Below are 62,085 nucleotides of genomic sequence, written 5' to 3' on the forward strand. Positions count from 1 at the left end.
GGGGGGACAGAACCCTAGTGAACCCTGCTGTTCACCTCCAACAGAGGAAGTCATGCTGGCCGAGTTCCAGGCATGGGCCCTCAGATGCTAACTCGAGCAAGCTTACAAAGTCTGTCTGAGTCTACAGACCTGCTGACTGCTGACACAGATTTCTGTGAGGCTCTCCCAGCAGCCCTGAAGGCAGACAGATAGATCTGTCCCAGAGGGAGGGAGTGATAGCAGGAAGTGTGTGCGGAACAGGACCAGTGCTTGTCCCTTTCCTGGGCCTGGCGCTGGCCAGGTTTGTGCTGGTTTGATCTTTCAAGTGTATGTGTGAGGCAAACAGCACGTTTGTGCCTCCGCCACACACACTAAGTGTGTGCTTTATTGCTGAGCTATGCCCCCAGCTGTTCGTTGTTGGTTTTTTTCTTTGTTTTTTGTTTTTCTAGACAGGGTTTCTCTGTAGCTTTGGAGCCTGTCCTGGAACTGGCTTTTGTAGACCAGGCTGGTCTCGAATTCAAAGAGATCCACCTACCTCTGCCTCCCAAGTGCTGGGATTCAAGGTGTGTGCCACCACTGTCCTGCCTGTTTTGTTTTTTAAAGGTAACCATGGTTCAAAGACATAAAATGACACAGCAATAATGGTGGAGCAGGAACAGAAACTCAGCTCTTCTGCTTGTGTCTGCTCTGTGTGTGTGTGTGTGTGTGTGTGTGTGTGTGCGTAGGGGGGCACACGCACACTAGTGCATGTATGTGGAGACCTAAGGTTGATGCTGAATTTCCTCCTTGATCTCTCTCTGACTTGTACATTGAGTCAGGGTCTTTTGATGGACCCAGAGGTCACCCTTTAGGTGACCTAACTAGCTGATGCTCTCCAGGGATCCTGTCTTTACTAACCAGGCACTGGGATGGCAGCTGTTCATTTGGGGTTTGATTTTTGTTTTGTTTTGGCTTTGGTTTTTTTGAGACAGAGTCTCTCCATATAGCCCTGGCTGCCCGAAACTCACTGTGTAGACCAAGCTGACCTTGAACTCACAGAGCTCTGCCTGCCTCTGTTATCTGAATGTTGGGACCCATCAAAGGTGTGCACCTACAGGGTGCCCACCTGGCTTTTCCTTGGATTCTGGGGAATCTGAACTCTGGTCCTCAGGCTGCACGTCAAACACTGATCTGCTGAATTATATTTTGCTGAGCAACAAGTTATTTCCAGACACAGTTTCAACTGTGGATGATCGTTTAAGATGGCATTAGTTGAATGACCCACAGAAACAACTCAAAGGTCATGGTTTAGGGGACCAGGGTCTATCGTGATGGCCAAAGCACGACAGCTAAAGAGGATGGAGCCTATGGCCAAGCTTCTCAAGTGGTGGCTGAACCAGGAAGCAGGGACCATATGGTACAAGTGAGACTAGGCTTCAAAGGCCACAAGCAGCCCCCTGTCCAGATGTTTTCACACAAGTTTTCAAATCCATGTGCCTGTGGAGGACATTTTCTGTCCAATCTGGAACAGTGATGGAGTAGTTTTGGGGAGTCTGGAGTCTGGGAGCAGAAGGGCAGGCTGCTGTGGCTCAGGGTCTCCAGGAATCCCAGCACTCTGCCTGTTCTGTGGTAGCATTAGTTCCTAAAAGGCCCAACTGAGGCTGGAGACCTGCTGCCATGGTGGCTCGCAGTATGGCTGGCAAGTTGTTGCTGGCTGAGGGCAGGCACCCTCAGCTTCTCCCTCACTGGGCTGCTGGAGTGTCTGTCCACCACAACGAGGTGGCTGACTTCCCCACAGTGAGTAACCTAAGAGAAAGCAATACAATGTCTTTAGGACCTCGTCTGAGAAATCACGCCAGCGTTTCTGTGGTCAGTTTTGCCTGCAGTCGTGTGCAACAGAGGCCACAGCATAACTGTGACTTCAGGAGGCAGGGGCCATTGAAGACTTGCACGTGATAAAACATTGCCCAAGCTGCTCAGCAGAAAAGCATTCAGCAGAGAGCTAGCTTTTTCATAATGCCAGCTGGACTCTAGAGTTGAGCAACATGAAGTTCTTAGGAGAGGCTGTCTCCCATGAAATCCCCATCTCTTCCCCCCAATCTTCTTTTCTTCGTTGTGGTGCCAGGGATCAAATGAAGGACTTCCCAATGATAAGCATCCCTTGATCTACAAATCCTCAACTTCCTTGATTTTTTGTTTGTTTGTTTGTTTCTGTTTTTGCTTGGTTACTTGTTTCTTTGAGATGAGCAAAAGCAGCCCTAGTACAAACTCCTGATCTTCCTGCTTCTGCTTCTCCACTGCTGAGATTAGGGGCAGGCTCTACCACGCCCAAGTTGTAACAAAAGTTGCACTCAGTGATTTTTGTCACCAATAGGGTAACACTGGAGAGGGTTAGTGTAAACACAGATAATTGTGGTTTGTTTTAGGGAGGTGTCTTAGGATAAATTAAAAAGAATACTTTTTGAGCCAGGCAGTGGAGGCACACGCCTTTAATCCCAGCACTCGGGAGGCAGAGGCAGGCAGATCTCTGTGAGTTCGAGGTCAGCCTGGTCTACAGAGCTAGTTCCAGGACAGGCACCAAAGCTACAGAGAAACCCTGTCTCAAAAAAACCAAAAAAAAAAAAAAAAAACTTTTTGAGAAAATAGATGATTAATGTGATTTAAACGTTATAGAATACACACACACACACACACATTATATAATACACACACACATCGAAACATCACCCAGTACTACCTTAATATGTACTATTATGTCTTTATGTATCAGTTAAAATTTTTAACCGGGGCTGGGGAGATAGGTCAGTTGGCAAAGTGATGATGTTACCCAAATATGAAGATCTGAGTTTGATCCTCAGAGCTCAAATGGAAAAACTGAGTGTGATGATGGTGATCATAATCCCAGCCCTGGGAAGGTGGATGTAAGATTTGCTGGGTGTTGCTGGCCAGTCATCTACCCACTCCACCAAATTTGAGGCCTTGCCTCAAAATAACAAGGTGGATTGGCTCCTGAGAACACACACACTTGGCAATTTTAGAAAAATACTTATTTTTTATTTTATACTTCTGTCAGTGCAGTGCCTAAGGAGGCCAGAAGAGGGAGCATCAGGTGCTCCTAGAGTGACCAGGAGCACCTGACTGGGTGTTGATGACAAACTCAGATCCTGTGCCTGAGCAGTGAGTACCCTCAACCCCTAGGCTATCTCTCTAGCTCCTCCTGTTTTCTCTATGTTCTGGGCAAGTGACCTACCACAAGCCTAAGACGTCAGCCCTTTGGCCGCTGTGGCAGTTTGAATGTAATTGACACCCCCCCATAAGCTCATAGGGAGTGGTGTTATTGGAAGGTGTGGCCTTGTTGAAGGAAGTGCGTAACTGTGGGGTCCCTTTTGCTTAAGTTTCGCTCAGTGTCACAGTCCACTTCCTGTTGCCTTCTGATCAAGATGTAGCCAGCGCCGTGTCTGCCTGCACGCCGCCATGTTCCCTGCCAGGATGACAAAGGACTGAACCCCTGAAACTGTAAGCCAGCTCCCTCAATGAAATGCTTTCCTTTATAAGAGCCAGGCGGATCTCTGTGAGTTCGAGGCCAGCCTGGTCTACAAGAGCTAGTTCCAGGACAGGAACCAAAAGCTATGGAGAAACCCTGTCTCGAAAATCCAAAAAAAAGAAAAAAGAAAAAAAAGAGTTGCCATGGTCATGGCGTCTCTTCATAGTCATACAAACCCTAACTAAGGCAGGTGGGCATGGTGCTGTATACCTCTAACCCCAAAACTCGGGAGGCAGAGACAGTCAAATCTCTATGAATTCAAGGCCAGCCTGGTCTACAGAGTGAGTTCCAGGGCTACATAGAGAGACCCTGTCTCAAAAACAAGCAAGCAAACAAACAAATAGATTCCAGATCTTACTCTTTTGAAATCTATAGTGTACTACTGTCATCTATGGTCACCCTACTGTGTGTACACATTTAACCGGCTTGTGCTTCTGAAAGGTTGGAGAATAGCCAGGCCTCAGTCAGGGCCTTGACTCTGAGCCCTAACAATCCCTTTCTCACTTTTTTGAACTGTAGCTTTCCTATGAGGTCACATAGCATGTCTTCCTCTTCCTCACTATCGGAGGTCTGTTGGGGACAGCTGAGTTCACCAGTTCCCTGCAGACTCCTGTCCCCCGTGTTGTCCACTGCACACGTATGCCCTTTCCTGATCCAACCACAGTAAGTCAAGGAAAGTGGAAGAGGTCCCGTAACCTCAGGAGCCCAGTTTCCTGGCCACGAGACAGACAGTCATCATCCTTGCTCTGTCTGCTTCCTGGTGTCTCGCAGGACATTTCTAGGTCGGTATTTGTTTTTAGCTGGAGCCTGGATGTACGCTGGGCTCCTTAAGTTGCTGCAAAGCCCTTTCCCCAAGTCACGTCTCCCGTCTTCGCAAAGGGCTTGTTGACTGCAGAGCTCGCCTTTCGTGCTCACAGCGCCACCAAGCGTCAGATCTGGGAGGAGCAGTCAATTGCCTGAGTAAATGGACCCATCCCAGTGGGGCTGCTTTCTTCTCACGTGGATGCCGATGTTCCTGCTTGAACATTCCAATGCTGTCCGCCCTGACTTCTTGTGCCATGACTTTGGTGTGCCTCCTTTCCTGCTTCTGAGGGAAGGAGGTCTGTATACCGGGCTGTGTTTGTGGAGCTGAGAAACCATCTCATAAAGTCAGCCTAACGACCCTCTAGTTCATACGGGCCTGCAGCACATCCCGTGGTACAAGTCTACCTTCATCTCCACCTCAGTCTCCTGCATCAGCGCTTCCGTGCCACGTGCACTCCACAGCCCAGTCCGCACCAGCTCCAGAACCTGCGCCTCTCCAAACTCGAGGTGTCTGGACCCCTAGGTCCTTTAGCCCCCGACTGAACCAGGGTCAAGTGACTTCGAGCTAGACTCTGCTGCATTTGTCCTGAATACCTCGCTGCCAGTGGTATCAGTGGTATCAGTGGGGCAAGCAGAGCCTCCTTGCTCAAGCACTGCTCCAAAGCCCCCAAGCCTGCAGATTATGGGCTGAAAGCTTCATCTGCCTTGCGATTTCAGGGCCAAGAATCTCCCAGTCTTAATTCAAGCTGCTCTGTACTCAGACAGGTAGACTCTCCCTGTCCCCCAAACAATCCCATGCTTCCCCACCTCCACACTGTGACTGGAAACATTTTCATCAGCTACTCATCCTGAAATCCACACGCGCTTCTGTAGGTGTGGGGATGAAACCTGTCTGTCACCTCCACAGTTTCTAACAGTAAAGATGGAATGGATCTGCTTCCATACAAAACGGCTTCCAGAAAAAGGAAGGATTACTTGATCGCACTACTCTGGAGACACTCGATTTTCAATGAATATATCCTTCTAGATTATAGTTTTGTTTTGTTTTGTTTTTTCGAGACAGGGTTTCTCTGAGCTTTGGAGCCTGTCCAAGCCTGTCCTGGAACTAGCTCTTATAGACCAACCTTGAACTCACAGAGATTCACCTGCCTCTGCCTCCTGAGTGCTGGGATTAAAGGTGTGCACTACCACTACCCAGCTTAAAGTTTGTTTTTTTTTACTGTGAAAATACACATACACACACATACAAACCACATACACACACATACCACATAAAAAATGGAAAGAGGGAAGAAAAGCGTCAGTTGCTCTGGATGTCAAGGGTCATATACATCGATAATCTTTGAAAATGGAGATATTTTCTACCTCTAACCCCTGAGCTTCCAGAAGCACAAAGTCCACCCAGCCGTATGCAATGTATCTTGATCATACCCACTTCTAACCCTCACTTCACAACTCCCCAAGACGTTTACAACATATCTTTACTCTTCCCCTCCTTCCCTCCACCCCTTCTAGTGCAGCCTGTTGGAGTGCCAAGGCATCTTACTGGCTTGATCGTGTGCCACTAATCACACCTGCAGTGGATCCAAGTGTAGCCGTCTCTCACCTGGAAGACAGCAGCCGCCGGGCGGTGGTGGCGCACGCCTTTAATCCCAGCACTCGGGAGGCAGAGGCAGGTGGATCTCTGGGAGTTTGAGACCAGCCTGGTCTACAAGAGCTAGTTCCAGGACAGGCTCCAAAACCACAGAGAAACCTTGTCTCGAAAAACAAAACAAAACAAAACAAAAGACAGCAGCCCATGGAACTCATCTGGGTCCTTCAGCTCTCACGTTCTTTCTTTCCACCTCGTCTCCCGAGCCTTGGGGTGAGGAGTTGATAGAGACCCATTTAGGGCTGAGATCTCAGCCCTTTGATCAGTGTGAGTCTCGGCATTGCTGCCCACTGCAGAAAAATGGGCTCTCTGGCCAAGGGTGAGGGCTGCACTAACCTGAGGGTATAAAGGGAAGTGTTTAGTGGGCAGTTTGACAATATTCGTTCATGCTTTTGCTGCCCTCCTTGTGGTCTTGTATTTGCTTATTGATTTATGCATCCGAGTTTCTCCCTGATTGGAACTCTGAAGTCAGGGATCCTGTCTAATTGAGCTTTGGGTTCCTGTTCAAGAGAAGTTGTTCTGACAATTGCCTAAACATCAGGAAATGACAGTCTCAGCTCTACTACCACAAGGTCAAGAGGGAACATTTATAGGCAAGGACAGGGTGAACAAGCCAGTGTGCTGAACATTATTAAAGAGTCTGTAGGGCAGAGGGATTCTGTCTGAAGGCAGGCCAAAGATTTAGAAAGAATTAAGAATGGGGAACTTGATCACATGCAGAGGTGGAGGTGGATATCAAGACACAGGGACTGTTATCAAACTGGCCTGATGGATTCTCGGCCAAGACAAGGTAGGCAAAGCTGAGATGGACCAGAGCAGGAGGGCCAAGGAGCCTGGCTGAAGCTGGGTCACCACACATAGTGGCTATGCATATATGCTGACGTGAACATTATGCACGGCGCTGCAAAACACCAGCACACCCTCCTCACCATCTTCTGGGGAGCAGAGCTCAGTGTGTCCTTGATGGGCTTTGTCCATTCCAAAGGAGGTTTTCCTTACTCTCCTTGTGACCTTCCTGTCAGAGCTCTGGAGCTTGCTTATGCACACACATCTTCCCCTCCCCTGGCTTTCTCCCCTGAGACCTGGAAACTACCAAGTCCTTTATCCCTTCTCCAAGTATTTGTTGAGTCCCAGCTGTCTGCCAGATTCTGTTATGAGCGTAAATAACCTAAGAACGTGCCGGTAAACAAAGCGCAACATCCTCTTCTGCATGGGGTTGTGCAACAGGCTCTTTTTTGAGGCCAGCAAGTTTTACTCAGCTCTAAGCTCACAGGATGGGTAGAGGAAGTTAGGGAACTTTGAAAGCTGGTGGTGTGGGGTGAGCTGGGGGGGGGTACAATTCGGGCTATCACGATGATGTAAAGCGTGGGTGAGAAGGTGGCGTGAGGAGTGGAGAGGAACCCAGAAGAAGAGGAACAAAACCGAATGTAAAGACTGCAACAGCGCACCTGGAATGTTCAGGAAACATAAGCCCTGGGGACAGGCCAGACTTGCATGGGTACAGAACACGTAGAGACAGCCCCTTGATAAAGGCCTTACTGCATAAGTGAAGGACCAGCCTCTCGGAGGAATCAGAGCAGCACACGAACACATTCTCCTCTGTGATCCTGTGAATGACAGCGTTTTCGGGACAGCTCTGCTCTGAGCCAGCTGACCGGGAACCTAGGACTTCCCCAAAACTCACTGTTTTTAAAAATAGGATCCTTAAGTTTCCCCTCTTATCACCCTCACCTTCCTGTTTTCATCACCCCGTCTCCTTCTGCACCAGCCGTCACCCCACAGTCTTCCCAGGAGGCTGCCTGCAAGTCCATTAACCCTGGCCTGGGAGTTCCTCAGAGGCACCAGTACGGATGAGGCAGCAGACGCCGAGCCCAGGCAGTCAGCTAACTGCCTGTGGGGATGGGACTGGAGAAGGGCAGTGAGCTCAAGCCCTAGGAAGAAGGATTCCCAGGTCAACTGAGGGGAAGGTGGGGTTTACAGAGATAAGAAGGAAGAACCCTCTGGAAAGGAACTCTGACTCAGAGCAGAGGGGGTTCTGGCTGCTGCTCTGAGCACGTCTGGATGCCGGTGTTGCTGTGGTCATTGTGTCAGCTTGCAATTGTCTGTAATGGTGGAGAAGGCACGGAGCAGGATAAGGCCTGTGTGGGCATCACCGAGCCAGGCAGCAGAGGGTAATGAATGTGAACGCTCACCTTAACGCTTTGGCCCTTTTACGCAGCTGGGGATCCCGACCCATTGAATGGTGCGGCCCCAGTTATGGGGCCAGCCTCCCCACCTCAGTTAACCCAGTCTAGAACCCCCCTCACAGACACGCCCAGAGGTTTGTCACCTCGGTGAATCTAGGTGCTCTCAACTTGACAATCAATACTAACCACTCCCCTGTCATAATTACGGAGACGGCTCTGCTCTTTCCCACCTGCCCCTTGCACAGACAGCTCATTTCTCATATCCACCCTTCCCTCTGCAGCCACACGATCATGTGTGCGTGTTTGAATCTCAGCCTAGGAGTCTCCTTCCCTGGGAAGCCTGCAGCGAGGTTCACAGGGCACCCTGACCCAATTTCTCCAGACCTCCCACTTCTTTGTTTTGGGTTTTGTTGCCCTGAGCACTCCTGGCTCACGAGTCCACTTGCCTCCCTTGGTGGCACAGGCCAAGACAGGATGACCAGCACAGGATGACCTGCATAGCAGGTGGCTGGCAACAGATGGGTGAGGAACTTGGGAAACAGAAGCTCTGGAATTCGGGATATTCTAGTAGGCGTCCAGTGGTAGAGGGGACACTTTCCTACATGAGAAAGGACAATCACTGAGGTGACATGGGGACAGCTTTTAGATTTGAGTAGCATTTTCTAGACAGACTCTGGGAACCAAGGACGGTCTCATGCCCTCAGCTTTGGTGGGCAGGGAGGGGCCAGAGACAGGCAGGGGAGGGGGAGACTTAATCTAAGTTTGGAAATGTTGTAGGAAGCACACTTTCAAATCTGCCACCTATTAGGACTACCAGTTGGTTTACCAGTAGGTAGGGGAGGCAGGGAAAGGGAGAAATGTCTACCAGACGTGAAGGAACAGGGTCAGACACCTGACTTGGCCCAGCTAAGTCGGTCATATCACACTCTAGGTCAGGGTGGGCCAGGCTCATTCGTCCTTAGCCAGGGCTCTGGTGCACCCTCTCTGGGCATCTTACCTCTCTACAAGAGCCTCCTCTAATGTGGGTATGGGGTTGTGTGTCAACCAGCTCCCTCAACATTGTGTGTGGTTTCTGTGTGACTGGAAGTGACTCGCTCCTCCTTCCATTGTGCCAGGCGCTCTTGCCGAAGGACAGGTTTGGGTTAGGTACTGCCCGGGGCTTCTTGTAGCTCAGAGGCTAAAGTCTCCTGCTCTGGAAGCATCTTTATGAGAGTGTCCCCACAGGAGGGTCCCATCCGAGGGTGGCTGAGACAGGTGATGGAGTGGGCACCTGACCCCATGCTTTGTTTTGGGATCTGTCTGGGAACTCTAGTCCCAAGTAGCTCTTCAGTCTCATACCTGGATGGCTGTTGTGGAACACTGCACCCCAGATACATCAGGGTGGCTGCGGTCACTCACAAGAGACCCTCCATATCAGGCCTGACATCCCCTTGTAGAAGGAGACAGTGAGGAGAGTCATAAGCTCTTCACCTGAGATTCCAGCAACTCCATATGGCTCAGTGGTTAAGAACACCGGCTGCTGTTCCAGAGGGCTTGAGTTCGATTCTCAGTGCTCACAGCTCACAACTTTCTGTAACTCCAGTTTAAGTGAATTTGCAACCCTCTTCTTGCTTCCATAGTCACCAGGCTTGCCCCAGCACACAGATGTACATGCAGGCAAAATATCCATATGTGTAAAGTAAAATTAAAATGAAAAATATTTCAAAAATAATAGCTTACATTTGTTGACTATTTGCATGCAGCAAATGAATGTCTATACCCAAAACTCTCTTCATCTTTACACATCTCTACACACACAGATGAGGAACTGGGGCCAGAAGAAGCCAGAGTGGGGAGGAGGCCTATGTGGGATTCAGGCCAGCGGGAGACTCTAGCATCTAGGGACAGTCTAGAGTCTAGACTGTCTTTGTAGTCAGAGGAATCTGCATGGTGAGAAGTTGGAAAGCCTTGGCCCAGTCGCATAGTTCATTGCTGCTGAACGGGGAGAATCCAGGTGGGCAGGCCAAGCACCTTAGGGTGGCAGGGAAACGCCTGGGCTCAGACTCTCTTCCACAGCAAACGCAAACCCGTGTCAATCCCCTGTGCCACATGCCACTCTAATAACCAGACTGTATGGTATTGAAAGTGGGTGCCCTGGTGGCTCGTGCTTGGGAAGAGGCGCTCTCTGAGCAATGACTTAACCTGTCTTGGTCCACGGCTAATTAGAACTGAAGAGCCCAGATCAGCTCCTTCTGGGCTTCTGTTAATGGAGTCACATGGTGAGAAGACTTGGGGGCATCCTGTACATCTTTTTTTTTTCCTCTCTCTCAAAATTGTTTTTGGTGACGCCTGTAGTCTTAGCACTGGGAAGGTAGATAATGAGTTATAGGCCATCCCCAACTAAGCAGCAAATTCAAGCCCAGCCTGGGGGTATGGTGTGTGGTACGGTGTGTGCTCAGTCAGTGCAGGACCCTGAGTTCAATGCCAGCAAACATCACACACACGCACACACACACACCACACGCACGCACGCACACATACACACACACACATGCACGCACGCACACACATACACTTTTATATTTTTAGAGTGTAATCAACAAAGTGAATTTGCCATATAATAAATGTTGTCTTGGATGCTTGAATATTTATGCTCAACACTCCACTCAGTGATGTTATTCAAACACTCAGGATGGACCTTGTGGAGCTGGTGCCAGGCAGTGTGACTCAGAAGCCTTTCTCTCCCTTCTCAGACCTTCAGGGGCACCCCAGCCCCAGCTGACAGTTCGTCACTTTGGGGGAGACACCAAGTAGAGGATCCAGCTTGTTACTCCTGGATTCCTAACCCGTAGAAATGGTGACAGTAAATACGTGTCATTTGCAGCATTTTGTTACATAAACTTGCCAGTACGCCAGTTTTGGACATTATTCCCACAGTTGCTGGAGGACGTGGAGTTCATGGGGATCCTGAGGCAGGGATTAAGACCCCGGATGGCCAAGGGACATCCAGGAGGCTGGGGTAACTGGGATTTTGCCAGGTATTACTGCCGATACTGTACTATCATAAAGCTGTGGTGTGCACTCGCTTTGGGGGAGGACAGGCATTGGTCATATTCTAGTTTAAAGACCAGATTACAAAGGTTCAGGGAGGCGATTTGCTGAAGGTAAATCGATGGTTGAGCAAGAAAGTCAAGACTCTTGTGCATAAAGGCCAACTCTGAAGCCTTGGCTTGGAAGTGCTGTGTCCTCTAGGCAGAGAGGAGGTGTCCCATGGAACACCTTCAGGTCTAAGTGGATGTCCACACCTGGGAACCTCTCTGGGGATGGCTGTGCCCCCAGTTTCCGAGTGTCTCTGGGGGTCCCAGCTGTCTGGCATTCTCACCCCGTGAATTCCCACGATAGCTTGCTTCTGGTTAATTTAGTAACTGCCACAAGAGGGATGTCACTTGTGCGATTAGACCACAGGAGTCTGACTTCGGCCTTGCTGTCACACTGTCCCTTTTTGACAAGATAAGGTTTGAGGACCACATGGCAAGCCCAGGAGAGGCACTGGCCCCTGGCCAGCTGTAAGCTGAACCTGAACCGTCATTTTGTCCTCCTGAAAGGACCCCCTCCCCCCCCACAGCAGTGCTGGTGACTCCGGAAGCAGGTCCCACCCTAACCAAGCCTCAGAGGAGGCCCTTGTGGGAGAGGCTGAGCACAAATTTTAGACTAAGAACATTCTCTCAAATATTTGATTATAGTCATTAACAAGGACCAAATTAGGTCCAAACCCCAGTCTCAACAGGTCCCTAGAGATACCAGAAGAGTCTCAAAGCCACTTTTGCCTGGAAGACACTTGTCATCTCTAGCCAACTGGATTTTTGTTTTGAAAGCCTCACGGAGAGGGGGAGGCAGAAATAAATCTGAGCTCAAGTCAGTCAAGAAGCTGAACAGAAAATTTCCCCACACTCTGCAGGTTCCCGAAGAGTTCCACCCTCCAGTCAGGTTAAACCAGGGGTGTGCCAGTTTCCCAGGGGTTGGTGGTCCGAGGAGCCTTAAGTTTTGAACTTGATTTAAGGCAGTTCTGGAGAGGCATACGCGAACAGAATTCTCTTTGAAGGAAAGTGGTTTTCATCTTGGGTCCGAGAGAACTTCGGTAAGTAGGTTTTCAAGTCGAATGGGATTGACACAGGAATGATAACTTTGTACCCCAAAACATGAAACTGCCTCGAAGACGATGGCTTTACAGTTGTTTTGGGTGCTGAGGTGCTTACACAGGGGAGGTCCCCAAATATTTCATGAACTGCCTCCCACTCCGGGGCTCTGTTTACCGCACCAATCCAGGCATGATCCTGCTTACCAGCACCCTTAGTGCGTGGGGGGTTGGCAACCAGGGGCATTATTTTCCCGCGTGAGAAGAAGAGTGCTTTAGCCTGGGTTCTCTGCAGGGCTATGGACGTACAGTCTTCATGTGACTTTGCGGGGGGGAATCGACTCGGCCTGTGTGTTCACACCCATCCCGGGAGGGAGAACTGCACCAAGGCAGAGAGAGAAGGGAGCAGTGCTTTTCTGAATGGAGATTCGTCAATGTACTTTTGTCTGCTGCGGTTATCAGTGTTGCTATTTCAGTGAGGAACGGTGGAGCCTTTACCAGGCTCATGTCAGACGCCGGGTGGGGGAGCGAGGTGGGGGAGGGTGTCTGGGCAGTAATAGGGTAGGGACCCTCTCTGTCGTCAGAAACCATGAGCTCATGCCAAGGTTTCCGTAGGTCGCTGAGATAGGGCCCCGGCTCTCTGGAGACAGGAATGACCTCGGGAGGGCCCCTCGTCATTGAACTAAGAGGGCTCCGTGTCAGCCTGAACTTACTGGTGATAAGGGCCAGATAATGGCAGCCAAACTCCCACGGCCTCTCCAGCCCTTTTCAGGCCCGGAGGCCAGAGAGAGGGCAGGTCAGGGAGGGGCCAGGAGAGGAGGTAGTGTGGGACAGCTAGGTCTCTAAACCTCTGGCATAGCTGTTGGGAACCTGAGATTTCCAGAAACCCCAGGATCTGCGTGTGGGTCCACACCCCTACCTCAGGCCCGGACATGGGGGGAGGGGGGGTATGTAATGGTAGACAATGGCCACCAGGCGTCCTGGAGGGTCATCAGAGTGACTGCTCTATTTCCTCCATTTTACCCTATCAGTTGGCTATTTTCGTGGGTAGGGCTAGGAGTGGATGTCTGTGTCCTGGCTACTGTGAACTTGGGGGCGGGGGCTAATCTTCAGGAGAAGCCGAACTTGATCACAACCCAACCCACACAGCTCTGGGAGTTCCAGTGTCTCTGTTCTCGGACTCTGAGTCTTCGGCCTCATGTGTCACCTTATTACACCTTCCCTTCGTAACCCTCAGATCTGTGTGGACCCAGAGGGACTGAATCTCAAAGGCTCCGGCTTGTGTGTTTATCCCTTTCCTGCTCATCAAGAGGGCGGGGGTTGGATTCCAAACTGGAGACTTTCAGAAATACCTCCTGCTTGTCTGTTTGGAACAGTCGGGAGGGAACCACCATCGTGTGACAGGAGTCAGAGGTACTGTGAGAGGGTGCTTTGTCCCTGAGCCAGCCTGTTCTTAGAGAAGGGCCTCAAGGTCACACCTTGACTTGATCAACTTGAACCTTGGCACTCTAGTCCCCCATACCTCTGCTCAGCATCCCCGTCCATCGAGCCTTCTGCCTAGGGAAAGAATCAGAAGATAATCCAGATAATCATTCCAGAACGGAAAACGGAGGCTCTTATGTTCTGTGGGTTGTCTTCAATCTGCAAAACACAGCTAACTGCTAATGAAAAATAAATAATAAAAATAAATAAATAAAAAAATCCTCGCTAGTAGACACTCTAGTGCCATCTAGTGGAGTGTTCAGGTACTGCACAGATGCTTGTATCATTCCAATGCAATGTGAAAAATGTGAGCTTGTGTGGCCTTGTCTGCTATTTATAAGTGTATGTGCAGAAATAGCTCTCAACGTCACTTTAAATGATGAACACAGCCTCCAGATGGCAGGTTCATCTGTCTGGGTTGGAACAGAGGTTTTGACAAAGGTTCTGCGGTACTATAATGATTTGCTTTTTCTCTGCAGGTGTCTAAAGCCAGAGTGGCGAAATAGTAACACCTATTAAAACTTACAGGTGCTCATATTGGAACCCGGTTTTATGTGTTTGTCTTTATGTTTAAAATAGCCTGTCATGTTAGCAGTAGTAATCAGATTATATAGCATAACTCTCTTTATTATGCTATATGAGATTCTGCATCATCACATGTTACATACCTACTTCCATATAAGGGTAACCAACAGCAACAATGTAGAGGGCTGGAGAGATGACTCAGCAGTTAAAAAGTGCTTTCTGCTCTTGCAGAAGTCCTTGGTTCCGTTCCCAGACCTTACATGATAGATAGCTCCCAACTGTCTGTTAACTCTAGTTCCAGGGGATCAGACAACTTCTGACCGCTCTAGGCATCAGGTACACACGTGATACACATACATACACAGAGATGCTCACATATACACATAAAAATGAAATAAATCTAAAAACCAACACCACTCACAAAAATGTACAATGTGCTGTCTGGACTCCTGCAGCAACTGAGTTAATAGCAGACGTACTTCAAGCTTACAGGCAACGGTTGTCATTCCCAGGGCTTTCTGGAGCGGATCTGAGTAACTGAGCAGCCCTCAGACTCATGTGTGGCCTAGAGAAGAATGGTGTCCTTCAGCAGAGGTGACAATAGGAAGACATATGTGACAGATTCATTTATCTGCTGTTGCAAGCCACAGTCCTTTTCCCTGGGAAGATTTGGCAGGAACCGTCAGAACATGGACAGCATGGACTCTGGACTTCAAGGAAGAACTCACAGAAGACAGAGGAGGTTGCCGAGAGGATCACATTAGGTCAAAGTTACAGCTGCAGACATGGTGACGCACCTGGCACCTCACTCTCCCATTGTGTGGCCTCAGTTCAGAGACACCTTGCAAAGCCAGCGGCAGTGTTTGACAATTCTGGTACAGATTCAGAATATCTTAGAAAAAAAAACCATTTTTCTAGGCACACCCTGCACTTTTATTAACATTACAGTGTATTTCATTTCATTTAGGTTGTTTCTATGCATTTTAAAAGAATAGCTGGGTGGTGGCGGCGCATGCCTTTAGTCTGAGCACTTGGGAGGCAGAGACAGGGAGATCTTTGTGAGTTGGAGGCCAGTGTGGTCTACAAGGCGAGTTCCAGGACAGCCAAGGTTACATAGAGAAATGCTGTCTCGAAAACCCAAACAACAACAACAACAACAATAAAAAGCCTGTGCTACAGGTTTGAAAGTGATTGTTTTGGGTTGTGTTGGGATTTTAAAAATAGCCTTCAATTGCTGACTTCAAAGCAAGATGAGAATCCTGAGGTTCCAGGTATAGAGAGAGAACTGAAAGACAGTGTTAAGTATGAGCTGGTTTCGGTGGCTGGACATTGGGCTGGACAGATTTTGAGCACCAGAAAGAAGATCCTGTTGACCAGGAAGTAGATCCTGTTGTCCAGAAGCTATTGTATCTCACAGTGTGTATAGTGGGGTGATGAGTTCAGAGGCCCATAGAAGATAGTAGCTGGGTCCAAGGGCTCACATAAGTTAGGGCCCTTGAAAGGTGGAATGCTCAGTGGATGGAGCTTCCTTGAAAAAACCCGCTGCTGAGGGAGGCTTTGTTTAGGGCTTTAAATGGGACAAAAGTCTCCTATGTAAAATGCTGATCTCGAGCAACTCAGAAGTCCATCCAGGGATGAACTCACAGACAACTGTGATATATACATAAACGTAAGTATTGCTTTGCCTTAAAAAGGGGGAGATTGGGGCTGAGGAGATGGCTAGACAGGTAAAAGGTCTGGTTGTACAAGCGTGAGGACCAGAGTTCAAATCCCCAGAACTCACTTAAAAAGCCAGGCCTGTCCATATGTCTGTGGCCTCAGTGTTGCAGTGGGCAGAGAAGGGAGGGTTGTTGGAGCTTGCTGGCCACGGGCCTAGCTTCAGGCTCAATGGAGACCCTGCCTCAGGTAAATAGAGTGGAGAAAATTACAAATAAAAAGGCTAGCCCTAAATCAACTCTTTTCTGGATTTAACTCTGCTGGGGCTGTTGCTTTTCAGTAAACCCCTCTATACCATGTGTGCTAGGTAGACCTGGTATCACATGGCTCAACGTCTTGACCGCCTCATCTCCATGCTTGCCTCCTTTCTCACCTCTAGCACATTTGCTAATAACATAATAAATATGTAAACCTCTAACATATTTGGCACCAAAAGTAAGACCTCTAAGAAACATTTTTGATTGTGTTTGAATTGTCAGCTCTAAAGCTAATGAATTACAATACTGTGATTTTTTTTTTTTATAATTCCACAAGTAATAGAGAAACTTACTTCCATTACAGAACAACTCAGGTCATGTGTCGAATGCAAAAGACACTTCTTTTTTTTTCTTAAGATTTATTTATTTATTGTGTATACAACATTCCGCCTCCGTGTATGCCCACATGCCAGAAGAGGGTGCCAGATCTCATTACAGATGGTTGTGAGCCACCAAGTGGTTGCTGGGAATTGAACTCAGGACTTTTGGAAGAGCAGGCAATGTTCTTAACTGCTGAGCCATCTCTCCAGCCCCAAAAGACACTTCCTTCACCTTCATTCCAGTCCTGCCATTTTGCTGTGTGAGCCTTCCAGAGCTCTATGTTCCCTGACACTTTGGGGTCTGTCTATGGTGTTAGAGTTGTCTTTAATTATCAACTTGCCACAACCTAGAGTCATCTGAGAAGAGAAACTCAACTAAGGGACTGCTTAGCTTAGATTGACCTGTGGGCAGACATGCTGTGGGAGAGTATATTGATTGTCAATTGATGTGGGACAGTCCAGCCCACTGTGGGCGGCACCATTCCTTAAGCAAGTCATCCTGGGCTACATAAGAAAGCTAACTGAACATAAGCCCCAATAAATCTGTAAGCAGCATTCCTTTGTGGCTTCTGCTTCCTGTTCCTGTTTGAGTTCCTGTCCTAACTTCCTTCCACAATGGCCTGAGACCAGGAAGTATAAGCCAAATAAATTCCTTCTTTCCCCAGATTGCTTTTGATCCAAATGTTTTACCACAACAGCAGACCGGGAACTAAATGATATGCATAATTCACAATGATATGCATAATCCATAATGATATTCATAATTCATAATGATATGCATAATCCATATAAAAAGATATTTTTTATTTCTGACTGATACACAGCAATGCACAGACCTGGTTTATTATACTCTAGTGTATTTAATCACTCTGCCAAGTGACATTTAGCTTGTTTGCAACTTTTGCTACTATGAATAATTCTGTAATGATACTTCTCAGGTTTATCTCTTGTCTGTACACAAAGGTTTTTCTCTTGGGGAAACAGGTAAGGTAGACTTTCCAGGGACGAGAAGACACATTTAGCCTTTTTATGCTTGTGTCTAGAATTGGCCCCTCCAGAGGACTAGGCTAACACACTCTTTATGACCAATGAATGAAATGACCCGGCTTTTTATCCTCTCAACCAGAATTAGTTAACTCTTTTAAAAGGTTCACCCTCTGATTGCTCTTTTCTTTCTTTAGCATGGTCCAGACACATGGACTCAAGTATACCCCGCCCCCCCTGCCATCACCTCCCTGCTTCCCATCTACTTCTCTGCAATGCATCACACAGACATGCTTCATATGTTCACACTCCATGTCCAAGTTACACAGTGTCTCAGATACCCATCCGTATGATCAGAAGTCAGAAGATGGAGAGAGAGACCCGGGGATTTGTAAGCTCACACCCACATGTCACTACACACAAACAGCATCCTTTCCAGTGGAGATAAGAATATTAATGGGAAAAGTGATGTTGGACTATCTCATTTCCCCATGTGGGCGGCCCAGATAAGTGGCAGCCGAGATCTGGACAATAACACCCAGCCTGACAGCCTCTGGGCAGCTTCCCCCATCCTGGGACTTCCACATCAGGGCTGAGTTGGGACAGGGACACAGCTTGGAGTAGGCCAGAGGACTGGACAGGAACAGTAAAGGTGGAGGACCTAAACCCACAGGTGGGGGGACCTTGGAACTCACAGTTGCCCTGAATCACCAAGAGGGGACAGCAGGAGGTCAGAGTCTCTGAGAAGTGGTTCTCAATCTTCCTAATGCTGAGAGCCTTTAATACAGTTTCACATGTAGTGGTGACCCGCAAGCATAAAATTCTTTCATTGCTACTTCAGAACTGTAATTTTGCTACTGTTATGAATCGTAATGTAAATATCTGTGTTTTCTGATGGTCTTAGGTGATTCCCTTGAAAGGGTTGCTTGATCCCTAAAGGGGTTGCACCCACAGGTTGAGAACTGCGGCTCCCGTGTGGCAGTGGAGGATCTAAGGCATCATGTCAGGGAGGGAAGATGGCAAGCGGCTCAACTCACAGATTCACAAGCCCCCTTCCTTTCTTTGTCCCATCCCCCAAAAATGTGAAGGATGGAGCCTGCTTCTCCTGCCCTGCACCCTCTTTCCCCTACCTCACTGACTGTATGATCTGTATCCTGTATCAGGCGAGAGCTGCATCTGATACCATGGTCCGAATCCCACGTATGTAGGCTCCTCTTGATACCCACTTTAAGTCACCTCCTCCGCGTGTCAGCTGGCGGTGTGGGGAAGGTGCACTGGAGACCAGCGGTTGTGAACGGGGCTCTGCCTTGTGAAGCTGGCAGGTAGCCAGTTTCACCCTGCATGGAGGCTCCGTGAACAGCCTACTTCTCATCTCTGTAGTCAGGGCTAGAAAGATGGTCAGAGCAATGGGACTCCCCGTAGACAGGAAGCTGAAGGCTCAAGCATGGCCCAGAATGGAAGAATTCAGGCGCTCCCACTTAAGGAATGGTGCGATGGCTAATCTTGACTGTCAACTTGACGCGCTTGGGTAGAGGGAACCTCAGCTGAGAAACTGACTCCATCAAGCTGGCCAAGGAGCACGCCGGTGGTAGCTTTTTCTTGACTGCCAATTGGCATAGCAGGGCACCGTGCTCAGTGGACAGTACCGTCTCTAGGAAGCTAGCTGATCGTGAATGGGAGCAAGTCAGTGAGGAGCATCCTCCTGTTCCTGCTTGAGTTCCTTCCCTGACTTCTCTCCATGGTGGGCTATGACAGGCAAGAGGTAATAAACCTTTTCCTCCCTAAATTGTTTTTGGTCCTGGTATTTATCACCACAACAGAGCAAACTAGAACAGGTGGTGTTCTGGTCACAGGTCACAACCATGGAAACTTGTCACGAGTGATTCCCCACGGCAGTGTTCCAGGTGGAGAAGGTCAGGTGCTTGAGAGTGTGTGTGTGCATGTGTGTGTCCATGTACGTGATGGTGGTGGTGGTGTGTGTGTGTGTGGTGCGTGTGTGTATGCATATGGTGTGATGTATGTGTGTGTATAGCTGGTGTCATGGCAACCAGATTCTGGGGTACACTCCTACACTCCTAGAGAGGCATGGACAGAGAGAGTTGCATTCCTGTAACCCCCATGCCCTCTGCTCCCTTTCTCTGGGAACACTATGAACTTTCTGTTCTCCAGTCCAATGGAGACCTCAGACCAGTTTTGTTTTCTTACTGAAATCTGGCTTCCCAAAAGAAGTGACAGCCTGGTCCCTGTCGCATGTGCTCAGGCATCAGGAGCTGTACCCAAAGAGATTCCATCCCATCAGCACATGTCGGGACTAGAAAAAGTCAGATGTAACAAGCCAAAAAGTTTGTAAAAGTAATTTAAAGTTAAATGTCAGGAAGACCAAATGTAGCTGGTGGATCTGATAACCAGAGTGAGGCAGAGGTGCTGAACTACCCATGTGGAGCTACGCGAGGAAGTCGGGGCAGATAGGTTATAAGTTGGAGGGGAGAGTCAAGGAGAGCTGGGAGCATTTTGGAACACAGTTCTCAAGTGTTTTGAACCATAGTATCTCAGTGCCTTCCAACAACACACCTTCACCTTTCTCTATAGCCAGCAAAGTGTGGCCGTTCCTCTGGACCAGCTCCATCTGCACTTCACACACCTATGTCCTTAAAACATGCGATAGGGAAATGACCTAGACGGTGACATGGGTTGGAGAATTTGCTGTGGAGTGCCAGGATCTGAGTTTGGATCCTGGCATCTCTGTAATAAGCCAGGGGCAGGAACATCCAAGCTTATACCTCAGCACTAAGGAGAGCCGAGACAGGAGGAATGCTAGAGCTCACTGGCTCCCAGCTTAGTTGGGAGGGGGACTGGGAGAGGGAGAAAGGGGTGGGGGGGCAGGGAGAGAGCTCTACGTACCTCAAAAGAATAAAGTCGAGAGTGATAGAGGAAGACACAATTTGCTCTCTTCTGGCATACATGTGCACACACACACCACACACATATACACCATATTCACACACACACACACACACACACACACACACCAGAAAGTGTGGCATCTTCCCAGCACTAAGAAAGACGGTGCGTGTTTGAGGTGATAGATGTGCCAATTGCTCATATCTGATCATTGTACACTGTATATGTGTATCAAAGGTTACCTGTATCCCAGAAATGTGTAAGGCTGCTTTGTGTCATTAATTAAAAAAAAAAAAAAGATCTGTTTGGATGATAACATGTCTGGCACGGGCTCTGGGAGCTGAACCACAGTCCTGGAGAAGAGCAGTTCTCACTCTTGATTGTGGAGCAGTCTCTCCAGCCCTAAGCAATTTATTTACAACACTTCTTTGGTATGCATAGGTTGTTTATATTTGCTAGAAGCAAATTTGCATACTAATGAGATCAGTGTACTTGTTGGTTCTTACATAAAGAACTGAAGTTGGACTGGATATTTGGTCCTGCAGGATATAGAACATCAATAGCTTTCAAAGTTGATCTAGAGTTTGAATTTATAGTGCCGCGATGGTTGCAGAGTGTATTGGTTAGCACTCTGGACTCTGAATTTCTAATTTCCTGTGTTTCACCTAAGCACACAGCACAAAGAGGCAGAAATGTGTTTAGGGCTGTTTCAGAGACCGTGAGAAATTCTCTTCTAACCTGGAGACAAAATTCACTTGGTGATCTCTTTCGATTTCATTTTATTTTTATTTATTCATTTACATCTCCAGCAGATTTACTTTTTAAAATAAATGGCCTAAGGGGTGGGGGGGGCACAGAAATATGGACTAGAAAATGAATACAAATGGGTGTGAGCTTGCTAATTCTAACTACAAACTCATATAGAGGGTGCTGCCCTGTCTAAAACACAACAGATTCAAAATGAGCTGTTCCCTTAGCAAGGCTGGAGATCCAGTCACAGGTGTTTGGAATTGAGGATGCAGTCCTTGCTTTGGTGTGGATCATTGGTTGTTTGGCACAGTCGGTGCTTTTAGACAGATTTGAGCAGAACAGTGACCACCCAGGTAGAAAGAGATAAAAAGTCTGGTGTCCTGTGTCTTGAATCCTGTTGCATCTCTTCTGAAGTGTCTGCATTTTTAAATCACTGTCTTCCAGTCACATGAGGTTGCTTTGGAGCAGAAGCCTGCCAGTCGGTTGCTGCGGGCCTCCTGGGGGAGGGGCTGGAGCTGCTCAAGCAGCAGGAGGGCTGGTCTACAGAAGCTGTGGCACAGCTGTCTGTGTGTGTGTGTGTGTGTGCGCGCGCGCGCGCGCGCACGTGCGCTTGCGCACTAAGGCATGTGTACTAGGACTACTTGCTGGAGTCTGTTCTCTCCTACCCTTGTGGGACCTAGGATTCAAACTCAGGCTATCAGTCTTGTTTGCAAATGCCTTTACTCATGTTTATGCCATGCTAATAATAGATGAAGCCTCTAAGGCTGTGAGCCACCCCAATTAAATGTTTGCCTTCCTAAGAGTTGCCCTGGTCATGGTGTCTCTTCACAGCAATAGAATGCTGACTAAGACACCCACTATTTTTTTTTTTTTAAACGAAACCCAAGTCAGCAATTCAAATAGCAATTTTGAAAATCTGGCATTCTAGCAGATACACACTGACGAGTAATGGGGGGGATATTAAAGGTCTTTGTTTTTCAAAATCAAACCATTGTGTTTCTATACGAACAGAAAACTTAGTTTGTGTGGTAGCTGTGTGTCCTCGAAGGATCACCGACCCTCCTTTTTCAATGTTCTCAGCCAGCATCTTTCCCACACGAGTAATGGGAGGCGGTATCTGCTGAAGTCAGAATATGGAAGGAGAGAAGTCTAACAAAATCCCAGAAAGCTCCTGCAGGCATTCGGGAGCATGGTGGAATTGTGGGGTCTGGGGCCTCAAGGGCCCTTCTGTCTCAGGTTAGTGTCTGACCATCTGTCCCATGGTGCAGATACCTGTTGAGAAGAGGCGTCACTGGGCTGGAGCCTTTACAGAGGCACAGGGACTGGCTGAAAGACTGGCCGGGACGCTGTTTACTTGGGAGAGCATCCAAGGTACTTTCTTCACCTGCTGTCCTCCGGGGGAAGGGGTGACCTAACACAGGTGTTTTTCGATGCTGAACAAAATCATCCACTTCTCGCCCGATGATTGCTTCTTCTCCTCTTCCTCCTCCTCTTCTCTTCTCTCCCCATGTTCCCCTCCTCCTTCTTGAGATAAAGTCTCCTGTCTCACAGGCTGGCCTTGAACTCACTACGTGGCTAAGGAGAATCTTGCTGTTTTGATGCTCCTGCCTCCATCTCCTGAGTGCTAGGATTATAAAAGCTGAGCACCACCATAGCTGGTTTATGCTGTGTTGGGAATGGAGCCCCAGGTTTCACGCCTGCAAGGCAAACACTCTACCAACCGAGCTACGATCCCGGCCCTCAGCTAATCATTCTAAAGGCAGGTGCTTGCAGCGCACACATAATCACAACATGTACTGTCCTGGGTAAGGGTAGAAAGGCCAGTGGGTGTCCTGCGATCCAGCATCTGGGAAGTCCAGTTGCCTTTGGGAAGGTCACTGAGCCCCTGTTCACACACTCAACAGGTGGTACATTCAGACTGATGGGGATAGAGAAGCCAGGTAGAGCTGACTACCCTCCCAGGTCGCCGCTAGAGGGACCCTGGTAACAAACATGTTACACATTTGTGGACTGCTTCCTTCATGTGGAGCATGAGCACTGATCTAGTTGTTCACTGGATTCTTACAAGGGCTTGGAGAGGAGAACAGCTGCACCCCCCTTGGTAGATTCCACACCAAGCTCTAGAAAGGTTATACAACTACGCTTAAGGTCACATACTGTGGAAGGTTCTAGAGCCTGCACCTGTGTGAACAATGGCACGAACACCATCCTTTTTATTTTTTTTTAAATTGATTTTTTTGAGCTCTACATTTTTCTCTGCTCCCCTCTCTGCCTCTGCCCTCCCCTTCAACCCTCTCCCATGGTTCCCATGCTCCCAATTTACTCAGGAGATCTTGTCTTTTTCTACTTCCCATGTAGATTAGATCTATGTAAGTCTCTCTTAGGGTCCGCATTGTTGTCTAAGCTCTCTGGGATTGTGGTTTGTAGGCTGGTTTTCTTTGCTTTATGTTTAAAAACCACTTATGAGTGAGTACATATGATAATTGTCTTTCTGGGTCTGGTTACCTCACTCAAAATGATGTTTTCTAGCTCCATCCATTTGCCTGAAAATTTCAAGATGTCATTATTTTTTTCTGCTGTGTAGTACTCCATTGTCTAAATATACCACATTTTCCTTTTCCATTCTTCAGTTGAGGGGCATTTAGGTTGTTTCCAGGTTCTGGCTATGACAAACAATGCTTCTATGTACATAGTTGAGCACATGTCCTTGTGGCATGATTGAGCATCCTTTGGATATATACCCAAAAGTGGTATTACTGGGTCTTGAGGAAGGTTGTTTCCTAATTTTCTGAGAAATCACCACACTGACATCCAAAGGGGTTGTACCAGCTTGCATTCCCGCCAGCAATGCAGAAGTGTTCCCTTTCCCCCACAACCTCTCCAGCATAAGTTGTCATCGGTGTTTTTTATATTGGCCATTCTTACAGGTGTAAGATGGAATCTCAGAGTTATTTTGATTTGCATTTCTCTGATAACTAAGGATGTTGAACATTTCTTTAAGTGTCTTTCATCCATTTTAGATTCCTCTGTGGTGATTTCTCTGTTTAGGTCTGTACTCCATTTTTGTTCTTTTGATGACCAATTTCTTGAGTTCTTTGTATATTTTGGAGATCAGCCCTCTGTCTGATGTGGGGTTAGTGAAGATCTTTTCCCATTTTGTAGGCTGCCGTTTTGTCTTGTTGACTATGTTCTTTGCTTTACAGAAGCTTTTCAGTTTCAGGAGGTAGCATTTACTAATTGTTTCTCTCAGTGTCTGTGCTACTGGGGTTATATTTAGGAAGTGTCAATGTGTTCAAGTGTACTTCCCACTTTGTCTTCTTTGAGGTTCAGCATGGCTGGCTTTATGCTGAAGTCTTCTTTGATTTATTTGGACTTGAGTTTTGTGCATGGTGATAGATAAGGATCTATTTTCATTCTTCAACATGTTGATATCCAGTTATGCCAGCATCACTTGTTAAATATTCTTTTTTTTTCCATTTGACATTTTTTGTTTTTTTGTCAAAAATCAGGTGTTCAAAGGTATGTGGATTAATATCCGGGTCTTCTATTGGGTTCCATTGGTCCTCCTTTCTGTTTTTATGCCAATTCCAGGCTGTTTTCAGTACATGTACAGCATCCTTAAATGCTGAACCTGATGAGAAAAAGGCACCAGCATTGCCACCACGGTAGCCACAACGTCTGGTGGAATGAAGTGGCCTCCCCATCACCTGCAGGAGGCTTCTTCCACACCACTGAAGTACTAGTGTGGGCCACGGGGTAATGTGACCATGGAACAGTTTGAGTCCTAGACTTCACTTTCTAGACTGGGTAAAACGACTCTACAGGACAATGAAGGCATTGTGGCTGTGGTACCTGTAATATCTTTAAGTAGCAGAGGCTGTTTAAAGGGATCCTCCTGGGGTTGGGGAGGTGGCTCAGTCAATAAAGTGCCTGCTTTCTAAGCAGCAGGACCTGAATCGGATCCCCAGTATCCATGCAAAAAAACAAAACAAAACAAAAAAAATCAAAACCCAAACCACAATAACAAAATGTCACAGAGTCATGAGTATGTGTATAATCTCTCTCTCTCTCTCTCTCTCTCTCTCTCTCTCTCTCTCTCTCTCTCTCTCTCTCTCTCTCTCTCACACACACACACATACACACACACACACACACACAGAGCCTCCTCTGTCCTGTGGCTATTTGTGAGGTGGCTTTCCTTTATGTCTGTGTGTACCCAAGGCTAGCACAAAGGAAGGTGACTGAGAGAGCTCTGTGTACAGGAGTTGAACTCCCCCAGTGTCCAAGACCCATAAACAAGACTGAGGTGCCTCTGATTTGAAGGCTGCAGCTGACGCTCCGCAGAAGCAGATTTGTGTCAAAGTAACCGGAACCCAGTGCCGTCTCTGCTCCTCCCGATGCTCCCTCTGCTGGCCTGGAGCGACATGGCTGATAGGAACCGGATCCTCAGATGAGGTCATTTGTTATGGTGGCAGGGGACGGGAGGTGGTGGGAGCAGGGGCCATGCTGTCTGCTGTCCCCTTGCTGGCGCCACAGGGTGGACAGCCTGGGTCTTGTCTGGACAGTGCCTCATGCGGGGGGCGGGGGTGATGAGAGGGTACGGGGACTCCCGAGGTCAGGGAACGCGAGGCAGCCCGTGCTTTGTTGGGAAGTCTGGAAGAGAAATGGGAGCGCAGTTGAGAGGCTGAGCCCTCCTCTTCTGTTGTTTCCTCACGGTATTGGGGTCTAGTTGGCCCCGTGTGGACCCTGAACTAGCCTACAACACGCAGAGGGGACCATCATGCCGCCCCCCCCCCCCCCCCCCCAACATCTGAAGTCTGCTTTATTCTGCAAAGCTTCTGGTGTTTGCCATTATCCTAGGCAGTCTCTCCAGCTTCTCGGATTTTCGGAGGCCGCCACCCAGGAAAGCTTGGCTATTAGAGCCATTATTTTTCTGGAGCGATGTGAACCACTTCCTAGTGCTACTTACAGATGTCAACATGTGCCAGCCTATGCCCATGTCCATACACATGTTCCCAGAGTGTTCTCAGAATTCTTCATCCCCCTCATCACCCAAACAGCTACTCCCCTACTTCTGACAGTGCTGTGCTCCTAAAGTCCAAGTGAGTGGCAGCCAGTGGGGTCCCTGTCCTGACTAACTTCTCTTCTTCATTGTTTTGTCTGGGAGGTTGCCTGCAAGGCTGTGCTGTTGTGAGTAGCAGAAGCTGTTCTCAGCTTGGGTGTGCGGCCAGTATAATAACACCCCAATATTGGGCTACTGAGATGACTCAGGGGTCACCTCTGTTCCACCCCCAGAACCTATGTGCACAAAGAGATAGAATGGAAAAAAAAAATGTACAAAACTGACTTCTGACCTCCACGCATGGGCTATGGTGTGTACACACGCGCGCGCACACACACACATCTTTGTAGAAGGAATCTCAAGGGTTTTTATTAACATTTGAAAGGTTTTACTTGAAACTATCAATTCAACCTCTAAAAATTTATTATCTGTTGTTTCCTGATTATTTTCCTTTTTGACTCTTCTGTGAAGAAATGATTCCTCTGATGTCATCTATGATTATTTTCAATTACATTTGTATTTTATTTCAAGTATGACAATGTTAAAGTAACTCTCCAGCTCCCTCTTTGTAACTCCCTACCGCTGCTTCATTTTGAGTTTAGTCCAGGGCAGTACGTGCAATGAACCTCCAGTCTTAGGTGCAGAGAGCTGGCAAGTGTTCCTGGACCTAATTACAGAACATCCTTGACTTTCCTTTTCTACTTGACAATGCTTCGAGTCATTTGCTGTTACTGCTTCCCTTTGTTAAGTCTGGATAACGGGCTCCGAAGTCTCGAAGGGACTCAGGCTCACTCCTCATCATCAGAAATTCTGATGCTTGAGGATTAGTCTCTGTGGTTTGAAGGTTTAGTGGGAGGGATTACATGCGATTGTTGAATTGACAGGAAGGGGCGGCGCAGCTGCTGCATTCCAATGTCTTTGCCTTTCCATGTGTACATACTTTTTGGATTCCTTCTCCAAAGGTTTCTTTGTTTTGTTTTGTTTTATTTTGTTTTGTTTTGTTTTGTTTTGAGACAGGGTTTCTCCATGTGACAGCCCTAGCTGTCCTGGAACTCACTCTGTAGACCAGGCTGGCCTCAAACTCACAGAGATCCTCTGCCTCCCGACTGCTGGGATTAAAGGTGTGTGCCACCACAGTGACAGTTGTGGTGACACACGCCGGTAGGATTTGCTGAAGGAGGCAGAGGCAGGAGGATCACGAGTTCGAGGTCAGCCTGGGCTCTAGTGGACACATTCGGTCTCACTCAATATCTCTGGGTCATCAACTTACATGTGTCTGTTCTGTGGCTATTGTTTCCCATCTACAGACAGGCAGCTAGAGTTTGATAAGCACCTTTTCTAATGCCCCTCAACAAAGAGAGACAAGGAATTGAGTCCAGACAGATGGCTTTCAAGTCTACATTCATGTGCAATTAAAATAAAACTCCAATCAAAGCATTACTTTTGCTAAGGGTCTTCATGACCATATACAGCCAGAAATGGATTCTGTCCTCATAACCAGTATTAGTAAACTGTCTCTCACCATTCCATTCCTTTCCTCCCTTTATTGCTGTGAAGTTTGTATCCAAGATCATGTTTTTTTAGCTCTGTTCGGATCTTACAAACTTCAGGTGGGAAGTGGGAAGAAACCCGAAGCCTGTGCTTGCGCCTCCTGCTGACAGAAGCAAAAACTAGCGGTTGGCCTTCTTACCCTGGTAGTTTCCATTGTCCAAACCTCCAGGGTTGAGAGAACCCCAGAACTTTCAAAGACCAGCACCGCCTCAGTGGGGAAGGGGTCAACGGTGGATTGCATTAACTTTTTATCTATGTTCTTTTTAGTCTTACCCAAGTTGGCAAGTGTCCATTTTCCCAAACAGAAGAGATAAAACAATTCTTAATTGTGATCCATCACCAGACGTGTAACTGGCAAGTCTCTCCCCTCTCTGAACTCAGTTTTTCACTGGTCTTCAGCCAGATGTGGCAAGTGTGTGGTGTGTGTGTGCATGCGTGTGTGTGTGTGTATATATGTATTGTATGTGTGTTTACACATGCAGACAGGTGCTAGTGCATGCGTAAGGCCCTTTCCTTGTACCATGTGGGTTTTGGGGACCAAGCTCAAGTTAGTCAGGTATAGCATCAAGCACCTTCACCCAAGGAGCCATACCGCAAGGCTCCCTCCCAGTTCCTTTTAGCTGTACAGTTCAGTGCCATTTTAAGCGTAGACATGGTTATGCAATGAGTCTTTAGAATTTTCTCTAGCAAAGTCTATTCTGTTACTGAATTCTGACTGCTGCTTTTGACCAAAGGAAAGAAAGCAACCGACAGTTGAGACCTTAGAAAAGCCTTGGAATTCTCCAGCACGCCCACCGTAGACTGGAACCTGGTGTGCAAAGACTGAGAGAAAGTAAAATGGACGACAGCTGCCATGTGGTGGCGAGAAGGAGCCATCATCTGTAAAACATGCTTTGTGGCGCTTCCATACAAGTCAGGAGCTGGAAAAGAGCCATAGCCATGAGGACTCGTGGTAAGATGGAACATTCTGGTATTTACAGGGATTGGTAGGTGCTGAACTTGTAATCATCTGGGTTGGGTATTTATGACGGCTCGTGGTCATTCACTCATCAAGGGAAAGGATGAACCTGGAAGGCACTCCAGGGCTCCACACAGGCAACAGACCAGTGTTTGCACCCTTTAAAGTGGTTACGCCTGTTCAGTTTGTATATTACTTGTAAGTATATGTTTTTCAGGCCTGACCATTTGGTATTGGATAATCAATTGGTGTGCTCTTCCTTGGAGAAATAAATGATGATGATGATGATGATGATGACAAGAAAAAGAAGCAAGTGAAAATGGGCTGGGTTCAAATGCAGGACAAACTAATTTACTACTTGTGTGATCTTGGGAAAAAAATTATCATTTGAAGAAATCAGATTTTTGTTTTGAGGGGTAAGTAGTTTGATATATGCAAAAGCAGTTTAAAGATTGATAGCATCGTGGCAGCTATGGTTTCTACACTCAGAGAATGTCCTTTCCTTGGGTCTGTGGACCTGTATGGACTTTATTATTTTTGTTTAAGTTTAATTGAACTTTATATATGTGGTATCTATCTGCGTACTGTGTATATGAAGCGCCTGCAAAGGCCAGAAGAGAGCATCAGATCCCCGGGAACTGGAGTTACAGATGGTTGTGAGCTACCATGTGGGTGCTAGAAATCGAACCCGGATCCTCTGGAAGAGCAGCTGGTGCACTGAGCCATATCTCTAGTCCCAAGCAGGGATTTTTGATTTAAGACTAGAAAGAAAGACCAGGAAGTGTCGTTCACTGCAATGTTTTTCTTTGCCAGGAACATTTGGAATGTAGTAAATAGCAGATCTGCCAGTGCGATCCCCGTCTGCCACCCACAACCTCTTTTTTTTTTTTTTTTGGTTTTTCGAGACAGGGTTTCTCTGTAGCTTTGGAGCCTGTTCTGGAACTCCCTTTGTAGACCAGGCTGGCCTCGAACTCACAGAGATCCGCCTGCCTCTGCCTCCCAAGTGCTGGGATTAAAGGCGTGCGACACCACCGCCCGGCTCCACAACCTCTCTTAATGAGCCCTTGGACCTTGGAGACAGATTGGGAACTCTTTATTCATTCACATAGCTCTTTAATTGGAGCTGGGAAGCATACATAGGTCATATACCTTTGGATTGAGGAAGTACAAATTCATTGTCCCTTTTACAGCAGGACATTAGGTTGTTACAGAAGGCGACCCATATCCATCCTGGCCGACAGCCAAAGAAACAAACGCCGTTGACTGCGGTACACGTTTGAAATTCTACACCTTTATTCCCGACCGCACAGTTACCTGAAGGAATAGAGAAAAAGACAAATCAGTGTTCGGGAGGTGTGGAGCAAAGGCGGTCACATTGTTTTTTCCTGCTGGTGGAGGGTTTGGTATATGTTGATTCCCCTTTCCAGACACGTCCTCTGGCTTCCCTTCCTATCTCGGGGAGACTGTAGAGTCTAGGTCCACAACAAGCGGGCATGGTGGCACACACCTTTAGTCACAGCACCCTAGAGGCAGAGGCAGGTGGATTTCTGGGAGCTCAAGGCCAGCCTGGTCTACAGAGTGAGTTCCAGAAAAACCAGGGCTACATAGAGAGATCTTGTCTCAACAAACAAAAGCACAATTTAGAGGAGATAGGAATTTAGTGACTGAATAGGGGTGCACGCATCATGAAATGGGCTCCCCTCTTTAAAGATCCTGGGGGTCTTCAGTAAATAGTGCAAGATAACTCGTACAGAGAATGACACCCTGATACTCCTTACCCACATCCTCGCCCTAACCTACCGGCTCATCTCTTAGGGGTGGAACTTTCCGTGCTGGGCTTATGTTATTTATTTGGCTGTTTGCTTGCTTGCTAATTTATTTGAATTTTAGGATCTGAGCCCTTAGGAGACCTTTACATATTCAGACCGACAGTTCACCTCCTACCTGCAGGCAGAGAGATCACCAGGAAGAAGAGTAACCCTGAAAGATGCAGGTGCATGGTTGTGGAGAATGCAGAGCCAAAACTGCCCAGTTAGCTGTCAGGGAGCCTCCCGTATAGAGATGTTCTGGGTTAGGTGGGGCTGGATTCTGGCTCACTCTTCCGGGAAGATCACAGTTCCTACAGGGTTCAGAAGAAGAGGAGAACCCCGTGCCATTCAGCGCTACCTTTATTTCTGCAAACCACATGACGTGAACGCACTCAGCCAAGGGCAGAGTGTCTCCACCAGCAGAGCGGGACATCCCACGTCAGACCTAAGTACCTTCCCCCTCACCTCTTGAAAATTCAGGGGAAAAATGGCTGCATCATTTGCCTTCAAGTCACACCGAAAGCCCAGGGTCCCAGAAACACGATTCCTGAGTACAGGTAATTCAAGACTGGGTAGAATAAAGGTAAGGGGAGTGCTCACAGTGCTCCAAGAAACAAAAGGGTCTTAACATGTCAACAGGGCTTGACCAAGAGTAGAAGGATTGATATTAATTACTCATGCAGTAGAGAAGGGAAGGGTTCTCACTTACTCTTCTGTCCAGAGACGGATGTAGATGAAGCAAAGTTCCCAGGTGCACTTCCTTTTCCAAACAGTTGGCTTGAGATACCAATCACGGTGTGAGGACCTCAGGGGTCAGGGTAGAAGCTCCCATTTTGGAAAGGCCGAGTTGGAAGTCTTGCTGCTTTCTCATGGGAGGGCCAGTTCTGTTCTGGGTTCATGGTTGGATGCCTAGACTCAGAAGTGGAACTGGACAAGACGTCCCTGGAGCTAAAAATGTGGCCCTTGACACGAGCCATTAGCTTTGCTCTGCCCGGGGCCAGTGATGGATGACTGACAGTAACTTTGATTTTATTCTGCCCTTGGAGATAGGCTTGCGGCCAAGCGGCCTACACACTTCAGTCTGTAAGATGTCAGCAGAGTGCAGTTTTATGGGTTACACTCTGTCTTGAAGGACTACTCTCTTGACGACTTTATTCAGCATCTCAGCTCCAGCTGCATCTTCTCCAGAACCAGGTGCATCGTAGGAAGGATTTCCTCCTTTTGAGGATATGAGAATAAAATGAAAAATGTGTTTATGCTGGTATACTTTATTTAAAAAATATGAGTGCACATGTTCCCGTGCTCTGTGTGTGTGTGTGTGTGTGTGTGTGCAGTGTGCATGTGGAAGTCAAAGAACAACGTTGTGGAGTTGTCTCCTTTTACCTTTCGTGAGTTCTAGGGATGGAACTCCAGCGGTGAGCCCAGCTCAGCCATCTTGCTGGCACACATGCTGGTATACCGCAAGTATTCATTATTATTATTAAATAATCCACCGTAGTGGTCATCTTTTCTTTCTCTTTCAGAGACCTCCAAATGTCTTCTCGGTGATGGAAAACTGCTGAGAAACTCTTGCTCTGGTCTCTACTTGGAGTTAAACTCGGGGTGAGACCACAGTGGGTTTTGCATGGACGTGTTTTTGTGGCCAGTGGTGAGATGTCTCTTCCAAAGAAGGATTCTTTGCCATGAGAGTGCCTCTCATTGGACTTCTGGTCTCACAGAGTTTCAGTCTCATCCCAAACATCTGCTGTCCATGAATACAGGAAAGAGGCTTGGCCATTCTTTTAGAGATGCAAAATTAGGGCTCAGAGGGGTTGAAGGGACTTGCCTGGGGAGAGCAAACGCTGCGGGAGCTGTGTTCTACATGTGTACTTGTTAGTCAACAAACCTAAAATCATGTCTTTGCCTTGAATTCACACGCTGGACCACCTTCCCAAGAATGATGGATAACAGTATAACAGAAAGAAAAGATGTTTTTTTATAAAAACAGTCTTTCTCAGCATCACTAATTACCTAGAAATACTAATGAAAACTGGAGGTGCATATCTGCTTTCAATAAGAATGACTGCTGCAGAAAGACTAAAGGTGACAACTGCTGGGGAGGGTAAGGAAAAGGGGCAACATTTGTACACTGTTGGCTGGGATGTAGATTGGTAGAAACATCATGGGCAATAGCATGGAGGGTCTTCCAGAAATTGAGAGAGAATTATCTTGTGATCCAGAAAGATCCTAGTGAGAATTTATTAAAAGGAAATAAAATCAGCATGTCAAAAAGACAACCTAACCTCTACATTAATTGTGAAAACGCTTCACAATATCTAGGAGATTGAAACAACTTGTATGTCTATCAACTGATGACTGGACAAAGAAAATGGGGTGACTATGTTTAATATTAATCACCCCCAACATGAGTGAAACTGGAGATCCTATAAAGTAAATTAAGAAAGAGGAGTACCACGTGATCTTGAGTCGAAAACATTGACCCCTCACACAAGTTGAGAGCAGAATGGTAGTTCCCAGAGGAGGCGGATAGGCAGAGAGGGCCACGGGACATCCACTCCCTGGGAACTGGGTTCCAGTTAGACACAAGAAGTTCTGGTGTGCTATTGCATGCTAGATTGGCTAGAGATAACAATAATGCACTGTACATTTTCTTTTCTTTTCTTTTCTTTCTTTCTTTTTGATTTTCGAGACAGGGTTTCTCCGTAGCTTTTTGGTTCCTGTCCTGGAACTAGCTCTTGTAGACCAGGCTGGCCTCGAACTCCCAGAGATCCACCTGCCTCTGCCTCCCGAGTGCTGGGACTAAAGGCGTGCGCCACCACCGCCCGGCTGTACATTTTCTTAAAAGCTAGGAAAAGGGTTTTAAATGTTTTACCAGCTGGGCAGGATGGGCCACGTCTCTAATCCCAGCATTCAGGCGATGAGGAAGGAGGATCAAGAGTTTGAGGCCGGTCTCAGTGAATCAAACAAAGTGAAACAAAGTTTTCACTGAAAAAAGATGATAAATATTTGTGAATTCGAATATTTAATCTGACTTAAACATTGCACAATGTCTGTGTGTCCTTTTAATATGTAAGATTTTAGTTCGTTTTTGGGGACCAGGTTTTGCAATGTGCCTAGGCTGGCCTTGAACTCCCAATTCTTCTGTGTTGGGGTTTTTATTGTTAGTAGTACAGATATTCACTACCGCATGTGGAGATTTTTATGGACTTATCAGTTAACAAAAGTAATGAACAACCTCGACTAGCCACGGCCTAGAGAAGTGGTTCTCAACATGTGAGTTGAGACCCCTTTGGGGGGCATTGAATGGCCCTTTCACGAGGGTCACCTAAGACCATCAGAAAACACAGATATTTACGTTACGAGTCATAACAGTAACAAAATTACAGTTATGAAGGAGCAATGGAAACAATTTTATAGTTGGGGGTCACCATAACATGAGGGACTGTATTAAGAGTGGCAGCATTAAGAAGGTTGAGAACCGCTGGCCTAGAGGATCTTTGTTGACACACACCCTCAATCCTTTGGAATCCTGGAGATGTTGGGTGTGAGGAAGAGCTGATATGTGCTCCTCGTGACTCTGCTTGACTTGTACCTATTAGCAAGAGCACACACGTATCAGAAGGGAGATAAGACATGAAAGTTGCTAGCTTCTCATATCTGGTGAGGAGATCCCAGAGCCTAGATTATCTGCAAGGTGGTAGGGGAACCGACCTCACCAAGCTGGGTAGGTCACTGAATGGGGCTGCTCTAGAGTTCCACTCAGCCCCACAGAGTACCAGGTGGGGGGTGTCTGTGAAGAAGAGGAGAAAAGACTTCCGTCATTGCTTCTGGCTTCTTCAGAACGCTGAGTTTTTAACTCACAGGAACTGAGGACCTTACATAGCCTTTCCTCTGGTTATGGTAAAACTGAATATATATCCTGCCTTTAGGCCTTATCCAGAACATTCCATTCTCTAGTTACGTTCCTGCAGACCTGTATATTAGGATAAGCCTTGGAATCGCACAGCATCTTAAGGATGTAGGCACAAGATTTGCACACAATTAAGACAGTCAAAAGTCTAGCATGGAGGGAAGAGGGAATCACACAGCTCTGTCCCACCCAGGGAACTACTAAAGATTACTGTGGGGGTGCAGTCATTTTCTCTGGGGAGGTGACCCCTGGTAGGTTGTCCATGCTACATTGGATAGCCCTCCACCCATGCATATGCTGGCAGCACTAAATGCACTCAGGAGGTTAAAAGAAGACAGTGCCTGAAGTTAGGAGAAAGATGGAGTAGCATGGTTCTGGTGGGAGTTGGAGGAGATGGAGTAAGGGATGCATTTGGCCAAATGGTAAACATGTATGAAGTTCTCAAAGAGTAAATACAAGAGTATTTTAAAAAGACTTGGTTCAGAGCACAGTTTCGGGACCCTTGACAATCTATGATCACTGAGAGGCAACTTCAGACTGAAAACCCAAGGCCAAGCTGAAGAAGCTAACTGGCCACACAGAACATTGCTCAGGTACAAGGCAAGCCAACCAACCAACCAACCAACCAACCATCAATCACATTCTGTATCAGGGCAAGTTCAGTAAAGGTTGTAAGATCTGGTTGTCCAAGTGTCCAGGAAGCATAGCTGCCTTAAGGGATTGTGTAGCCAGATGAAACCAATATTCCCTTTGATAAGAGAAAAAAAGTTCCTGGTGCTTGCTTTCAAGGCTTCATGCGCTCATACCGTGGGATAGCTGCCCAGAAGTCCCCAGGGCTCAGGGCTGCTTTTCTTGGCTCCTGCCAAATGTCCGCAGTGCCTTATTCTTCCCATGGACATTTTAACATCTCCCTTGTTCTCAGAGCTCTTAACACAAGCGTATCAAGCAAGGCTGTGCTTATTCCTTGGACTTCTGGGAATGGCGAGGGGCTGAGAGAAGGGGCAGCTCCACAGTACCAGACGGGAATCTGGCTTGAGTTGTCAGCCTTAGTTACATGTCTGAAGGGATCCCTGGCCCATTCTTCTTAGACCCAGTTTCTGCAATAAATGAGACACAGAGCTGATGTGGAAAAACTTCAGAGGATGAGGTTTTTTAGAGATGTGTGAGAAGGAAAAGCTAACAGAGCAGCTGAAAGCAAACGCTCCAGAGATTGAGAGAAGATTTGGTTCAGTTCCGTGGGGTCAGTATTTGGGCCACTCTACATTCATTATCTGTATTTCCAGAGGTGTAGAGAAAATTCCCTTCCAGTAACATGGCTAGAAGAGACTTATATGAAGTTATAATTTCATTTATTTATTTATTTGTGTGTGCGCGCGCGCGCGCGTGTGTGTGTGTGTGTGTGTGTGAGCGCGCGCGTGCGCAAACACATGCCTGGGTGCAGTCACTCACATGTGCAGCCACAGTGTCATGTGGAGGTCAAAGAACAATTCTCAGAAGTCAATTCTCTCCTAGCAATGTGAGTTCCTGGTATCAAACTCAGGTCACCAGGCTTGACAGCAAGCACCTTTATCCACTGAGCCATCTTGTTCCCAAGGTTATAATTTTAATATAATTAGATAAAAGTTTTAATATAATTTCATTAAAAGTTTTAAATGAAATATTATAGGGCAACATATTACACTTAGGAAGAAGCAGGGGAGAATTTCTGAAGGTGATTATGCCCAGAACAAAATCTTTAAGACTAAGTAGAAGGGAATATTCTAGAAAGTCCAGAAAGGGGTGACCCCCAAGGATCCTCAGCAAATCCACTGGAACACGGCATGAGAGTTTGGGGTGTGAACAGGCTTTCTTTGACACAGAATACGGGATACTGTTACAGGTGAGCCTGCTGAGGCTGATGGAGCCAAGTAGAGAAGACTACGGTGAAATCCCCACAGATGCAGGCAGAATGCATTGCGGGGGAAGAGGAGAGGTCGGTTTCCTGTCTGCTTAGGCCTCCTGAGCTCTTCTGTGCAGGATGTGTTTAGGGAGAGGTCAGAGCTGACGGAGCTGGGGGGCTTTTCAGTTGTTCCATCAGCTCTTAGGACAACACCCATGCAGGATCTCACATAGGAAGACTCCAGCCTGTGAAACTGTTAATAAGAACAATGATAATACCCAAGTTAGGATGTGTGTAGGGATGGCTGGAGATACCAGCATCTGGAGAAGAGACTGGACTCTGGGGGACATGTTACACGACCTGTCTTAATCCAGAGTCGGTCTCTTTATTTTTATTTTTTTAAAAACTACCTTAAAACACACAAGGGTTACATGAACAGAAACCGGGTCTATAGGATTGGTTCATAGAAATGCCACACCAGCTCCTGGTAAGAAATACTCACTAAGGGGGTTTATGTATTCTTCTGTTATCTGGTGCGAGAGGGGACTATGTGGTAGATTATGGAGACAGAAACATGGAAATTTTTATGCTTATGACTGGCAAAGCCATGGATACAGGATGCTTAAAAAACAAACAAACAAACAAACAAAAAAAACGACAAACCAACATAGCCTTCCCTTCCTCTTGCTCCCTAAAGAGCCCCCTTCCCCATTCCTCCCGATCAGATCACTGTACCCTGTTTTTTCCCTCTCCACTGCTTCCCAGCTTCCTACCCTGGCGATGGTCCCCCAAACTGATAGAGTCTTGAAGCCTGCATCTCTTACCCTGATCTTTGTAGTGTTCCAGTTAATTCTGAGGATTATCTGAGGACCAGAGGACATTTCCATAGCATGTGTTGTCATAAAGACAGGAGGCCTCCTCCCCGGGTCCAATAGTCTGCCAAGTGTTGAGGAGTGGGGATGTTTGCCCCAGGATGTTCTCTGTTAATGTGGCAGCCATTTCGACTTCCTTCTAGGTCTCCTGCAAGTGAGAGACAGAGCTCAGATGCTCCTATTTACACCAGTCCCATTTAGGGTCTTTTCATGATTTGTTCCTTACTAGATCCCAATGATTGCCCTAAGTGAATTATTATACGCAACAGGAAGCTAGTGATGCTAAATGAATACAGAAAAAGAAAGAAATCTATACACAAGAACTTTATGAATTTTGGAGAAAACCACTATATTTTGTTAATTATTTCCTGAATATTTTGTAGTTCATTTTTCCCCTTCCTTTGTAGTCTATTTTTTAAATTAATTAATTAACCAATTAATTAATTTGTTGTTGGTGGTAATCATATCCCTTGATTGCTTCTTCTTTACGTTTCTCTTTATGTTTTCTGTTTGTTCCATATGCTTAATGTTTTTGGTTATGACAAGACTTACTTAAAGCGTTATATATATAATATCTTATTTTAAATGAATAGCACCGTCCCAGTGTTCGGAGGAGGAGATGGGAGGGCCCTGGCCAGTCAGTCTAGCTAATTTATGAGCTCTCGGTTCAGTGAGAGGCCCTGCCTCAAACAAACAAACGGTGGAGAGTGATAGAGGAAGATTCTAGACGTTACCCTCTGGCCTCCAGGAGAGCTACATGAGCATGTCCCTGCCTCCCCCTCCAACCCACGAGCATGCCCCAGCCTCCCCCTCCAACCCAAAGAGCAGCTGACTGCCTGTTATCACAGACAGAAACTCTTTTTTTTTGCTCATCTTAACCGTTTGATGAAGTTCTGCATTTGGATACACAGTGGCCATGTCAAGTTTAAGAAATTAGGGCAATTCTTTAACACACAGTCCCAAGCCACTGAGTCCTGGAGGAGCGATTTAATATTGGTTGGTAGCTGGGCGTATCAGGAAATAAAATTGTTCTTCTCTGACAAAAGGAAACATTTAACCATTTACTGGCGAGTTTTCCTTGTTCTGCCTGACAGTGTGTTTCTTAATGATTCTTCTCTGACCTCAGCTGCCTCTGTTTTCGGCTCTGTGGCTAATGCCTGCTGTCTCGGTTTTATTCATGGGATCTTTTTCGCTCCAGGACTTCTGTTGTTTCAAAACAATTATAATCCCTTCTAAATTTCTAGTTTGAGTCATTCTATTCCTTTATTTTGCTGATTTCTTCAAACTGTCTTACTATATTTTTTTCAGGCTCAATGAGCTTCCAAAAAACAAGTAATTAGGGATTTTCACAGAGAAGCTGATACATCTCCATTTCCTTGAGGTCAGCTACTGGGAGGTGTGCGTGTGTGTGCATGCATGCGTGCGTGCGCGCGTGTGTGTATGTGTGTGGTGTTTTCTTTGTCTTTTTCTTTTTTTTTAAAAATCTATTTATTATGTATATAGTATTCTCCTGCATGTATGCCTGCCTGCCAGGAGAGGGCACCAGACCTCCTTACGGATGGTTGTGAGCCACCATGTGGTTGCTGGGAATTGAACTCAGGACCTTTGGAAGAGCAGCCAGTGCTCTTAACCTCTGAGCCATCTCTCCAGCCCCCATGTGTGTGGTGTTTTCTCTCCTTGGCTTATCATGTTTGTTGTACGCATTATGCTAGCATCTGAACATGTGAAGTGGAACTTATTCTTGTCTTTAACCAACAGTTCCGTCTGTGAGAGGGCTCCACCAGACAGCTGTGAAGGCATGTAGGTGCTGGTGCCCTTGGGAATCGCGTGGGCAGGCCTGGTGTCTGGGACAGCAGGTGTGCAGCTTTCAGTCTTGGGCCTGTGGGGTTGGGTCTAGAGCGTAAGGTCTGTTAAAATAGACTTCTGAAATGAATCCATGGGGGTCAGTTTGGGTCCTTGGGTCTATAGAGGTCCTGAAGGGTGGGCTTTGGGGATTGGCTTGATGTTGGCAAGCTCACAGCCTTCTACCAGAGCTCAGGATTACTTGAGAAGATAATAAATTCAACCATTGATTTTAAAGACCAAGAAGCTAGGTCCTATGCCAGGAGTCATGGCACAAGCCTTAATCCCAGATCCTGGTCCACACACAGAGTTCTAGGACATCCAGGACTACATAGAGGAGCCATCTTGAAAACAGAATAAAATAATTTTAAAAAGAAAGAAGGAAGAATCAAAGTGCGAATTTCAGGTGTTTGACAAAAATCTAACTGAGTGTTTAACTCCACACACCCACAGCCATAGTCACGTAAAAACACTAGTGTGTGTAGCACCATGCCACAGGAGGCAGCGACAGTCACACAGCTCCACTTTCTTCTGGGTAAACTTGAAGTAAGCTGTGGTATAATTCGGAAAGCCGAGCCTTATTTCTCCAGCATTTCATGAAGCAGACTTGGGTCAGGACCACTAGTGCTTTCTGGTGGGTGGTGTAAGAGGCACTGGTGGTGGAAGTGTGAGTGTGAGGAGGTGCAAGTGTGCCAGTGGGGAGGAGGTTCCCGCATCTCACACACACAGTCATACGCTCGTCAGAGCAGAAGGACAAAGGACAAAGGCTGCCATAGGAAGGCGGCAACAGTTACTAAGGATTTCCCCTTCTTCTTGTTCCTTGTAGATGCTCTATTTCTTGATCTCTGCATCTACTGAAGTCTACAATTATTTAAAAAAAAGTGTATGAGTCATCAGAATATTGGTTGCTGACTGTCACCAATTAATAATAATAACAGAAATAGCTATCATTCCCATATGCTTACTAGATGACGTTTCTTACAGTTATGTAGACATTCTAGAATCTTTTGTATGTATAGGTGTGTATGTGTGTGTGGAAGGGGGGATTTAAGTGTGCACATACCACAGCGTATATTGGGAGGCAGGATATCTCTTGTTTTTCCACTGTTCTGGGTACTCCAGGCTAGCTGGCCTCTGGGTTTCTAGGGAATTCACCTGTCTCTGGCAGGAATTCTGGGATTAGAGATACATGCCACTACACTGGGCTTTCGCATGAGCTCTGAGGCTATAAACTCGGGTCATCAGGCTTGCACCGTGAGAGCTGTCTGTCACCCACTGAGCCATCCATCTCCCCATCTCTTACAGAAAAATGAGCTCATGTAATAGTCGATACAACCACACGAGGGCGCTATAACCTCGCTTTACCATTGCTTTTACACCATTGGATTATTCAAAATAATGAGCTTCCAGGAAATGTGATGAGTCACATGGAGGTGACAAAACGAGTTCGAATTCAGGTACACAGGTGCCGTTTTCTTGTTTCTTCAGTTTCTTAGTGCTTTAACCCCAGTGGCAGAAGGGACTGGTAGGGTGACCTTAGTATCTTGCCATGAACGGCCACCCGTTTTTCAGCTACGAAGGATGGACACGGCTTCTTTTAGATCAGAAGAGCAGTGTGGCGGATGAAGACCATATTGGTACACCTCCCTTGTATTTCTCCCCCGTGCCTCTCACCCACAGAATCCTTCTCTAACTTAATCACACCAACTGTGCCACCTCAGGGGAGCTGCTCCAGGAAACGTCCCCGCACCCTGCTCTGCCTAAGTGAACCGCTGGCGAGCTTTCGGCTGCCTTCACTCAGCATGCGTAATGCAAGTGCTCAATTTAGGCTCAGGAAGACTCCGCAGTCCTGGTTAGATGAAAAAAAAATGGGGGTGGGGTGGGATTTGAACTCTCAAATCCCAGCTTTACGATTCTTCCTTGTCTAGTAACCACTCAGAAGCTGAGAACGCTCTGTGTGGAAGCAGGGAAGTCAAAAATCTTAGGTAGTCTTTCTTCAGATGCCCCTCAACTTGAGATGGACTTATATCTTAACAAAAATCATGGTAAGTGGAAAATACTGTAAGTTAAAGAGGCATTTAATATACATAACCTGTCAAATCACCTAGCAAGAGAGTATTGTGTCAAATATAGGTAGTTTGCTCTTGTGATTGTGTGGCTGCTGGGAACTGTTACCCGGCATCCTGAGAGTACTGTACCATACAGCCCTTGAAGAAGATAAAAATTTTAAAAAAGGAAAAACCTGCAGCAAATCTTCATACCACTTTCATACTGTAGTAAAAATTTAAAAATTATAAATCAAACTATTTTAAGTCAGGGGTTATCTCTAATAAAGAAACTAAAGAAGATCCTGCAAGCCATCTAGTTAGAGCAAAAGAACTTTGCTGCATTTTAGTGGCAATCTTAAGCAAAATAAAAATCAGTTTTCTATGAGTTAGCCAAGAGCAGGAGGTGTAAGAAAGCTCTGATGATGTCTCAGTGGTGGAGCACACCTTTAATCCCAGCACTTGAGAGGCAGAGGCAGACGGACTTCTGGGTTCAAGGCCAGCCTGGTCTACAGAGTGAGTTCCAAGATGGCCAGGGCTACACAGAAAAAACCATGTCTTGGGGGAAAAAAAGCCTGGATAAACCAAATTCCAGATGGAAATAAGCCTGGGATTAGAGGGGAAAGAAGATGAAGGTTAGACATCTGTGGATTTGGGGACCAGTTGCTTAGTCTCCATGTCTGCCTCCTAGGCTCCCAGACTCCATCTTCAAGTTTGGTGGAGAAACTGGAAGGCAGTTGATAGACAGAGGGAAAAAGACATCACTTGCCCTTTTCATGGCAACTGGAATTTAAGTTGCTGCAATAAGCGAGGCAAAGAGATGCAAAACAAAAATCCCCAAACAGAAATGGCTGAAAACAATAGAAACGATAGTGGAAGTCTGTTGAACACATTTCCGCTGGCCCAGCCTCACCTCGATCACCATCCTCGCTGCACCAGAAGTCAGAAGTGAACAAAATCAAATCCAAAGTAACATCTTTGTATCCACTCTTCTTCTATACGCAGTATATCCATTTAGAAATACTTTATTATCATTGTGTGTGGGCCTCTGAGTAGGAGCACACACGCCATGGCCAGCGTAGGGAGGTCAGAGGACAGCTGATGGGAGTCAGTCTTTCCTTTCTACCGTGAGATTCAAGGTTCAAGCGCAGGTTCTCAGCATCATGGTAAGTAATTTTACCCATGGAGCCATCTTGCCAGCCCTATAGACAGTATTTAGAGTGCAATAAATAACGTGATTTGTCAGGTAGTAGAAAATGAAAAAAAATACAACAATAACAAGAAAAAACACGGCTGATACACAACATTTTGGAAATTTTATTTAGTCCTTATTAGCATGTATTAATTTTGGGGCCAATGGTTCCATTATAACTTTCCATATAAGCTCATTTATGCTAGTCTCTACCCCCAAAGGAAACTAGACTCATCTGAGAATAAGAAACCTCAGCTGAGAAAATGCTTCCATTGGATTGGCCTGGGGGGGGGCATTTTATTGATTGATAATTGATGTGGAAGGACCTAGCCAACTGTGGGAGCTATTATTACCCCTGGGCAGATGGTGTAGAAAAAAGCAAACCTTGTAAACCGTGGAGAGCAAGCCTGCGAGCCGCTTTCCTGTCTGGTCTGTGTTTGAGTTCCTGCCTTCAGCGGCCTGCCTTGGCTTTCTTGGGTGAGGAACTGTAATTGAGACAGACGTATCAGCCCAACCGATGCTTTGCTCCTCAAGTTGCTTGTGGTTGTAGTATTTTATCACAACATCAGAAAGCAAACCAGGATAGCACGCATTAGTTGTCCGTGCTAGTGGATCTTACTGTGGGAACCACTGAAGGGTTTTACCCAGGCAAATTCACGATCAGGTTTCTTTTTTTTTTTTTAAGGTTTGTTTATTTATTTATTTATTTATTTATTTATTTATTTATTTATTTATTTATTTATTATGTATACCTCCATGTATGCCCGCACACCAGAAGAGAGCACCAGATCTCATTATAGATGGTTGTGAGCCACCATGTGGTTGCTGGGAATTGAACTCAGGACCTGTGGAAGAGCAGCCAGTGCTCTTAACCACTGAGCCATCTCTCCAGCCCCAGATCAGGTTTCTATAAAGGCTATTTCCGTTATTGAGTGGAGGATGGATGGTAGTTATCTAAACTTGGTGCAGGAGACCAGGTAGAAGGTCCCTTAGTTTAGTGACAGATGTTGGAGGTGAACCTGGTAAGGTGTGATGATGTATGTACTCAGTGTGAGCAGGGAGAGGAAAAGGAGGTACCCGTTTCACAGAAGGTACTGCTGTGGAAGGGGCAGGCGGCCATTAGGAGATCGAAAGAAGCTACTTGCCTGCCCCATGGCTTGGGATGCCCCAGAAGGTGGGTTACTTCTGAACAGTAGCTGTGTACAGAAGCACTGCCCTCAGAGAACCCAGAACCACTAACTCGGAGATGGAAGGGCAAAGAATGTGTCCAGGGGAGTCGGGATTCCGTAGGGCATAGAGGAAGGGTTGAAATGGAGGCCAAGGTGATTGGCCGGGGGAGGGGAGATCAGAAACCTTATGGACCATGGGAAAGAAAACCTGGCTGTGCTTCTGGTTGGAACATGCTTGTTAGGAGTGTCTCTCACAGCATTGTGATCACGTGACCCTTTAGGCTCCTCTGAACTCACATCTTCTGTTCATTATTTGCTGATTTTCTGCTTTGTAGGTCTCTCATGAATCTTTCATAGATATGAACCCATGCCATGTTATAAGATTTATGGAATTTGAAAACAAGAGCCCATTGAAGTGGTCGGGTGGTCAGTCTATCTGTCTATCTATCTATCTATCTATCTATCTATCTATCTATCATCTATCTACCTTCTTACCTACCTATCTACTTGTCATCTATCTATCCATTTTAGTTCGGATTTCTGTTGCTGTGAAGAGACACCATGACCATGGAAACTCTTATAAAGGAAAAACACTTAATAGGTTGACTTACATTTTCAGAGGTTTAGTCCATTATCATTACGGTATAACATGGTGGCTTGCAGGTAGACATGGTGCTGGAGAAGTAGCTGAGCGTCCTACATCTTGACTTGCAGGCAACAGGAAGTGGTCTAACACTGGGCCGTATCTTGAGCATATATGAGACCTCAAAGCCTGCCTCCACAGTGGCACACTTCCTCCAACAAGACCACACTTCCTCTAACAAGGCCACACTTCCTATTAGTGCTACTTCCTTTGGGGGCTATTTTCGTTCAAGCCACGATCATCTATGCACACCTACTATGGTAGACAAAACATAGGGCAAAGCCATAGCAATTTATTTATTTGTTTGCTTGCTTGTTTATTTACTTATTTATACTGGGGTCAAACCTACAATGTTGTGCATCCGAGACAAGGGCTCTAACCCTGAGCTATAGAGCCAGCCCTAGGTCAGTGATGGAAGAGTGGATTTCTAGTGCTGGCTCTTTGCTCTCCAGTTGAAGGTGTGTCACCTCTGTTTTAAAGGTCTTTGTTATGTGGCCTTACTGGTCCCTTAGATGTACAGTTCACAAGGATTTTTCATGAAACTTGCTTTATTTGCTCTCAAAAGTCTCTGGGGGGCTGGAGAGATGGCTCAGCGGTTAAGAGCACTGCCTGCTCTTCCAAAGGTCCTGAGTTCAATTCCCAGCAACCACATGGTGGCTCACAACCATCTGTAATGAGGTCTGGTGCCCTCTTCTGGCCTTCAGGCATACAATCAGACAGAATACTGTATAAATAATAAATAAATAAATATTAAAAAAAAAAGTCTCTGGGACAGGAAGAGAGACCACTGATGTTCAACCTGCTCTACAGGCGAGAATACCGTTGTTTAGCCAGATGAAGCGCCTTATTAAAAACTTGTGTAGATCAGTGCTGAGCTTTGTGCCTTAAGGGATCTTTGACCTTCACACAAGACCACACAGCTTTTGTTAAACACCTCGGAAGCTGCCAAGCCCTGTTGACCCTCAGTCATCAAAGAAGACATTTTTATCATACTTCCTGTGCATACCTCACACTATGGCGTGCCTAAGCACGTAGGAGGTCAGTAGGAGGCCGTGGCTCAGTGTTCTCTGGAATCGTGCTGGTGGTACTATGCAGGTTATCCTGCACTCTTGGGGGGGGGGGGTTACTGTTTCCTAAAGAGCTTGCAGCCAGGCTAGAATCAGGTCAGGACACGCACTTTGTACAATGCGCTGCTGCCATTGATGCTTTACATGAACTCCGTGAAGCTGTCTAGTCCAGCTACAATTCAGAAGACTCATTTTTCAAAAGAGGAGAACTCCCACTTGAGCTTTGACTGTGGAAAGGTGAAAATAACCATTCCCAACACATGAGGTTTAGAGCTTTAAGAACACACTAGGCATTTGTTAAATGCGTGTACTCTGAAGACATAAAGGTATCTATCTACACAGAACCCAGCAGGGCTTTGAACGAGACTATTGAGTTGACACAGTGTAAACTGGGCTGGAAACTCAGAAGTGGCAGCCAGCAAGCATTTGTTAGTGACGAGCTGCTGTATTCAAAGTCAGATCTTGCATTTATTGGGCTGCTCAGTGGAGCAAGCAGATGTCCTTGTTCCAAAAGGTTCACTAGCCACACGGGTCCTCATGTCTCAGAAGCCACACGTACAGTGACTCTGCCTTGCAGCTCAACTGACTCTTTGCTCACCACTTTGGCCATGAGGCGCCTACAGCTGGTCCTTGTGGTCTTTGTCTTGCTCTGCTGTGTTCCACCAGGTAAAATGAAAATCCCTTTGCTTGCGGAATTGTGGTGTGAGGCTCTACAAGACCGAGACAAAGGCAGGGCCGAGAGAACAGAAGTAAAAACAGGAGGAGTATGGGCAGAGATGCATGCTGTGGGTCACTGCAGGGAACGAAGAGATGACACCAAGGGCACTAACAAGAGATGGCTCTCTTCAGAGAAGAACTGGCTCTGAATTTGGGTCTTGAGCAACTAGGAAGCTTGTCAGTGAGGCTGGAGGGATGTGGGCAGAAATGGGGCAGTGTGGAGTGAAAACCCTCTTAGAGCAAAGACAGGACATGGGGCAGAAGGGAAGCTGTTCCCCAAGGATTCTTGGGGCTCCCCTCTCATGGTTGGCTGTTCACACACTTTCTTGTTTATTTATAGGTCAAGGCAAATGTTACAGTGAGAAGAATCTAAAAACCGAGCTAGTCGTCAGCCTGCATTCAATTCCTTTGTAGCATAGTTGGATCCTGTGGGGGCATCAGAATGAGTAGCCAAACTAAGCTCTGGACAGGGGGAAGTCACAGGAGAATATGGAGAAACTCCCACTTAGTAACTAAGATAGGGGCTTGTAGGTGTTCAGAAAGCTCCTTCTTCCTACCCCAAACCTTCACATTCAAAAGTTGCCACTTAAGAATCAAGAGTGAAACATGAAAAAGACAGACACCTGGGAACACACTGAGACGGTTGCTACTCTTGGGTGTGGCAGGATCTCTGGATACTGCACCGTGTCTACTCTTGAGTCCTCTGTCTCCATGGGGGTGCTCTGCTAGTGAGCATACAGCAGGCAACTTTGCTTACCAATAGCATTTGACCATACACTATTCATTATCTGCACTCGTTGATTCTTTCTGCAGATCAAACTCTAATCCATGTGTCTATGCTGGCAGCTAGAAGAGAGAGCAAGGCTTGCCATAGAAGAGAGGGATGTCCCGGGCTACACCCGTTCCCATGAACTCCCCCCCCACCTCCCGTCCATTACTCCTTGGCTTCCAAGGGCACCTAGGTATTAACATTGCTAGACTTAGGTATGGGTTTTAGGTACTTCAAGCCATTTCTTTCCCATTATCCCATAGGATACCTCTGAGTACTCTGTAATTGAGCTAGGACAGGTAACGGGGCTCTTAACAAAAAGTCATCCTGAAAGTGATTGGACACATTGGGATGGAACTGATGGCTTCTGAATTCTAGGCCATTGGTCTTCCTTCCTTCAGAATGAAGTTTTGACAACCCAAAGCTACCTGGGAGATGTTTGTGTCTCCTGGTATGGAGTCTCTGCAGACCCCCGAAACTTCTCTGCTGAATGATATTTCCATGTAGAAAATAGTGCCAATCTGAACCTACTGTGTTGTCCTGTACATATAAATGACCAGTAGTTCATGTAATTCTGGATCATGGGAGCTAATGGCTTACATTACAGGGCCCCTGAAAAGTGAGGCCAAAGCAACCAGAAGGGGTATGTAGTCATAGATACGATGGATATATCTGATTATGTAGAGTTTCTTATTAAAATGTATGGTGAGTTGGAAGTCTAATTTATCCATGATACTGGAGGACAATAAGTATCACATTAACCTTTTTTTTTCCTGTTTGCAGTTAGAAGCGGACTGAATATTTACATACGACGAATTTTTGATACGTGCTGGCTAGCAAAAGGCGTTTGCAGGGAAAAATGTCAGAAAGAGGAAATTTATAACATTTTTTGTGGTACTCATTTCCTGTGCTGTATCAGCAAAAAGGACATGCCCACGCTGTTCGTGAAGTAATTGTGAGTATCCAGGCTCTCCTGCGGGTGCCTCTGGGAATTCTGAGAAGCTCAGTCGCACTGGTAAAATGCTGGCGGTGGTCCGTCAGTGTTCCTGTAGGCTGTGTTCCTTGGTTGCCTTTCTTCGGGAAATACTTTGAATTAAATTCTTTGTCACCAGTGTTTTTCTCATGACCCCACAAGGGACATTTCCTCAGGCGTTCTAAAGGAGAAGTCCCAGTACCCGTTTTTTTTAAACCTTGTATCAATGGAATTGTTCAGTAGTTACTTCTTTGAAACCTGCTCTTGAGGGGCTGTAGACAGAGCCGGGGGTGGGGGGGTGAGGGTGGGGTGGTGTCTCACCCATGCTAAGCAAGGGTTCTACAACTGAGCTAGATCAGCCCCAGCTGGCTCCTCCTGGTCTGACCTGCTCTGAAATGCTTTGGGGAAATGTATTCCATTGTCTCATGTGCCTGTAGTCACCATTCTCAATGGTGTAGGGTTCTGTAGAACTTACCTGTGGCTATTCCTGGGTGGCTACATGATTGCATCTATAGGTTTCAGTTTGGGACTTTTTACAAGTAGCGTTGTGACAGACATTTCTTTCTTCCTTTTTATAGGTCACATTCAGTTTTAGTAGATGGACGTGTAGTTGCGGACCCAGAAACCTGGCCTCTGTCTCTCACATTGATTGTACTGACTATTGCTCTCGCCTATGTTGCTACTTCTTATTCTGGATCCCAGCTAGTGTTTTCTGTCCCGGCCTCCCTCTAGGGTATGTATACTAATGATACATAGTAACTGAATTCACCTATGATTAATAAACTTTCACTCTCTGGTCAGATGTCCTTGTTTGTGACTGGAGTACAGCTGGAAGTTGGAGCACTGTGTATCCCTATTCGCAATGGGCATACTCAAGTTTTAATGTAGAAAATAGGAAAATAAAAGTCACCTGGAAAGCAGCTAAACTGAAGTTTTGAGTATGTAGCAGTAGATTTTCTATTGGTTAGTGAGAGGACATCATTTAAAGCTTTCTGTTGGTCAGGGTTGCAGCTGGGTTTGCAGTGCGCTTTCCCAGCAGGTGGGAAGCCTTCCTTGACCTCTTTCCCCAGCCTCTGCTCCCTGGGGGCTGAATTACAAGCATGCCTCACCGTACTGGGTCCTTTTACTTTTCTATCCATGTGAAAAGCAGAGCATGAAGTCATCTTACTATTGTGTTCCCATCAACTTCTCCTCTCAGATCTCTCCATTTTTGCTTTGTTTACTTAGATTCTTAGATGTGATGATCACATATACTTTTCAAATTAAAAAAAAAAACATTAGGAAGAACTTGAAATACTTTTTTCTTTTTGTATAAGCTTTCTAACTCTCCCTGACTCTTCTCGGAACAGTATCTGCTTGGCTGTCCTGTAGCTACACCTCATAATTTATCTTTACGTTTGTATATTCTCTTTCCCTTTCTATGTTCAGATGGGTTGGTTGTCAGGGATATGTCTCCAAGCTGGTGGGTCTTTCCTTCTGCTTGACCTTGTCTGATGTTAAACCTCCTCACTAAAGATTTCAATACAGTTATTATATTATTCAGCTATGAAATCGCTTTTTTGGTGTAGAGTGATTTTTTTCTTCTCTTTTGTCTTGTTTTTTTCATGCCCTCATTGAAATTTTGGCTTGGGGAGTGGAGAAATGTCTACTAATGAAAGGCCTTGCCAGCGATCACATCCAGGCCAGTTAGAAACCTGATCTTCAGGCATTGTCTGGGAGTGAGCAGACAAACAAACCACTTCCAGGTTGAAGGTGGGAGTTGGTTATCCTGTCCATTCTTTCTGTGTTAATGGAAGGGAGGGAGCCATGGGAAGCACTCATGTCTGTTTAAAATTGCGCTTGTTCCTCTTGATCTTATACTCTGTGGTTCGAAGAGGAGCAGTGGACTTTTGATTTTATTCACTCGCTCATTAGGGTCAGTGGCCTCCTCCAGTCTCCTCACATACCGGATGAGAGTCGTGGGGACCATTCCTTTGTATTGAAAAATACCAATTTATAGAATTATTGTAGTCCATCCATTTAACAGATGAAAATCATCTAACTTGTGTGTTTTGGGCAAATCTAAAGGAGTTTCTGGGCACCTCTCTATATCTGTATTTTTCTATCTCAAGCTGGTGAGAATATAAGCTTTTGTGCCCATAAATGACTAGGAGTAAGAGTATTAGTTTATATAAAAACTATACATTTAGTCTTTTGAGGAAAAGAATATTACCCAAACTGCACCATTTTGCATTTCCACCAGCAGAAGAGAATTAATTGGTCATCATTCTTACCAGTCCTTGCTATTTTCGGATTAAAATAATTACCCTTACTTGTTTTTTTTGTTTTTTTTTTTTTGGTTTTTCGAGACAGCGTTTCTCTGTAGTTTTGGTGCCCGACCCAGAACTAGCTCTTGTAGACCAGGCTGGCCTCGAACTCCCAGAGATCCACCTGCCTCTGCCTCCTGAGTGCTGGGATTAAAGGCATACGCCACTACCGCCCGGCTACCCTTACTTGTATATGCAGTGTTAATTCATTGTGACTGTTGTGGTTCCTTAATGATTAAGCATTCTGGAAATCTCTTTATGTGTTTATTTGGCAAACAAGCCCTGTGATTCTAGAGTCTGAGGAGTTCAGGCCCCTTCCATCCACAAGCCAGGAGCTTAGGAAACTCTACACCAATTCAGTCTGAGTCCAGAAGTCTAAGACCAGCGAGTCAGCGGTGTAAACCCGAGACCAAATGGTGGTAAAGACATAATGAGCTACTCCTGTTCATATGCACTGGGGGGAAGGGTGAGCCAGGGGTTACCTCATGTATCATCATTGCTATGTTCTCGATGGCCATGCATGCTACTAGGGTTGGCTCCCCAATCCTGACAGGCTGGTTCTAGACCTGCTGCCTCTCAGTTGGCCTCATCTGACTGTTGGAACGGCCCTGGGCTATGCAAACAACTTCCCTCTTCCAGTATACGTTTTTGGCAGAGGGAAATTGGCATAGTATATTCTCCGTGGGAAATAACTGCTCAGCTCTAGGGCAAGCTCAAGCTTATTTTCTTAGCTTGCACTTTTCTGCCATTCACCCCTTTTCTCATCTCCCTGGTAAACTGCTGCCCAGGCTTTAAAGCCTTTCAGAGGCTTTTGGTTTTCTGCCAAAATTTTCCCCTGGGAACTCTGATTCAATACAAATCTTGTCACATTCGCTTCTGAAACTCAGACAGGCTCCGCCATCTGCTTCCCTGCCCCCATCTCATCTTGAATTCTTTAGCACCTAAAACCCCATTTACGTGCTGGTCCCCATCACTCCAGTGTCCCAGAGCCTATGACAGTCATTTCTCCATCATGGGCCACAACAAAATAACAACTAAAGTCCTGTACCGCTCCCAGAGTTCCCACGAGTTAGCTTGTGTCTCTTGCTTTACCAGGCTAGGGAAACTGGAAACCAAACCCTGTCTCTCTTGTGTCCAGTTTTCTCAGCAATGCCGGTCCTTCCTGGGACCCACAGCCAGCACTAAAGCAAGTGTCCTTAATGGCTCGTATGGACCAGCCTCTCACATCAGGCCACATCACACAGCTTGGATCTCAGGAAAGGGAAAGCAGCCATGTTGCTCCGTTTCTCGACTTCTACAGTCCTCAGACCATCTGTCCCCATGACCCATGACCTCGTGCGCCATGCTGTAAAGGACTCTCTCATTTCTGTTTAAAAGGCTTCTTCAATTCAAACAGCTCTGATGCAGGTTGATAATTTCCAGTTGTCGTAGTTTCCTATACGAGGCCATTACCAAGGCCCCTGTGTATACACCGAATCATAGATTTCACATCTCCATGTTTGTGTGGTGGCCTCGACTTATTAAGGAGGCTTGACACTCCGTATAGAGAGGGGGCACACTCTCTGCTTCGTTGAGTGGATAAAACCAAAGGCGAGACGAGGAGAAAGACAGAATTCTTTCTCTGTACCACTGTCTGAGCAGGACCGGGTCATGTGTCTCCATGCCTCCTGGGATGCTTCACACGCAGATGGCTCGACTTTGGTCGCACATCTCATATCACTCACAACAGAGGCCACACCACTGCCAACTCAGCAACCAATGGGAAAGGTGGTCACAGTGGGACCACCCTCATGATGGCTTTGCACTCCATCAGATCAGCCTTAGTTACAGGAAGCCTTGCCACCCACCTCAGGGGTCATGCAACTGCTCAGCCTTACCCCATCTTGGCCTTTTGTCTGTCTGTGCTCAGGCTCTAACTGTGTCGTGAGACATTTTCTAGGGATAGGTGAATAGGTGTCTGTTTTCTCCAGGGCACCAAAGACAACCAAGAGATGATTCCACCCGTGTGTATTGACAGGTCAATGAGTTTATTGGAGTTGCTTACGGGGGTGGAGTGGGGGGAGATGGTGATGATAGACCCTCAGGCAGGGGCATCACTGAGAAGCCCGTTCCAAGGTGGGCAATGTGTCCCTCGAGCTTCCTGCACAGCCTGTAGGGAGCTGCACTGCAGCATCTCCTGGAATGGCCACCGTGGCTGGAACCTCGGAGGCAGGCTTTGTGAGTCTCATAATTGTCTAAGCTTTCAGAGCCTTGTAAGCCTTGTGACCTCTCTGTTTATGTTACACTAGCTAGTGCTACTATCAGTGGATGTTTTCTAGAAATACAATTGAGTTTTGCATATTGACCCATTATCTGGTAACTTTGCTGAACTCTTTTTTTTGGGGGGGGGGGAGACAGGGTTTCTTTCTGTAGCTCTGGCTGTCCTGGAACTCGCTCTGTAGACCAGGCCAGATCCCACCTGCCTCTGCCTCCTGAGTGCTGGCTGGGATTAAAGGTGTGTACTACCATCACCACTGGATGTGAACTAATTTCTTAGTTCCCATAATTGTTTTCAATAGATGCTTTGAGATTATCTATGTAGCTGATCTGAGACAAGAGGTTTTCTTTGTAATTAAAATTGGTGGCCTTTGACCTTTCCTCCTCATCACACTGTATAGATTCCCTCCCACCCCCGTAAGACACTGAGAATAGGTACTTTCTTCTTTATTTTATTTTTTTACTGTTTGTGTGTGCACGAGTTTTTTGCTTGCAGGTATACCTATGCACAATGTGTGTGCAGTGCCCCAAGAGGTCAGAAGAGGGTGTCAGATACCCTGGAATTTAAGTTACCTGTGGGTGCTGGGAATTGAACTCAGGACCTCTGGAAGAATAGTCAGTGCTCTTAACCGCTGAGCCATCTCTCCAGACCCTCTCCTTTCACTAGGACGAATGGGGAACTCTCGTTGCCAGAATTGGCACAAGCACCTTTACCCACTGAGCCACCTTCATGGCCCTGTTTATGTAACTCGTGTCTTTCATAACGTGTAGTGACAGTAACCAATGTCTAAAGTGTCGCTTGCACATTTTTTTATGGCTCAGATCTGAAATGCCCCGCAAAGACTCGTCTGTTGAAAGCATAGTCTTCAACACAGCGGCTTTAGAGGGATAAGCAGATGGTGAGAGCTCTGACTTCCTTAGTTCAGCCTGTGCTCCTGAGGTGATGGGCTTTGGGGAAGTGAGGAAAACTTTGGAGAAGGGCACGGGTTGAAGGGAGCTAGTCCTGACTGAGCATGCGCCAAGGACTACGCACTGTCCCAGGCTTCCTCCTCGCAAACTCATCTCCTTATTCCTAGGTTGGCAGCTTTGCTCTTTCACATGCTCCCTGCCCTGGCAAGGAACCACAGGACTATGGGCCGAAATCTTTGAAGTACGAGCCAAAGCAAACGTTTCCCCTTTTAAGTGGCATTCCTTGGGGATTTTTGCCACAGCAATGAAAACCAATGTGTTAACACGGGCACCTTCTATGTTTAACGACATCTGAGCCCCAGGGACTGAGTGTTTTCTAGGTTAGAACTGGAGAGGACAACTTACCCATGAGTTTGCACCCGAATCCTCCCTCGTTAGAACTCTAAATGAGGACTCTGGACTAAAAATGAGGGTGTATTAAGGGTTTTGTTTGTTTGTTTGTTTGTTTTTATTTGAGTCTGCCAGTAGAGCTGTTAAGCTTCCACCGAAGGTCACTGACCCAACACAAAATCAGGTCATTTTCGTGGCTCAAGTGTTTTCCAGCCCCAATTACTTTAACTACTAAGACTCTCTTGGAAGGCTAGGGCTAAACTGGGTAAAGGTTGGATCATTGTCTTGGTTAAATAATAAGCACGTTGGACAACACTGACCGGAAAAACATCCCTAGGGACACAGTACATCTGTGCCCACCCACCAGAGTCTCCCTGCTAAGCAATGTAGAAGTTCAAATGACATTTAAAGACAGGAAGCTAGCTACAAAGTGTCTGGGACCATTTGCCCTTGGCCTAGAAACCTTACACAATGGGTTTGGGAAAGGAGGGGAGTGAGAGGAGCATGTCAACACCGGGGAGAGGAAACTGCCAACGGCCAGATGGAAATCTGTTCTGACGGAGGAGCCCCAGGAGGTTGAAGGCAGTGTCATAACCCATGACTTAGGAATATAAAAACTACACAAATTAAACTCCTCATCTCTAAAATCATCCAATATAGATACACACACAGGTAAACAAATTAAATATATAGTCATTAAAAAGAAACCCAAACGACCAATAAAATTCTGAAAAGTGTTCAGTCTTTTTATCTGTCAGGAAAATGAAAAATCAAAAGTGCATTCCAGGGGATGGAGAGACGGGGTCATTCACTGCCTGCACTTTAAATTGCAGAGGACCCTGGTTTAATTCTCAGCTTCCTCAGTGGCTCCCAACTGTAATTCTGGTTCTATATATCGGGCCCGGCTCCCTCTTCTGGTTTCCACCGGCTCCTGCATGTAAAAGGTGTACATAAACTTAATGCAAGTACAACATGCATTCGCCATTCACATTTTAAAAAAATAAATTCTTTTTAAAAATTATTAAAACGTCTTCAGATCCTATCTCACTTGTGTCAGGGTGGCTATCATCAAGCAGTCGCACAGCAATGAGGGTGGGGCCGCGGGGATCCGGTCATAGCTGTGCATGTGGGCCGTGGGAGGAGGCGGCGGCTCTCACGAAGATGGCCAGGCTGCAGGCGCTGGTGCAGCGCGTGCTGCGTGCACTGGTGTGGCGGGCACTACACGCACTGCTCTGCCCGCACCGTATGCTCATCTCGGCGCTGCGCGTGTACCCGGGCACCTGGAGCTGGATTTGGCGGCTTCCCAAGCCTCTGGCGAACCGTGGGAACCCTCGTCGCAGTCCCTGCCCGCACCCGCTCCTGCACCCTCACTTGCACCGCCTCCCACACAGGGACCCTGCGCTGGCAGCTATGCGCCCTGGGCTGAGCTGGCGCGCCGACGGCCGGACCCTGCACAAACTGCCGGTGCACTTGACTCTGCTGATCACAGAGCTGGAGCACAACTTCTCGGACGTGGCGAGCATCGTGGTGTGGTGCGTGGCCGCGGGGATCTCCTACGTTAGCGTCTACGACCACCAAGGTATTTTCAAGAGAAATAATTCCAGACTGATGGAGGAAATTTTAAAACGACGACAGGAACTTTCGGGCTTAGATTGTTTCAGATACTCAGCAGAGTTGGAAGAGAGTAATGACAAAGACGGTCTAGTTTTAAATTGCCGGTCGGCAGTGCAGGTGCTGTCCCCAGAAGACGGAAAAGCAGACGTAGTGAGAGCCGCCCAGGACTTCTGCCAGTTGGTGGCGCAGCAGCGACGGAGAGCCAGAGATCTGAACGTGGACGTGTTTGACAGCTTGCTTCGTTCCCAGGGCTTCCCGGATCCGGATTTAGTACTGAAGTTTGGTTCTGTGGACAGCACACTAGGCTTTCTCCCTTGGCAAATCAGACTGACTGAGATCATCTCCTTGCCATCTCACCTCAACCTCAGTTACGAGGACTTCTTCTCTGCCCTTTGTCTGTACGCGGGGAGCGAACCGCGTCTGGGAAAGTAGTGGTCCCTGTTTGCACGATTCGATTCAGGCTTTTGAAACAAAGGACCCCAGTGATGTTTACATCACTCTGATGTTTACAAAGTACCTATAAGACCCTGTGCACACCTAGTTCATAACCTCATAATTTATCAGCAGACACAGAGTGTCTTACTTGAGAGTGCACGTGTGTGTTTGGAAAGAAACAGAGAGGCAGCCGGGAATGCAGCAGTAGGTGGGAGCATTCGGATTTAAAGGCCTCAGCTGTACAACTTCCCCGGTTTTGTGAATTACAGGGGGTGATTAGAGTTGGCCGTTTGGAGTGGGATGAGGGTAATTTTTGTTCAGCTTATCCTAGTGACCAAACTTTTATTTTTAAGAATAATATATTGACTTATTAAATGGGAGTATTCTCATTTTGAGGGCGATTCAGAGGAGGGGGATCCTGCATTCACACTCACGTTCAGAACATTTCTCTCTCCTCGGATTTCCGGCCGCTTCCATTGCTTTGTTCTAGGAAGCGATGACTTTCGAGTACTGCTTTGGTGCCTGTGTTCTGGATTGTGAAGATCATTGGGAAAAATAAAATCGTTCAGTATTGAATGAAGTGCAGAAAATAAAAATTTTAAATGTTGAATTAGGCAGTCAAAAACTAGATTAATAATCGTTTTAGAGGTGGAAAATCCCTAAGAAGGCAGTTTTGATGCCTTAGCTGGTATGCACAGCGTGCAACAAAGGGCCGGAAAACATTTCCATTAGCTTTTGATTAAAATGAGCACTTGAGAGAAGCTACCACGCAGCTTGTTTCCTCCGAAGTAGCCCGTTCCCCTTATGAGTAACACCCGGGGTTCCCTCCACCCCTCAGTAAATCTCAGGAACAGTCTTGTATAGATGTTTAAGTAGGATGGAGCCTTTGCCATCAAAGTCCAGGAAGACAATTTAGCTTGATTATTTATGTTCTCTAGTGTCCCAGAGAACAGACTCTGTTACTTTAAGAATAAGTCCGTTCTTGACAGGGACTTAATGTTTTTCCCATACTGCTCAAGTTCTGATGGCAGCCACTCTTTATATGTGATGGACAGTTTTCCAAAAGCTCTTCCCAGCAAGAGTCATGCACACCTAGAGTGGAGCTCTTTAAATACCAGGCCCCAGAAATCGGAAAAACAGCCAAGAAAAAAAACTGCATTTGAAAAGTATGATCTAGAATAGCTTCCCAGATTCAGAGGGGAAGAATGTGTTTTAGCTTGGGATTACAAACCCCAATTATGATGTTAAAAATATACTTACAGCCGGGCGGTGGTGGCGCCCGCCTTTAATCCCAGCACTCGGGAGGCAGAGGCAGGCGGATCTCTGGGAGTTCGAGGCCAGCCTGGTCTACAAGAGCTAGTTCCAGGACAGGCTCCAAAGCTACAGAGAAACCTTGTCTCGAAAAAAAACAAAAAAAAATATACTTACAATAAAAATGATTAAAATGAATTTTGGTCCAGTAATATTACTTTGCACTTAAGTGGGTTTTTTTTTTTACAAATTCTTTTCTTTTTTTCTTTTTTCTTTTTCAAGACAGGGTTTCTCTGTGGTTTTGGAGCCTGTCCTGGAACTAGCTCTTGTAGCCCAGACTGGTCTCGAACTCACAGAGATCCGCCTGCCTCTGCCTCCCAAGTGCTGGGATTAAAGGCGTGCGCCACCACCACCCGGCGTCAAATTCTTTTTTTTAAAGGTCTTAATTATTGCCAAAATTTTGTGTGAAACTACAGCATATGTAAACATTATTAGAAAATCTCCCATTTCTGGTGTCCCTTGCAGTGATCTATGTTCCATTGGTTTTTATTCCCCCTAGGGGGACTAACTTTAAAAAAAAACTTAATGTCTTTCATTAACATGATATACATGTTCTTAACAGATCTTCTGGGGTTTAGTCAGTTTTAGTGAATTAAACTTAGCTTAATTGAAGTAAAGGGATTTAAGATTTGTTAGCTGGATGTGGTCGTGCACATCTTTAATCCCAGCACTCAGTGGGCAGAGGCAAGCGTATCTCTGTGAGTTCGAGGCCAACCTGGTCTACATAGTGAGCTCCAAGACAGCTAGGACTAAACCGAGAAACCGTGTCTCAAACAAACAAACAAACAAAAGCCAAAACAACAATAAAAAACACAAAACAAACAAGCAAAATTGTTAAGATGAAGTTAAATTGCCCACTGGCAATTACCAAAATCCTAAATCTGTTGTAATCTTAGGAAGAACTGCTTAAGCAAGCAACTAGGGTGTGGATTTAAGTGTGAACATTACAGAACCTTCTAACCTGCTAATGCAATCTAGACAGCTTGAAGTGTCAGAATCATCTCAAGCTGGGCACCACCAAAAGCCCCTTTGAGCTTCCCAAGAGATGCTGTATTTGTGTGTATTAAAGGGTGTTTTGTTTAAATTGTTTCTCCTTGACATTCTCCACAATTGAAAAACTGCCAAGCTGAACCAGTTTGCAGATGGGAGCTTGGAGGGTCTGAAGGCCATTCTGAAGCTGGATTGTGGCTTGCTTCTTCAAACTGACTGGTTACTGGGTGAAGACGAAAAACTGATTAAGACGTGAGTAGCGGATTCCGGTACATTATGACCGAGTCTTGGATGCTTGCTTCTGACAAGAAAATGCTGCAATATCAATGAACAGTGCCAAATAAATTATGCATTTCTACAGTGCACTCTTTGAATGCATGCTACTTAGTGCCCCTCCCCCCATCTGTGCGGTGGTTCCAGTCTTAGAATCGGTGAAGTTTTTGTGATGTTTGGAGTAGAGATTTTGGCAACATGTAAACAATGTGTACAGCAGGTTTTTATGATTAAGGAATCAAATTTATTGAATTTGATTAATAAAAGTGGAAACATGTATAATGAAAATCCAATAAAAGAATATACTTTCTTCATGGACCATAGTGGTATTGTGAATATTGTATTTATTCTGAACTGTGACCAAAGAAGAACTGTTTATTTATTTATTTGGAGATAGAGACTGTTTCTTAACTGATATGTTCTTTTCTGGAGCATATTCTCATTTTTACCAGGTAAACCTTCACAGTGTTACATAGTTTGTTTTTTTATTTAAACCAAGAGGGTTGGCGTCACCTTTGCCAGAACTGTTGAATAAAAGTCGAATTTTCACCGAATTTAGAAATGGTGACTTCCATTTTTAAACCGTTTAAGAATGACTTGGACAGTTCTTACAAGGCAGGAAGTTGAAAGGTAGGAAGTGTGACTTGCCTAAGCACAGAGTGTGCGCGTTCTAACCCAGGACCCAGCTGTAGACGATTTCATGCGTGCAGCTCTCATCTAAAACCAGGACCCCCACAAAGGTCACGCTTTGACTCTGGCTAATGGGAACTGCCTTTAACAAAAAGGACCTTAAGACGGGGTGAAGGAAAATTCAGGGCCTGTGTCAGCAGTAGCCCAGGATCTAACTGATCGCTGCAAACAGATAAAAGCTACAGAAAAGGAGACTGTGAAAAGAATTTGGCTCAGGCTTAAAAACATTTGCTGTAAATAATAACAACATTTAAAAAAATTAGAGACCAGGTGGTGGTGGCGCACACCTTTAATCCCAGCACTCGGGAGGCAGAGGCAGGTGGATCTCTGTGAGTTCGAGGCCAGCCTGGTCTACAAGAGCTAGTTCCGGGACAGGCACCAAAGCCACAGAGAAACCCTGTCTCAAAAAAAACAAAAGGAAAAAAGAAAATGAGAGGATTTAGAGAAATAAAAATCAAGAGACCTTGATTACATTGTAATGACAATCTTTCCTAGGTTTTACTTTAAAAAACGCATGATACTCTGTCAGTTGGATAAAGAAAATATTCTTTTGAGCAAGAAAGAGAGAAACCAAACAACAGATGCTGACAAGGTTATAGAAGAAAGGAACTTTTATACACTGCCATTGGGGATACACTAGTGCGGCTGCTATGGAAATCAGGCCAGAGGTTCCGCAAAACACGAAACACGGAGTGAGCATGTGGTTCAGCTGTTTCGTTCCCCCGGTCTGTGCCTTAAGGAATGGAAGTTAGCACCACACAGAGATACTGCACACCCCTGTCTTCACAGCAGCCATGACACAGGCCTGCCTAGATGCCCACCGGGAGATGAATGAATACACACAGTCTACATCCACAATGAAACCGTGGAGAACCACTAACAAAAATGAACTTCTGGATAAGAAGCTGAGCCGGAGGCTGCCTCTGTGAGCTGGTGAAGGAGAAGCGTCGGAATGAGACAAAAGACTGCATTACAGGGAGAGAAGTAGAGAGGAAGTGCTCCTGAGATCCATGAAGGGAATGGAAGGTACCGGAAACGAGCAGAGAAAGTAGAGAAGTGAGCCAAACGCTTTCAGCCAGGCAGAGGGAGGGGAAACAGAGCCATGTCCAGAAAGTAAACCAAACGAAAGCCATGTAGTCCTATCTCGACAAGCCACAGCCTTTGAAAACCTCAGGTCCAGCTGGAGAAAACGCTTCATCTGCAAGATGGGTCAGCAGTGGACAGAACAGCTCAGAGGTGTTTTGGAAGATAATTGTACGTTAAGCACTGAACCTTGGTGGAGGGCCCACAGTTAGATAACATTCACAGATAAAGGAGCCTCAATTTGGCCTGCTGTGCTTCTGGGAGAAGAAGGGCCAGGGAGGAGTGGCAAAGAACAAGAGAGCGAGAGAGAGCGAGAGAGAGAGCAAGCGAGAGAGAGAGAGAGAGAGAGAGAGAGAGAGAGAGCAAGCGAGAGAGAGAGAGAGAGAGAGAGAGAGAGAGACAGACAGACAGACAGACAGACAGACAGACAGTAGTCAGAAACAGATCTCATCAACTGAGAATTACCCTGCAGTTTGATAGCTCTGAGCCTGAGGTCAGAGTGTGACTGAAATTCTGGGGTAAACTGTCAGTTGCTGCTGCAAATTCTGAGAGCTCTGAGCTGGGTGTGGGGGTACTGCAACATCCCCAGCTGCATTCTTCCTGCAGGTATGATAATGCAAGAGGCGCTCTGCCTGTACTGACCTCAGTGCTGTGTCTGTTTCCCACACAGCTGAGATACACTTGAGAGACGTCCCTTAGCTAAAGCACTCGCACCTAAGGGTACAGTCTGGGAAGTCTTGCCTGACCCACAGGCTGAAAAGCCAAGTGTGGCCAGCAGAGGCCCCTGATACCCAAAGAAAAGCATCTCTGGTGGACATCAGCCTTTCTCCTTCAGTACAGACTAACCAATGATAGGAAAGAGAGTAAGTTTAACTAACCCTCTCCCTATATGTAATAGCCCAGCACAGACAATTCCACCACCAAACACAGTTTAGCCAGAGGTGTTAAAGGCCTATACAATAAAACTATAAAGAACTGAAAAATAATTTTAAGGGCACATTGAAAGAAAAGAACTAATTTGGGAGAATTAATATTATTATAAGGTCCTTGTTAGCAAAGTGTTCTAGAGATCCAGATAGGCCATTGCTCTTTCTCACCTCTTCCTCCTTCTCCTCTTCCTTTTTTTCCTCCCTCCTCTTCCTCCTTTTCCTCATCCTTCTTTTGAGACAAGGTCTCACTGTGTAGCCTTGGTTTGCCTTGAGCTTGCTATATAGACCAGGCTGGCCTCAAACTCATAGAGATCCATCTGCTCCTGCTCCCTGAATGCTGAGATTAAAAGCATGCTCCACCACTTCTGGCTGATACTCATATTCTCTATTGGCTCAGATTCTATTATGGCTGATCCCAGCCTGCTCACTACCAGGGACTCATTAGCTCCCACACTTAGCTCAGAGCCCTAGAGCCCTGAGAGCCGCACAGCTGGGGCCCTCCAGTTGCTCCATCTGGGTTTGAGACCTTGGACTAGTTCATACTGTCAGGAGAAACTTGTTCCAGACTCCTTGACCAAATAGATCAAGGCACCAGGTGGTGACAGAGAAGCAAGACCTGGGAGAGAGGCTGCATCCCCAAATACCAGATAAACAGAGGAACCCACGTCTTAACCCTGCTATGAGTTAACCCCCTCCTGAACATTGCAAACACCTCTGCTGAAAGAAGAAAGGTATGGGGGGGCGGGGAGAAAAAAGTCAACCAACAAGCTAATTCTAGATGCACAAATCTCAAGGCAGAAACAACAACAACAACAACACACACACAAAGAATTTGTCATCTCCAGAAAAACACAAATCCCACAGTGATGTACTGTAATGAAAATGACCTGGAAGAATACCCAGACAAAGAACTAAAGCATTACAACTCAAAGAAGAAGAAAAAAAAACAGAGATGGGTGAAATAAAGAAAACCAAACTGAAATAATGCTAGAAATGGAAAAACATCAAACCAAAGAAAAACCTTTGTGGCAAGTCATACAAAACAAAATGAATCACGTCAAAAACAGAGAGTTGTGTATTTAAGACAAAGAAGAGGCATTGGATCACTCAGAAGAGTTTAAAGAGGAAAAGAAGATGAATGGAGCTTGGGAAACTTCTGGAACATCATGAAAAGACCTAGCCTCCAAATCATGGGCATAGGAGAAGGGGAAGAATACCACAATGAGGCATACAAAATATCTTCAATGAAA

At 46.3% G+C, this 62,085-nt stretch overlaps 3 protein-coding genes across 3 annotated transcripts; 2 read left to right on the top strand and 1 right to left on the bottom strand.

Annotated features, from left to right (window-relative positions):
* Window positions 1-29,765: 29,765 nt before the first annotated feature.
* Defb136 (defensin beta 136) lies at window positions 29,766-31,201 on the bottom strand. Its single transcript, XM_057786862.1, has 2 exons — window positions 30,708-31,201; window positions 29,766-30,077 (listed from the first exon to the last, which is right to left on the bottom strand). The coding sequence occupies exons 1-2, from the start codon at window positions 30,760-30,762 to the stop codon at window positions 29,905-29,907; spliced, it is 228 nt and encodes a 75-aa protein (XP_057642845.1). The 5' UTR covers window positions 30,763-31,201; the 3' UTR covers window positions 29,766-29,904.
* A 14,597-nt stretch (window positions 31,202-45,798) lies between these two features.
* Defb135 (defensin beta 135) lies at window positions 45,799-47,629 on the top strand. The gene is made up of 2 exons (XM_057785666.1): window positions 45,799-45,856; window positions 47,460-47,629. The coding sequence occupies exons 1-2, from the start codon at window positions 45,799-45,801 to the stop codon at window positions 47,627-47,629; spliced, it is 228 nt and encodes a 75-aa protein (XP_057641649.1).
* A 7,042-nt stretch (window positions 47,630-54,671) lies between these two features.
* Window positions 54,672-55,556, top strand: LOC130885253 (dehydrodolichyl diphosphate synthase complex subunit Nus1-like). The gene has a single exon (XM_057786688.1). It carries the CDS (start codon window positions 54,672-54,674, stop codon window positions 55,554-55,556), a length of 885 nt encoding a protein of 294 aa, XP_057642671.1.
* Window positions 55,557-62,085: the final 6,529 nt, after the last annotated feature.

This window comes from Chionomys nivalis, chromosome 12, assembly GCF_950005125.1.
Source record: "Chionomys nivalis chromosome 12, mChiNiv1.1, whole genome shotgun sequence".
Taxonomy (NCBI): Eukaryota; Metazoa; Chordata; class Mammalia; order Rodentia; family Cricetidae; genus Chionomys; species Chionomys nivalis.

What these genes read in the sequence shown, in the direction of transcription:
- Defb135 (XM_057785666.1), top strand. Translation starts at nt 45,799, where the DNA reads ATGAGGCGCCTACAGCTGGTCCTTGTGGTCTTTGTCTTGCTCTGCTGT. An exon ending in GCTCTGCTGTGTTCCACCAG is followed by an intron (nt 45,857 to 47,459) that starts GTAAAATGAAAA and finishes TCCTGTTTGCAG; the next exon opens with TTAGAAGCGGACTGAATATT.
- Defb136 (XM_057786862.1), bottom strand. Translation starts at nt 30,762, where the DNA reads ATGCACCTGCATCTTTCAGGGTTACTCTTCTTCCTGGTGATCTCTCTG. An exon ending in GGTGATCTCTCTGCCTGCAG is followed by an intron (nt 30,078 to 30,707) that starts GTAGGAGGTGAA and finishes CTATTCCTTCAG; the next exon opens with GTAACTGTGCGGTCGGGAAT.
- LOC130885253 (XM_057786688.1), top strand. Translation starts at nt 54,672, where the DNA reads ATGGCCAGGCTGCAGGCGCTGGTGCAGCGCGTGCTGCGTGCACTGGTG.